At 59.0% G+C, this 62,644-nt stretch overlaps 1 protein-coding gene across 1 annotated transcript; it reads right to left on the bottom strand.

Moving 5' to 3' along the window:
• Positions 1-2,826: 2,826 nt before the first annotated feature.
• LOC140406942 (protein-cysteine N-palmitoyltransferase HHAT-like protein) lies at positions 2,827-29,574 on the bottom strand (the record flags this gene model as incomplete). Its single annotated transcript, XM_072494782.1, has 3 exons — positions 2,827-3,021; positions 8,695-8,808; positions 29,507-29,574. Coding segments are annotated over 3 exons (377 nt in total), but the record flags the coding sequence as incomplete, so codon positions are not given.
• Between the last annotated feature and the right edge of the window lie 33,070 nt (positions 29,575-62,644).

The following is a 62,644-nucleotide window of genomic DNA, read 5'->3' as shown; positions in this document are numbered from 1 at the left end:
ATTGAGTCTCTCTGGAACTCTCTTCCTGAAAAGGTGACGGAGGCAGAGATTTTGAATATCTTTTAGGCAAAGGTGGCTATCTCAGGAAATATATGTGGACATTGGAGGCAGTCCAGGGAAGGTTCACGAGGTCGACCCGGGTAGGGAGGGATTTTCTTACGAGGAGAGGTTGAGTAGGTTGGGCCTGTGCTCATTGGAGTTTAGAAGAATGAGAGTCGGCCTTATTGAGACATATCGGATTCTCAGGGGGTTTGACAGGGTAGATGCTGAGAGGTTGTTTCCCCTTGTGGGAGAGTCTAGGACCAGACGGAATAATCTCAGAGTAAGGGGTCTCCCAATTAAGACAGAGATGAGGAGAACCCCCCGCCCCCCCCCCCCCCCCCCGGGTCGGAGAATCGCCGGGGGCTGGCGTGAATCCCGCCCCTGCCGGTTGCCGAATTCTCTGGCACCGGATATTCGGCGGGGTCGGGAATCGCGCCGCGCCGGTTGGCGGGCCCCCCCCCCACCGCGATTCTCTAGCCCGGATGGGCCGAAGTCCCGCCGCTAAAATGCCGGCGTAAATTAAACCACCTACCTTACCGGCGGGACAAGGCGGCGCGGGCGGGCTCCAGGGTCCGGGGGGGGGGGGGGGCGCGGGGCGATCTGGCCCCGGGGGGTGCCCCCACAGTGGCCTGGCCCGCTATCGGGGCCCACCGATCCGCAGGCGGGCCTGTGCCGTGGGGGCACTCTTTCCCTTCCGCCTTCGCCACGGTATCCACCATGGCGGAGGCGGAAGAGACTCCCTCCACTGCGCATGCGCGGGAATGCCGTCAGCGGCCGCTAACTCTTCCGCGCATGCGCCGCCCGGAGATGTCATTCCCGCGCCAGCTGGCGGGGCACCAAAGGCCTTTTCCGCCATCTGGCGGGGCGGAAATTTGTCCAGCGCGGGCCTAGCCCCTGAAGGTTGGGGTTCGGCCCCCCAAGATGCGGAGCATTCCGCACCTTTGGGGCGGCGCGATGCCCGACTGATTTGCGCCATTTTGGGCGCCAGTCAGCGGACATCGCGCCGATACCGAAGAATTTCGGCCCAGGTTAATATCAGATCAGCCGTATTCTTATTCGATGGCGGAAGAGGTTCGAGGGGCTGAATGGCCTCCTCCTGCTCCTTGTTCATATGTTCGGTTGGCAGCTCTAGTCAGCCCCAGCCCATTGGCCTGAGGCAGCCCTGCAGGACTCATCATAACAAGAGTCAAAATGGACTTCATTCCCACTGGTCTTTTTGTTTTGGGATCATGCAGTCAGGGAGAAACCTATTCCGAATGCGGCAGGTGAGCTTGTTGGAAATTGCAGAGATAGGCAGCGAGGCAGGTGGTTTGGCCACATAAATCAGGAGGGCTTTGTCTTAATAATCCCGCAGCACTAAATCTCACCACAGGAGAAACAATCGGGAACTGGCGTTTGTGCCATATTAGGAACGCCAGAGGGCAAACAAACTGCTATTAATGTGGGACACTGCGTCATCAGACATTAGAATGAGGACAATTGGCACAACAACAATGCTGTTGGACAAGTAATCCAAATCCCAGGACTAATGCTCCCCGGATGAGAGTTCGAATCCCGCAGAAGTAGCTGGGGGAATTTAAATTCAATTGCGAGATCAGGAATTCAATGCTGATCTCATCAATAATCGTGAAACTACCTAGATTGCTGTAAAAATCCATCCGGTTCACTAATCGTTGGTCTCTCAAGGAATCAAAGGATATGGGAAATTAAAGCCAATAATCAGCCATGATCCTATTGGATGCCAGGGCAGGCTCGGTGGGATGAGTGGTCCGATCCGGTTTCTATATCGGAGGTCCTCCAGGGGAGGAAATCTGCCATCTTCACCGGGTCTGGCCTACCTGTGATTCCAGACACAAGGCAAAGTGGTTGGCTTTTATCTGGCCGGACATTGCCTAGCAAAGCAGTCAGTTGTAGCCGACAGCACTGTAGGGATGAGCAATAAATGCTGGCTAAGAATAAAGCTAAATTGTGACCAATCATCACTGCTTGACAACAGGAAGGCTGCAATCAAAATCTTTGGTTGGAGCAAACATCTGCCCTGCATATTGTTACAGATCCACCTTGACTTGGAAATACATCGGCCGTTCCTTTACTGTTGCTGGGTCAAAATCCTGGGACGCCCTCCCTAACAGCATCGACACCACATGGACTGCAGAGGTTCAAGAAGGCAGGCTCACCACCATCTTCTCAAGGGCAATTCGGGATGGGCAATAAACGTTGGCCAAGCCACTGAGGCTCCCAGCCCACGAAAGGATTAAAAATAAGGGTGAACTTATATTCTATGGAGTGAGGTGGTGATTTTACTGAATCATTCTGAGGAGGCTTGACAGGATAGCTCAGGAGAGGCTGAAATATCTTGAACTAGTGGGTCACAGTCCTAGAATAAGGTATAGGCCATTTGGGGCTGAAATGAGGATTATCTTCACTCGGGAGGGTTGTGATTCTTTGGAATTCTGCGCACCAGAGAGTAGCTTGCTGGGCCATTTCAGGGGGCAGCAAAGAGTCAACCACATTGTTGTTGGTCTAGAGTCACATGTAGGCCAGATGGGGTCGGGGCAGCCGATTTCCTAAAGGATTTAGTGATGGGTTTTTACGACAATGGGCAATGGTTTCATGGTCATCATTGGACTGTTAATCCCAGATTTTTATTCATCTGCCAAGGCGGGATTTGAACCCAGGTCCCAAGAGCACTACCCTGGGTCGCTGTGTTACTTGTCGAGTGACAACACAGCTATGCCACTGCCTCCCCTGGTCTATTCCTGCTCCTGATTCTCATGTCCTTACCTGCCAAGAGCTCACAGGCTCTATTTTGAATGTTGCTAAGTTGCAGAGTCCGGCCACAAAACACAGCCACTTCTGTTTAGCCAGGGCAACGCTGTAGAGTAGAATGCAGTGGGCCAGGATTAAGACGAGGTATGAGGTGCCCATTGTAGCCAGGACTGCAAGTATCCCGTAAGTCATAAAATATAAGGATCTGTGCTGTGAAAGAGCGGACATCGGTAATATAGTAAATATTCACAATCATTTTTTCAAAAACACGCATTATCCATTGAATTACAACCACACGTAAGGAATGAACAGACGGACACTGGAGACTCTTGGGTCAAGGTCCTTGTGTGCGAGGTTCCGACACTGTGCCCACAGCACTTGAAGAATCAACACTGACTGCAAAGCTCAATCCTACATGGGGCTGGAGAGGGAGCATTCACACCTCACAGGGGGCTACATTATCTGGGTCGTATTCTGGGCACAGGTACGCTAGGCTCAATGGCCTCCTTCTGTGCTCTATCGTTTTACGAAGTGCCTCAGAATTTTCTATCCTTTCCTTTTATAATTCCCACTCAGACAGGCCTGGCCTACAACTATTTTTCAATGGACGGGAGCTGATTTCTCACCCAATTCTTTTGACAAACTTCAGAATCTGGGTGTTAACAACTTTCATTTAGCCTATCAATCACCCTGTGACTACACAAAATCTGGGAGACTACAGAGTTTATAAAAGCTTTTAAATCTCAGATCTTTCTCTACAATAATGCGGTGGGAAAATGGTAAACAAAATTCTTGAAATTCTTGACCTTGGATTCATGGCTTTGGGAGGCTGGGGGCAGAATCAAAATTCAGTTGCCCCAATTTGTGGGACATTTGCAGCCGTTCAGATCAAGGTCAACGAGACACAAAATGGCCACCTCTTTGGCATGATTTGGGGGCGTGCCCTGGTCTCTGCTTCTCCATCCTGCCAGTGCGGTCTGGACACAGCAGGTGGCGCCACAACGTGGTTTGCCAGTCACATGATACAAGCAACCTGCTCGTTTATAAAAGCAGGGGTGCCTCTTCAAGGAAAGGTGGGGAAAAAAGCCACAGTGGGAAATCCAGAACCATTACAGTGCAGAGGAAGCTCTCCAAACGAACAGTCCACCAGGGACCAATCCCCTGCTTTCCCTCTGGAAACCCTACACATTTGTCTTTTTCAGATAGCAGTCTAATTGCCTTTTGAATGCCTTGATTGAACCGACGTCCTGGGGTGGGGACTTAAACTGGAAGGTTCTGACTCTGAGGCAGGGGACCCACTCCGCCACAAGACCTCCTACTCTTTCCAATGCCTTCACATTTTTCTTAAAGCGCGCCACACGAAACTGGACACAATACACCAGCTGAGGTTCAACTAGTGTCTCGTACAAGTTAGGATAACCTCCTTGTTCTTGCACTCCATGCCCCTATTGATGAAGCCAAGGTGCCGTATGCTTTGTTAACTGCTCTCCTAAAATGCCCTGCCACCTTCAATGGCTCATGGAGCACAGAAGGATCCAGATTGATGGGTGTAGCGCTGGCAGTAAGTGGTGCAGGTGAGCAGGAAGAGAGGCACCATGACCTTATGGGGGAGGGGGGGGGGGGGGGGGGGGAGGGCGCGGTGGGAGACCCCTCATGGATCACTCTGAGAAGGGAGTGGGAGCAGGAGGCAGGAAGGTCGCTCCGAGTTAATAAAATAAAATGCTGTGGATACTGGACGTAGACCAGGTCATCACGTGGCGACGCGGTCACATGGAGCGTCTCGGGGTGTGGACCTTGGCAGGAATGCCCAGGACCTCGGACAGAGGAATAATAATAATCTTTATTGTCACGAGTAGGCTTACATTAACACTGCAATGAGGTTACTGTGAAAAGCCCCTAGTCTAGGCTGCACGGTGGCGCAGTGGTTAGCACTGCTGCCTCACGGCACTGAGGACAAAATAATCTGCCATTTCTGCTGCTAATCTCGCAGTTTTAACTCTCTGCTCTTCCACATGAGTTCTCACTACATCAGGAATTGAAATTTTAAACTCCTCCAAATGTCCAATTTCTCTGAGAGCTTCATACGTTTGGTCTATTTTCAAAGCCCTTATCTACCTATCAAAAGTATTCTGTTGCTTTCAAACCCCAGGTATTTTTGACCAGGTTCTTTCCTTAAATTTCTAAACCTTTGTCTGTAGGCTTCAGGCACTAGTTCATATGCACCTAAGATGGATTTTTTCTCCTCCTCATGCGTCCCAGATACCTCCTCTGATAGTGATGCAAACACTTCACTAACCCACCACCAGCTTTGTTTAAATCAGTAATACCCACATGTCCGGTGGCCATTTCATTTGTTTAGCCATCTTCTCAAATGAAATGAAAAAAGCTTCTACCTCCTTCTCATCAAACCTTGGCAATGCTTGGACATATTTAAATAGATCCCCACCAAGCCTTCGACTATGACGCTCTTTCTCTTTATTCTCATCACTATCCTACAACTGTACATTTCCCTTTACATCTGCCAATTTTAACTGATTGTCATGTTCCATGGCCATTTTCTGAAGTTCAAACTCTCTCTCTTTTTCTTTTCCCCTGATCTGTACCTCCCTTTCTCTTTCTTTTTGTTCTGTTAGGGCTATTCTTTCTTTGTTTCTTTCTTCGCTCTCCTTTTCTTTGTCCCTCATTGCGTATTCAAGCTGATTTAATTCTTTCTCATGATCCAGTTGTTTAATCTGTAACTGAATTTTTGCTAGTTGTAATGAGTCAGACTGTATCTCAGGCAATTTTAAATGCTCAGCTAGCGCCATAAGTACCTCTTCTTTTCGCATGCTGTCAGGTAACGTTAACGGCAATGTTTTTTGCCAAATCTAAAAGCCTTTTTCTTAAGTCTCTGTTCGTAAGGTACTGCGTGTACCTTTTCCACCCCCAATAACGTCCGAGCTTCTGAAAGAGCCATTGTCCACAACACACTCCCTACTTAAACTGATATACCCCACCCGAAAAGCAACCACAAATATGCTCACCCCTCACTGTCTTTAAGTTCACAAAGCCACCCAATAGATAGACTTTTACCCCTCTTGAGCCCCCAATTTATTACGGGTCAGGGTTTAGAGAACCCCAAAGTGTATCATGGAGTTCACCTGACCCATAACTTTGAATAGATTTTGGTTATAGGGAGCACAAGTGCCCACTTTACAGGTGTGATGCAACAGAGAACTAAAAGTATTTTTAAACAAAAACAATGTTTATTCTATGAATCCAGTTAATATTTTTAAACACACACAGTAACATCTTTGCAACTATCAACTCAAATACTGCCCCCAAAGAATACAGCACTCTGTAAATAACCCTTAATCTTTCCTTGCAACATCCATAAGACAAATACCCTCTTCAACACAGACATCAGGGGCGAAATTCTCCGGAAACGGCGCGATTCCGCCGACTGGCGCCCAAAACGGCGCAAATCAGTCGGGCATCGCGCCGCCCCAAAGGTGCGGAATGCTCCGCATCTTTGGGGGCCGAGCCCCAACCTTAAGGGGCTAGGCCCGCGCTGGACGAATTTCCGCCCCGCCAGCTGGCGGAAAAGGCCTTTGGTGCCCCGCCAGCTGGTGTGGAAATGACATCTCCGGGCGGCGCATGCGCGGGAGCGTCAGCGGCCGCTGACGGCATTCCCATGCATGCGCAGTGGAGGAAGTCTCTTCCGCCTCCGCCATGGTGGAGACCGTGGCGAAGGCGGAAGGGAAAGAGTGCCCCCACGGAACAGGCCCGCCCACGGATCGGTGGGCCCCGATCGCGGGCCAGGCCACCGTGGGGGCACCCCCCGGGGCCAGATCGCCCCGTGCACCCCCCAGGACCCCGGAGCCCGCCCGCTCCGCCTTGTCCCGCCGATAAAGTAGGTGGTTTAATCTACGCCGGCGGGACAGGCATTTTAGCGGCGGGACTTCGGCCCGTCCGGGCCGGAGAATCGCGGAGGGGGGCCCGCCAACCGGCGCGGCGCGATTCCCGCCCCCGCCAAATATCCGGTGGTGGAGAATTCGGCAACCGGCGGGGGCGGGATTCATGCCAGCCCCCGGCGATTCTCCGACCCGGCGGGGGGTCAGAGAATCTCGCCCCTGGTTTAAATTCTCTACTGACACTTTTCCACATTGTATTTCATCTGCCACTTCTTTGCCCACTTTCCTAGCTTGTCCAAATCCTTCTGCAGCCCCCTTGCTTCTTCAATACTACCTGTCCCTCTACAGATCTTTATATCAAATGAAAACTTAGCAAAAGTGTCTTCAGTTCCTTCTTCCAGATCATTAATGTATATTGTGAAATGTTGTGGTCCCAGCACAGACTCCTGAGTCACACCACTAGTTACCGACTGCCAACCTGAAAAAGACCCCTTTATCCCCACTCTTTGCCTTCTGCCAGTCAGCCAATCCTCTATCCATACTAGTACCTTGCCCCTAACACCATGGGCTCTTGACTTATATAGTAGCCTCCTGTACAACACCTAGTCAATGGCCTTCTGGAAATCTAAATAAATCACGTCCACTGGTTCTCCTTTGTCTAACTTTCTTGTTACCTCCACAAAGAACGCTAACAGATTTGTCAGACGTGACCTCCCCTTGACGAAGCCGTGCTGACTCAGTCCTATTTTATCATGCACTTCCAAGTGCTCTGCAATTTCATCTTTTTTTAAATATAAATTTAGCGTACCCAATTCATTTTTTTCAATTAAGGGACAATTTAGCATGGCCAATCCACCTACCCTGCACATCTTTGAGTTGTGGGGGCGAAACCCACGCAAACACGGGGAGAAAGTGCAAACTCCACACGGACTGTGACCCAGAGCCGGGATCGAACCTAGGACCTCGGTGCCGTGAGGCTGCAGTGTTACTCACTGCGCCACCGTGCTGTCCTCGCAATCTCATCTTTAATAATCGATTCTAAAATCTTGCCAATGACCAAAGTCAGGCTAACCGGTCTATAATTTCCTGTCTTCTGCCTCCCTCTGTTCTAAAACTGGAGTGTTACTTTAGCCATTCTTCAGTCCTCTGGGACCCTCCCTGCCTCCAGAGATTCCTGAAAGATCACCATCAATGCCTCCACAATCTCCTCAGCTATCTCTTTTAGAACCCTGGGGTGTAGTCCATCTGGTTCAGGTGATTTATCCACCTTCAGACCTTTCAGTTTCCCCAGAACCTTCTCCTTAGTCATGGCCACTGCACTCACCTCTGCCCCCTGATTCGCCTGGAGCTCTGGCATCCCACTGGTGTCTTCCACCGTGAAGACTGATGCGAAGTATCTATTCAGTTCCTCTGCCATTTCTTTGTTTCCTATTATTACTTCTCCAGCGATGTTTTCCAGTGGTCCAATGTCTATTTTTGCCTCTCTCTTACCTTTTATGTATTGAAAAAAACTCTTCCTATCTTGTTTTATATTGCTAGCTAGCTTGCAGTCATATTACATCTTCTCCCCCCCCAATATTGCTTTTTTAGTTGTCCTCTGCTCGCTTTTAAACACTTCCCAATCCTCCGCCTTCCCACTGATCCTCGCCACATTGTATGCTTTTCCTTTTATGCTTTTCCTGACCTCCCTTGTCGCCATGGTTGCCTCCCTGAGCTGTTTCCTCCAGCACTGTGGGTGGCCCTGCACCTCAGGGACTGCAGCTCTTCACGAAGGCAGCTCACCACCGCCTTCTCGAGGGCAATTAAGGATGGGCAATAAGTGTTGACCTTGCCAGCGATGTCCACATCCCATGAACAAATAACAAGAAAGTCCAGGTAAGCTCCAGAACGGACCTAGAAATCCTGCCTCCTCAGTATTAACCACCTTCCAAAAAAACAAATAGAAATTATTCGAACAGATAACTCAAACAGAATGGGAACTTGTACCCACCTGAGGTGCCGCCATGGAAACGGCTTTGCCGAATAGAACGTGACCAGATAAGGCAAAAAGAATGTAGTTTCGGAACTTGGTGAACCACATAACCCATTCAAAATCAGCGACGTCCTGGAAAGCAAAACACACGGAGATCAATAACCCGCTCAGTGTTCACAGTGCCAGCCATGGTGCAGTGATCAGCATTCAGAGTTAGGAGGATCCAAGTCTTACATACGTTGATAAAGGCCACTCAGCCCAATGGTCGGTACTATTTCTTTCACTCTCATGTACTTAACTAGCTTCCCCATTAATACCTCCATGCTCTGCGCCTTAACTAGACTCCTTGTGGCAGCAAGCTCCATATTCTCATCACTCTCGGGGTCGGATGACCAGGTCGCTCTTCACTGACACCAGGACACCCTGATTAAATTACCCGTGTTGAAGCAAGTTCCACAATAATCGATCAGAACTCTACCGTATAACGTTCAAATTATAAGACCATAAGACATAGGAGCAGAATTAGGCCACTCGGCCCATCGGGTCTGCTCCGCCATTCAATCATGGCTGATATTTTCTCATTCCCATTCTCTTGCCTTCTCGCCGTAACCCCTTATTAATCAAGAACCGATCTATCTCTGTCTTAAAGACACACTAGGGGCTGTTTAGCACTGGGCTAAATCGCTGGCTTTTAAAGCAGACCAAGCAGGCCAGCAGCACGGTTCAATTCCCGTACCAGCCTCCCCGAACAGGCGCCGGAATGTGGTGACTAGGGGCTTTTCACAGTAACTTCAGTTGAGGCCTACTTGTGACAATAAGCGATTTTCATTTCATTTCATTTTCATTTCATTTCACTCAGGGTCAAGTTTGCTGAACCGCTGATATAAAAAGGCATTGCGTTATTATAATATTGATAACTCTGAAATACAGCTATATTACTACTCTCTGGTAGTGTCAGTACTGCCCTGCGCACTATTCGGTTTCTTTTAGACTGTACTTCAGGTTTCATGAGATTTGTTTGAGGCTCTGTTTGTTCAGCTGTTTGCTGTAGAATGCAGTACATTCCAGGGCAACATGGCCTTCATCGTACACAGTCTGAGGCTGATGATTTTTCAAACTATTTCCATTACTGAAAGATAGGTTCAACAGGAGTTAAAGTAAAAACCCGGGTTTATCAAAGGCAGTGGATGTCAGGAGGCAGAAAGTACGGGACAATTTACTACTTTTTAAAGAGGATGTCAGAACACCTGAAATAGGGCCTCAACACCGGACAGTCCCTTAATAGGGTCCCTGACCAGCCTATCACTGACCCCCCCTGTCACTGACCCCCGTATCACTGACCCCCCCATCACTGACCCCCCCATCACTGACCCCCCCATCACTGACCCCCCCATCACTGACCCCCCCAATCACTGACCCCCCCAATCACTGACCCCCCTATCACTGACGATCCAATCACTGACCCCCCTATCACTGACCATCCTGTCACTGACCCCCCTATCACTGACCCCCCTAACACTGACCATCCTATCACTGACCCCCCTATCACTGACGATCCTATCACTGACCCCCCAATCACTGACCCCCCTATCACTGACGATCCTATCACTGACCCCCCAATCACTGACCCCCCTATCACTGACCCCCCCATCACTGACCCCCCCATCACTGACCCCCCCTATCACTGACCCCCCTATCACTGACCCCCCCTATCACTGACCCCCCCTATCACTGACCCCCCCATCACTGACCCCCCCATCACTGACCCCCCCGATCACTGACCCCCCTATCACTGACCCCCCTATCACTGACCCCCCTATCACTGACCCCCCTATCACTGACCCCCCATCACTGACCCCCCCATCACTGACCCCCCCATCACTGACCCCCCTTATCACTGACCCCCCTATCACTGACCCCCCCTATCACTGACCCCCCTATCACTGACCCCCCCATCACTGACCCCCCCGATCACTGACCCCCCTATCACTGACGCCCCTATCACTGACCCCCCTATCACTGACCCCCCTATCACTGACCCCCCCTATCACTCACGCCTCCTATCACTGACCATCCTATCACTGACCCCCCCTATCAATGACCCCCCTATCACTGACCCCCCCATCACTGACCCCCCCGATCACTGACCCCCCTATCACTGACGCCCCTATCACTGACCCCCCTATCACTGACCCCCCTATCACTGACCCCCCCTATCACTCACGCCTCCTATCACTGACCATCCTATCACTGACCCCCCCTATCAATGACCCCCCTATCACTGACCCCCCCATCACTGACCCCCCCGATCACTGACCCCCCTATCACTGACCCCCCCTATCACTGACCCCCCCTATCACTCACCCCCCCATCACTGACCCCCCCGATCACTGACCCCCCTATCACTGACCCCCCTATCACTGACCCCCCCTATCACTCACCCCTCCTATCACTGACCATCCTATCACTGACCATCCTATCACTGACCCCCCTATCACTGACCCCCCTATCACTGACCCCCCCAATCACTGACCATCCTATCACTGACCATCCTATCACTGACACCCCCCTATCACTGACCCCCCCTATCACTGACCCCCCCTATCACTGACCCCCCCTATCACTGACCCCCCCTATCACTGACCATCCTGTCACTGACCCCCCTATCACTGACCCCCCTAACACTGACCATCCTATCACTGACCCCCCAATCACTGACCCCCCTATCACTGACCCCCCCTATCACTGACCCCCCTATCACTGACGATCCTATCACTGACCCCCCAATCACTGACCCCCCCTATCACTGACCCCCCCTATCACTGACGATCCTATCACTGACCCCCCCTATCACTGACGCCCCCTATCACTGACCCCCCTATCACTGACGATCCTATCACTGACCCCCCCTATCACTGACCCCCCCTATCACTGACCCCCCTATCACTGACGATCCTATCACTGACCCCCCAATCACTGACCCCCCTATCACTGACCCCCCTATCACTGACGATCCTATCACTGACCCCCCAATCACTGACCCCCCCTATCACTGACCCCCCTATCACTGACGATCCTATCACTGACCCCCCCTATCACTGACGCCCCCTATCACTGACCATCCTATCACTGACCTCCCTATCACTGACGATCCTATCACTGACCCCCCTATCACTGACCCCCCTAACACTGACCATCCTATCACTGACCCCACCTATCACTGACCCCCCCTATCACTGACCCCCCCTATCACTGACCATCCTATCACTGACCTCCCTATCACTGACCTCCCTATCACTGACGATCCTATCACTGACCCCCCTATCACTGACCCCCCTATCACTGACCCCCCCTATCACTGACCATCCTATCACTGACCTCCCTATCACTGACGATCCTATCACTGACCCCCCAATCACTGACCCCCCTATCACTGACCCCCCCTATCACTGACCCCCCCTATCACTGACCCCCCCTATCACTGACGATCCAATCACTGACCCCCCTATCACTGACCCCCCTATCACTGACCCCCCCTATCACTGACGATCCAATCACTGACCCCCCTATCACTGACCCCCCCCTATCACTGACCCCCCCCCTATCACTGACCCCCCCCCTATCACTGACCCCCCCCCTATCACTGACCCCCCCCCTATCACTGACCCCCCCCTATCACTGACCCCCCCCCCTATCACTGACCCCCCCCCTATCACTGACCCCCCCCTATCACTGACCCCCCTCCTATCACTGACCCCCCTCCTATCACTGACCCCCCTCCTATCACTGACCCCCCCCTATCACTGACCATCCTATCACTGACCATCCTATCACTGACCCCCCCAATCACTGACCATCCTATCACTGACCATCCTATCACTGACCCCCCCTATCACTGACCCCCCCTATCACTGACCCCCCCTATCACTGACCCCCCCTATCACTGACCCCCCCTATCACTGACCATCCTGTCACTGACCCCCCTATCACTGACCCCCCTAACACTGACCATCCTATCACTGACCCCCCAATCACTGACCCCCCTATCACTGACCCCCCCAATCACTGACCCCCCTATCACTGACGATCCTATCACTGACCCCCCAATCACTGACCCCCCTATCACTGACCCCCCCTATCACTGACCCCCCCTATGACTGACCCCCCCTATCACTGACCCCCCCTATCACTTACCATCCTATCACTGACCTCCCTATCACTGACGATCCTATCACTGACCCCCCTATCACTGACCCCCCTAACACTGACCATCCTATCACTGACCTCCCTATCACTGACGATCCTATCACTGACCCCCCAATCACTGACCCCCCTATCACTGACCCCCCTTATCACTGACCCCCCTATCACTGACCGTCCTATCACTGACCGTCCTATCACTGACCCCCCTATCACTGACGCCCCCAATCACTGACCCCCCCTATCACTGACCCCCCCTATCACTGACCATCCTATCACTGACCATCCTATCACTGACCCCCCCCTATCACTGACCCCCCCTATCACTGACCCCCCCTATCACTGACCCCCCTATCACTGACCATCCTGTCACTGACCCCCCTATCACTGACCCCCCTAACACTGACGATCCTATCACTGACCCCCCAATCACTGACCCCCCTATCACTGACCCCCCCAATCACTGACCATCCTATCACTGACCATCCTATCACTGACCCCCCCCCTATCACTGACCCCCCCTATCACTGACCCCCCCTATAACTGACCCCCCTATCACTGACCATCCTGTCACTGACCCCCCTATCACTGACCCCCCTAACACTGACGATCCTATCACTGACCCCCCAATCACTGACCCCCCTATCACTGACCCCCCCTATCACTGACCCCCCTATCACTGACCATCCTGTCACTGACCCCCCTAACACTGACCATCCTATCACTGACCCCCCTATCACTGACCCCCCCTATCACTGACCCCCCTATCACTGACGATCCAATCACTGACCCCCCTATCACTGACCCCCCCTATCACTGACCCCCCTATCACTGACCCCCCCTATTACAGACCCCCCCTATCACTGACCCCCCTAACACTGACCATCCTATCACTGACCCCCCTATCACTGACCCCCCTATCACTGACCCCCCCTATCACTCACGCCTCCTATCACTGACCATCCTATCACTGACCCCCCCTATCAATGACCCCCCTATCACTGACCCCCCCATCACTGACCCCCCCGATCACTGACCCCCCTATCACTGACCCCCCCTATCACTGACCCCCCCTATCACTCACCCCCCCATCACTGACCCCCCCGATCACTGACCCCCCTATCACTGACCCCCCTATCACTGACCCCCCCTATCACTCACCCCTCCTATCACTGACCATCCTATCACTGACCATCCTATCACTGACCCCCCTATCACTGACCCCCCTATCACTGACCCCCCCAATCACTGACCATCCTATCACTGACCATCCTATCACTGACACCCCCCTATCACTGACCCCCCCTATCACTGACCCCCCCTATCACTGACCCCCCCTATCACTGACCCCCCCTATCACTGACCATCCTGTCACTGACCCCCCTATCACTGACCCCCCTAACACTGACCATCCTATCACTGACCCCCCAATCACTGACCCCCCTATCACTGACCCCCCCTATCACTGACCCCCCTATCACTGACGATCCTATCACTGACCCCCCAATCACTGACCCCCCCTATCACTGACCCCCCCTATCACTGACGATCCTATCACTGACCCCCCCTATCACTGACGCCCCCTATCACTGACCCCCCTATCACTGACGATCCTATCACTGACCCCCCCTATCACTGACCCCCCCTATCACTGACCCCCCTATCACTGACGATCCTATCACTGACCCCCCAATCACTGACCCCCCCTATCACTGACCCCCCTATCACTGACGATCCTATCACTGACCCCCCAATCACTGACCCCCCCTATCACTGACCCCCCTATCACTGACGATCCTATCACTGACCCCCCCTATCACTGACGCCCCCTATCACTGACCATCCTATCACTGACCTCCCTATCACTGACGATCCTATCACTGACCCCCCTATCACTGACCCCCCTAACACTGACCATCCTATCACTGACCCCACCTATCACTGACCCCCCCTATCACTGACCCCCCCTATCACTGACCATCCTATCACTGACCTCCCTATCACTGACCTCCCTATCACTGACGATCCTATCACTGACCCCCCTATCACTGACCCCCCTATCACTGACCCCCCCTATCACTGACCATCCTATCACTGACCTCCCTATCACTGACGATCCTATCACTGACCCCCCAATCACTGACCCCCCTATCACTGACCCCCCCTATCACTGACCCCCCCTATCACTGACCCCCCTATCACTGACGATCCAATCACTGACCCCCCTATCACTGACCCCCCCTATCACTGACCCCCCTATCACTGACACCCCCTATCACTGACCCCCCCTATCACTGACCCCCCTAACACTGACCATCCTATCACTGACCATCCTATCACTGACCCCCCTAACACTGACCATCCTATCACTGACCATCCTATCACTGACCCCCCTATCACTGACCATCCTATCACTGACGATCCAATCACTGACCCCCCTATCACTGACCCCCCTATCACTGACCCCCCCCTATCACTGACCCCCCCTATCACTGACCCCCCCCTATCACTGACCCCCCCCTATCACTGACCCCCCCCTATCACTGACCCCCCCCCTATCACTGACCCCCCCCATCACTGACCCCCCCCTATCACTGACCCCCCTCCTATCAGTGACCCCCCTCCTATCACTGACCCCCCCCTATCACTGACCCCCCCCCATCACTGACCCCCCCCCTATCACTGACCCCCCCTATCACTGACCCCCCCCTATCACTGACCCCCCCTATCACTGACCCCCCCAATCACTGACCCCCCCCTATCACTGACCCCCCCTATCACTGACCCCCCCTATCACTGACCCCCCCTATCAGTGACCATCCTATCACTGACCATCCTATCACTGACCCCCCCCTATCACTGACCCGCCTATCACTGACCCCCCCTATCACTGACCATCCTATCACTGTCCCTCCTATCACTGACCCCCCCTATCACTGACCATCCTATCACTGACCCCCCCAATCAGTGACCATCCTATCACTGACCATCCTATCACTGACCCCCCCTATCACTGACCCCCCCTATCACTGACCCCCCCTATCACTGACCCCCCCTATCACTGTCCCTCCTATCACTGACCCCCCCTATCACTGACCCCCCCTATCACTGACCCCCCTATCACTGACCATCCTATCACTGACCATCCCAATCACTGACCATCCTATCACTGACCATCCTATCACTGACCCCCCCCCTATCACTGACCCCCCCTATCACTGACCCCCCCTATCACTGACCCCCCCTATCACTGACCCCCCCTATCACTGACCCCCCCTATCACTGACCATCCTGTCACTGACCCCCCTATCACTGACCCCCCTAACACTGACCATCCTATCACTGACCCCCCAATCACTGACCCCCCTATCACTGACCCCCCCAATCACTGACCCCCCTATCACTGACCCCCCTATCACTGACCCCCCCTATCACTGACCCCCCCTATCACTGACCCCCCCTATCACTGACCCCCCAATCACTGACCCCCCTATCACTGACCCCCCCTATCACTGACCCCCCCTATCACTGACCCCCCCTATCACTGACCCCCCCATCACTGACCATCCTATCACTGACCTCCCTATCACTGACGATCCTATCACTGACCCCCCTATCACTGACCCCCCTAACACTGACCATCCTATCACTGACCGTCCTATCACTGACCGTCCTATCACTGACCCCCCTATCACTGACGCCCCCAATCACTGACCCCCCCTATCACTGACCCCCCCTATCACTGACCATCCTATCACTGACCATCCTATCACTGACCCCCCCCTATCACTGACCCCCCCTATCACTGACCCCCCCTATCACTGACCCCCCTATCACTGACCATCCTTTCACTGACCCCCCTATCACTGACCCCCCTAACACTGACGATCCTATCACTGACCCCCCAATCACTGACCCCCCTATCACTGACCCCCCCAATCACTGACCATCCTATCACTGACCATCCTATCACTGACCCCCCCCCTATCACTGACCCCCCCTATCACTGACCCCCCCTATAACTGACCCCCCTATCACTGACCCCCCTATCACTGACCATCCTGTCACTGACCCCCCTATCACTGACCCCCCTAACACTGACGATCCTATCACTGACCCCCCAATCACTGACCCCCCTATCACTGACCCCCCCTATCACTGACCCCCCTATCACTGACCATCCTGTCACTGACCCCCCTAACACTGACCATCCTATCACTGACCCCCCTATCACTGACCCCCCCTATCACTGACCCCCCTATCACTGACGATCCAATCACTGACCCCCCTATCACTGACCCCCCCTATCACTGACCCCCTATCACTGACCCCCCCTATCACTGACCCCCCCTATCACTGAGCCCCCTAACACTGACCATCCTATCACTGACCCCCCTATCACTGACCATCCTATCACTGACGATCCAATCACTGACGATCCAATCACTGACCCCCCTATCACTGACCCCCCCTATCACTGACCCCCCCCTATCACTGACCCCCCCCTATCACTGACCACCCCCCTATCACTGACCCCCCCCCTATCACTGACCCCCCCCCTATCACTGACCCCCCCCCTATCACTGACCCCCCCCTATCACTGACCCCCCCCCTATCACTGACCCCCCCCTATCACTGACCCCCCCCTATCACTGACCCCCCCCCTATCACTGACCCCCCCCTATCACTGACCCCCCCCCTATCACTGACCCCCCCCTATCACTGACCCCCCCCTATCACTTACCCCCCCCTATCACTGACCCCCCCCTATCACTGACCCCCCCCCTATCACTGACCCCCCCCTATCACTGACCCCCCCCCTATCACTGACCCCCCCCTATCACTGACCCCCCCCCTATCACTGACCCCCCCCCTATCACTGCCCCCCCCCTATCACTGACCCCCCCCTATCACTGACCCCCCCTATCACTGACCCCCCCTATGACTGACCCCCCCCATCACTGACCCCCCCCTATCACTGACCCCCCCAATCACTGACCCCCCTATCACTGACCCCCCCTATCACTGACCCCCCCTATCACTGACCCCCCCCTATCACTGACCCCCCCCTATCACTGACCCCCCCCTATCACTGACCCCCCCTATCACTGACCCCCCCCTATCACTGACCCCCCCTATCACTGACCCCCCTATCACTGACCATCCTATCACTGACCCCCCTATCACTGACCCCCCCTATCACTGACCATCCTATCACTGACCCCCCCTATCACTGACCCCCGTCACTGACCCCCCCTATCACTGACCATCCTATCACTGACCCCCCTCTGACCCCCCATCACTGACCCCCCTATCACTGACCCCCCTATCACTGACCCCCCTATCACTGACCCCCCTATCACTGACCCCCCTATCACTGACCATCCTATCACTGACCCCCCCTATCACTGACCCCCGTCACTGACCCCCCCTATCACTGACCATCCTATCACTGACCCCCCTCTGACCCCCCATCACTGACCCCCCTATCACTGACCCCCCTATCACTGACCCCCCTATCACTGACCCCCCTATCACTGACCCCCCTATCACTGACCCCCCTATCACTGACCATCCTATCACTGACCCCCCTATCACTGACCCCCCTATCACTGACCCCCCCTATCACTGACCATCCTATCACTGACCCCCCTATCACTGACCCCCCCTATTACTGACCCCCCCTATCACTGACCATCCTATCACTGACCCCCCCTATCACTGACCATCCTATCACTGACCATCCCATCACTGACCCCCCATCACTGACCCCCCCTATCACTGACCCCCCTATCACTGACCACCCTATCACTGACCATCCTATCACTGACCCCCCCTATCACTGACCATCCTATCACTGACCCCCCCATCACTGACCCCCCCTATCACTGACGATCCTATCACTGACCCCCCCTATCACTGACCATCCTAACACTGACCCCCCCTATCACTGACCATCCTAACACTGACCATCCTCTCACTGACCCCCCCTATCACTGACCCCCCCTATCACTGACCCCCCCCTATCACTGACCCCCCCATCACTGACCATCCTAACACTGACCATCCTAACACTGACCCCCCCTATCACTGACCCCCCCTATCACTGACCCCCCCCTATCACTGACCCCCCCTATCACTGACCATCCTATCACTGACCCCCCCTATCACTGACCATCCTATCACTGACCCCCCCTATCACTGACCATCCTATCACTGACCCCCCCTATCACTGACCCCCCCTATCACTGACGATCCTATCACTGACCCCTCCTATCACTGACCATCCTAACACTGACCATCCTCTCACTGACCCCCCCTATCACTGACCCCCCCTATCACTGACCCCCCTATCACTGACCCCCCAATCACTGACCCCCCCTATCACTGACCCCCCCTATCACTGACCCCCCTATCACTGACCCCCCATCACTGACCCCCCAATCACTGACCCCCCCTATCACTGACCCCCCCTATCACTGACCCCCCCTATCACTGACCCCCCTATCACTGACCCCCCTATCACTGACCCCCCAATCACTGACCCCCCCTTTCACTGACCCCCCTATCACTGACCCCCCCTATCACTGAGCCCCCTATCACTGACCATCCTATCACTGACCCGCCTATCACTGACCCCCCCTATCACTGACCCCCCAATCACTGACCCCCCCTATCACTGACCCCCCCTATCACTGACCCCCCCTATCACTGACCCGCCTATCACTGACCCCCCTATCACTGACCCCCCAATCACTGACCCCCCCTATCACTGACCCCCCCTATCACTGACCCCCCCCTATCACTGACCCCCCAATCACTGACCCCCCCTATCACTGACCCCCCCTATCACTGACCCCCCTATCACTGACCCCCCTATCACTGAGCCCCCTATCACTGACCCCCCTATCACTGACCATCCTATCACTGACCCGCCTATCACTGACCATCCTATCACTGACCCGCCTATCACTGACCCCCCTATCACTGACCCCCCCTATCACTGACCCCCCCTATCACTGACCCCCCTATCACTGACCTCCCAATCACTGACCCCCCCTATCACTGACCCCCCTATCACTGACCCCCCCTATCACTGACCCCCCCTATCACTGAGCCCCCTATCACTGAGCCCCCTATCACTGACCATCCTATCACTGACCCCCCTATCACAGACCATCCTATCACTGAGCCCCCTATAACTGACCCCCCCTATCAATGACCCCCCTATCACTGACCCCCCCTATCACTGACCCCCCCTATCACTGACCATCCTATCAGTGACCCCCCCTATCACTGACCCCCCCTGTCACTGACCCCCCTGTCACTGACCCCCCCTGTCACTGACCCCCCCTATCACTGACCCCCCCTATCACTGACCATCCTATCACTGACCCCCCTATCACTGACCCCCCTATCACTGACCATCCTATCACTGACCCCCCTATCACTGACCATCCTATCACGGACCCCCCCTATCACTGATCATCCTATCACTGACCCCCCCTATCACTGACCCCCCTATCACTGACCCCCCCTATCACTAACCCCCCTATCACTGACCATCCTATCACTGACCCCCCTATCACTGACCCCCCTATCACTGACCCCCCCTATCACTGATCATCCTATCACTGACCCCCCTATCACTGACCCCCCTATCACTGACCCCCCCTATCAATGACCCCCCTATCACTGACCATCCTATCACTGACCCCCCTATCACTGACCCCCCCTATCACTGACCCTCCTATCACTGACCCTCCTATCACTGACCCCCCTATCACTGACCCCCCTATCACTGACCATCCTATCACTGACCCCCCTATCACTGACCCCCCTATCACTGACCATCCTATCACTGACCCCCCCTATCACTGACCCCCCTATCACTGACCATCCTATCACTGACCCCCCCCTATCACTGACCCCCCTATCACTGACCCCCCCTATCACTGACCCCCCCTATCACTGACCCCCCTATCACTGACCCCCCCTATCACTGACCCCCCTATCACTGACCCCCCCTATCACTGACCCCCCTATCACTGACCCCCCTATCACTGACCCCCCTATCACTGACCCCCCTATCACTGACCCCCCTATCACTGACCCCCCTATCACTGACCCCCCTATCACTGACCCCCCCTATCACTGATCATCCTATCACTGACCCCCCTATTACTGACCCCCCATCACTGACCCCCCTATCACTGACCCCCCTATCACTGACCATCCTATCACTGACCCCCCTATCACTGACCCCCCTATCACTGACCCCCCCTATCACTGACCATCCTATCACTGACCCCCCTATTACTGACCCCCCTATCACTGACCCCCCCTATCACTGACCCCCCTATCACTGACCCCCCTATCACTGACCCCCCTATCACTGACCCCCCTATCACTGACCTCCCTATCACTGACCATCCTAACACTGACCATCCTATCACTGACCCCCCAATCACTGACCCCCCTATCACTGACCCCCCCTATCACTGACCCCCCCTATCACTGACCATCCTATCAGTGACCCCCCCTATCACTGACCCCCCCTGTCACTGACCCCCCCTGTCACTGACCCCCCGTCACTGACCCCCCCTATCACTGACCCCCCCTATCACTGACCATCCCATCACTGACCATCCTATCACTGACCCCCCTATCACTGACCCCCCCTATCACTGACCCCCCTATCACTGACCCCCCCTATCACTGACCCTCCTATCACTGACCATCCTATCACTGACCCCCCCTATCACTGACCCCCCTATCACTGACCCCCCTATCACTGACCCCCCTATCACTGACCCCCCTATCACTGACCCCCCTATCACTGACCATCCTATCACTGACCCCCCTATCACTGACCCCCCTATCACTGACCCCCCCTATCACTGACCATCCTATCACTGACCCCCCTATCACTGACCCCCCCTATTACTGACCCCCCCTATCACTGACCATCCTATCACTGACCCCCCCTATCACTGACCATCCTATCACTGACCATCCCATCACTGACCCCCATCACTGACCCCCATCACTGACCCCCCCTATCACTGACCCTCCTATCACTGACCCTCCTATCACTGACCCCCCTATCACTGACCCCCCTATCACTGACCATCCTATCACTGACCCCCCTATCACTGACCCCCCTATCACTGACCATCCTATCACTGACCCCCCCTATTACTGACCCCCCTATCACTGACCATCCTATCACTGACCCCCCCCCTATCACTGACCCCCCTATCACTGACCCCCCCTATCACTGACCCCCCCTATCACTGACCCCCCTATCACTGACCCCCCCTATCACTGACCCCCCTATCACTGACCCCCCCTATCACTGACCCCCCTATCACTGACCCCCCTATCACTGACCCCCCTATCACTGACCCCCCTATCACTGACCCCCCTATCACTGACCCCCCTATCACTGACCATCCTATCACTGACCCCCCTATCACTGACCCCCCTATCACTGACCCCCCCTATCACTGATCATCCTATCACTGACCCCCCTATTACTGACCCCCCATCACTGACCCCCCTATCACTGACCCCCCTATCACTGACCATCCTATCACTGACCCCCCTATCACTGACCCCCCTATCACTGACCCCCCCTATCACTGACCATCCTATCACTGACCCCCCTATTACTGACCCCCCTATCACTGACCCCCCCTATCACTGACCCCCCTATCACTGACCATCCTATCACTGACCATCCTATCACTGACCCCCCTATTACTGACCCCCCTATCACTGACCCCCCCTATCACTAACCCCCCTATCACTGACCATCCTATCACTGACCCCCCTATCACTGACCCCCCTATCACTGACCCCCCCTATCACTGATCATCCTATCACTGACCCCCCTATCACTGACCCCCCTATCACTGACCCCCCCTATCACTGACCCCCCTATCACTGACCATCCTATCACTGACCCCCCCTATCACTGACCCCCCCTATCACTGACCCTCCTATCACTGACCCTCCTATCACTGACCCCCCTATCACTGACCCCCCTATCACTGACCATCCTATCACTGACCCCCCTATCACTGACCCCCCGATCACTGACCCCCCTATCACTGACCCCCCTATCACTGACCCCCCTATCACTGACCCCCCTATCACCGACCATCCTATCACTGACCATCCTATCACTGACCCCCCCTATCACTGACCCCCCCTATCACTGACCCCCCTATCACTGACCCCCCCTATCACTGACCATCCTATCACTGACCATCCTATCACTGACCCCCCTATCACTGACCATCCTATCACTGACCCCCCTATCACTGACCCCCCTATCACTGACCATCCTATCACTGACCATCCTATCACTGACCCCCCCTATAACTGACCCCCCAATCACTGACCCCCCAATCACTGACCCCCCTATCTCTGACCCCCCTATCACTGACCCCCCCTATCACTGACCATCCTATCACTGACCCCCCTATCAGTGACCATCCTATCACTGACCCCCCCTATCACTGACCCCCCCTATCACTGACCCCCCCTATCACTGACCCCCCCTATCACTGACCCCCCTATCACTGACCCGCCTATCACTGACCCCCCCTATCACTGACCCCTCCTATCACTGACCATCCTATCACTGACCCCCCCTATCACTGACCATCCTATCACTGACCCCCCTATCACTGACCCCTCCTATCACTGACCATCCTATCACTGACCCCCCCTATCACTGACCATTCTATCACTGACCCCCCTATCACTGACCCCCCTATCACTGACCATCCTATCACTGACCATCCTATCACTGACCCTCCTATCACTGACCCTCCTATCACTGACCATCCTATCACTGACCATCCTATCACTGACCATCCTATCACTGACCCCCCTATCACTGACCCCCCCTATCACTGACCCCCCCTAACACTGAGCCCCCCTATCACTGACCCCCCCTATCACTGACCATCCTATCACTGCCCCCCCTATCACTGACCCCCCCTATCACTGACCCCCCTATCACTGACCCCCCCAATCACTGACCCCCCTATCACTGACCCCCCCTATCACTGAGCCCCCCTATCACTGACCCCCCTATCACTGACCATCCTATCACTGACCCACCTATCACTGACCCCCCCTATCACTGACCCCCCTATCACTGACCCCCCCTATCACTGAGCCCCCCTATCACTGACCCCCCTATCACTGACCCCCCTATCACTGACCTCCCTATCACTGACCATCCTAACACTGACCATCCTATCACTGACCCCCCAATCACTGACCCCCCTATCACTGACCCCCCCTATCACTGACCCCCCCTATCACTGACCATCCTATCAGTGACCCCCCCTATCACTGACCCCCCCTGTCACTGACCCCCCCTGTCACTGACCCCCCGTCACTGACCCCCCCTATCACTGACCCCCCCTATCACTGACCATCCCATCACTGACCATCCTATCACTGACCCCCCTATCACTGACCCCCCCTATCACTGACCCCCCTATCACTGACCCCCCTATCACTGACCCCCCTATCACTGACCCCCCTATCACTGACCCCCCTATCACTGACCATCCTATCACTGACCCCCCTATCACTGACCCCCCTATCACTGACCCCCCCTATCACTGACCATCCTATCACTGACCCCCCTATCACTGACCCCCCCTATTACTGACCCCCCCTATCACTGACCATCCTATCACTGACCCCCCCTATCACTGACCATCCTATCACTGACCATCCCATCACTGACCCCCATCACTGACCCCCATCACTGACCCCCCCTATCACTGACCCCCCTATCACTGACCCCCCTATCACTGACCATCCTATCACTGACCCCCCCTATCACTGACCATCCTATCACTGACCCCCCCATCACTGACCCCCCCTATCACTGACGATCCTATCACTGACCCCCCCTATCACTGACCATCCTAACACTGACCCCCCCTATCACTGACCATCCTAACACTGACCCCCCCTATCACTGACCATCCTAACACTGACCATCCTTTCACTGACCCCCCCTATCACTGACCCCCCCTATCACTGACCCCCCCTATCACTGACCATCCTAACACTGACCATCCTCTCACTGACCCCCCCTATCACTGACCCCCCCTATCACTGACCCCCCCCTATCACTGACCCCCCCTATCACTGACCATCCTATCACTGACCCCCCCTATCACTGACCATCCTATCACTGACCCCCCCTATCACTGACCATCCTATCACTGACCCCCCCTATCACTGACCCCCCCTATCACTGACGATCCTATCACTGACCCCCCCTATCACTGACCATCCTATCACTGACCCGCCCTATCACTGACCCCCCCTATCACTGACCCCCCTATCACTGACCATCCTATCACTGACCCCCCCTATCACTGACCATCCTATCACTGACCATCCTATCGCTGACCCCCCCTATCACTGACCCCCCAATCACTGACCCCCCTATCACTGACCCCCCTATCACTGAGCCCCCCTATCACTGACCCCCCCTATCACTGACCCCCCCTAACACTGACCATCCTATCACTGACCCCCCCTATCACTGACCCCCCCTATCACTGACCCCCGTCACTGACCCCCCTATCACTGACCCCCCTATCACTGACCATCCTATCACTGACCCCCCCTATCACTGACCCCCCTATCACTGACCATCCTATCACTGACCCCCCTATCACTGACCATCCTATCACTGACCCCCCTATCACTGACCATCCTATCACTGACCCCCCCTATCACTGACCATGCTATCACTGACCCCCCTATCACTGACCATCCTATCACGGACCCCCCCAATCACTGATCATCCTATCACTGACCCCCCCTATCACTGACCATCCTATCACTGACCCCCCTATCACTGACCATCCTATCACGGACCATCCTATCACTGACCCCCCCAATCACTGATCATCCTATCACTGACCCCCCCTATCACTGACCACCCTATCACTGACCTCCCTATCACTGACCCCCCCATCACTGACCCCCCTATCACTGACCCCCCCTATCACTGACCCCCCTATCACTGACCCCCCCTATCACTGACCCCCCTATCACTGACCCCCCTATCACTGACCCCCCCTATCACTGACCCCCCCTATCACTGACCCCCCCTATCACTGACCCCCCTATCACTGACCATCCTATCACTGACCCCCCCTATCACTGACCCCCCTATCACTGACCCCCCCTATCACTGACCCCCCTATCACTGACCATCCTATCACTGACCATCCTATCACTGACCCCCCCTATCACTGACCATCCTATCACTGACCCCCCCTATCACTGACCCCCCTATCACTGACCCCCCTATCACTGACCCCCCCTATCACTGACCCCCCTATCACTGACCCCCCTATCACTGACCCCCCCTATCACTGACCCCCCCTATCACTGACCCCCCCTATCACTGACCCCCCCTATCACTGACCATCCTATCACTGACCCCCCTATCACTGACCACCCTATCACTGACCCCCCTATCACTGACCCCCCCTATCACTGACCATCCTAACACTGACCCCCCTATCACTGACCCCCCTATCACTGACCCCCCTATCACTGACCCCCCTATCACTGACCCCCCTATCACTGACCCCCCCTATCACTGACCCCCCGATCACTGACCATCCTATCACTGACCCCCCTATCACTGACCCCCCTATCACTGACCCTCCTATCACTGACCCCCCTATCACTGACCCCCCTATCACTGACCCCCCCTATCACTGACCATCCTATCACTGACCCCCCTATTACTGACCCCCCTATCACTGACCCCCCCTATCACTGACCATCCTATCACTGACCCCCCCTATCACTGACGATCCTATCACTGACCATCCTATCACTGACCCCCCCTATCACTGACCCCCCTATTACTGACCCCCTATCACTGACCCCCCCTATTACTGACCCCCCTATCACTGACCCCCCCTATCACTGACCCCCCTATCACTGACCATCCTATCACTGACCCCCCTATGACTGACCCCCCATCACTGACCCCCCTATCACTGACCCCCCCTATCACTGATCATCCTATCACTGACCCCCCTATCACTGACCCCCCCTATCACTGACCCCCCTATCACTGACCATCCTATCACTGACCATCCTATCACTGACCCCCCCTATCACTGACCCTCCTATCACTGACCCTCCTATCACTGACCCCCCCTATCACTGACCCCCCCTATCACTGACCATCCTATCACTGACCATCTTATCACTGACCCCCCTATCACTGACCATCCTATCACTGACCCCCCTATCACTGACCCCCCTATCACTGACCATCCTATCACTGACCATCCTATCACTGACCCCCCCTATCACTGACCCCCCAATCACTGACCCCCCCTATCACTGACCCCCCTATCTCTGACCCCCCTATCACTGACCCCCCCTATCACTGACCATCCTATCACTGACCCCCCCTATCACTGACCCCCCCTATCACTGACCATCCTATCACTGACCCTCCTATCACTGACCCCCCTATCACTGACCCCCCCTATCACTGACCCCCCTATCACTGACCCCCCTATCACTGACCCGCCTATCACTGACCCCCCCTATCACTGACCATCCTATCACTGACCCCCCTATCACTGACCCCTCCTATCACTGACCATCCTATCACTGACCCCCCCTATCACTGACCATCCTATCACTGACCCCCCTATCACTGACCCCTCCTATCACTGACCATCCTATCACTGACCCCCCCTATCACTGACCATCCTATCACTGACCCCCCTATCACTGACCCCCCTATCACTGACCCTCCTATCACTAACCCCCCTATCACTGACCCCCCTATCACTGACCCCCCTATCACTGACCATCCTATCACTGACCCCCCCTATCACTGACCATCCTATCACTGACCCCCCCTACCACTGACCCCCCTATCACTGACCCCCCTATCACTGACCCCTCTATCACTGACCCCCCTATCACTGACCATCCTATCACTGACCCCCCCTATCACTGACCATCCTATCACTGACCCCCCCTATCACTGACCCCCCTATCACTGACCCCCCTATCACTGACCCCCCTATCACTGACCCCCCTATCACTGACCCCCCCTATCACTGACCATCCTTTCACTGACCCCCCTATCACTGACCCCCCTATCACTGACCCCCCCATCACTGACCATCCTATCACTGGCAAAACAGTTTCATGTAAACTTTCTCTTGGATTGTTTTTGTGAATATCTGAAATTTATGGTTCCTGGTTTTGCTCCTCTCCCTAAACCCTCCCCAACGTACTGCCCCCCCTCTGCAATTTACTGCCCTTCTCCCGAATACTTCTCCTATTGGAGTTACGCAGAATGAGATGTGATTTCACTCAAATATATAAGGTAACCCAGCACAGGCTGTGGACTGAACCGGAGATGCTCCTACTTGGTACCATCACTGGGTGATGAATATCGATGCACAACAATTGCCGAGTTGGGAAAAGGGACTTCAGCAACTTGTTCTGTCTCGCCATCTGCTGGCGAGGGCCTGCAACCGCTCTGTGACAGTTGACGTAGCAAAGCTGATAAAGCAATGGGGCAGAAGTGATCAACACAGAAGAGTGGGATTTAAAAAAAAATCATGACAGCTAAGCCTTGGGTTCAGGACTGGCCCTGAATCAGATAGCTTAACCTTCCATTCGCTGTAACTGATGTTATTAGAAATGAAATAAGATGATGAGAAGGAGAAAGAGAGAAAGTGCAGAGTGAGGATTAAAGGGGAGAATTAGCAGCTGTACACGACTGGATGTTGAGGAAAACAATGGGAGTGCTGTGTAAGCAGACCTGGAGCACAGACAAGTACCTCGTCCTAAAAACGCCACACTCCGTCACTTCTTGTGTTGCTTTGATATTGTCACATGTACCGAAGTACAGTGAAAGTATTTTTCTGCGGCCGAGGGAACGTACACAGTACCAATTTCCAGGTACTTCCAGCACCTTATTGGAAGCTGGGTGTCAACATTAAACTGAGACTAGTTTTAGCCAAATGTGCAATTCTACAAAATCCAACTCAGGAGAGGGAGATAGGAGCAAGAGTGGCCATTCTGCCCATCAAGCCTTCTCCACCATTCAGACAGATCATCCAGCTAGATACCATTTTGCCAAACTCCCCCCATATCCAAACAGATGTAAGATGAATGCAATTGGCCATTTTTCCAGATACACTTTTCGATTCTACAGAATCAGTTTATCATTACTGGTTGCTCCAGGCCCTTCGCTCCTTCCCAATTTCTCATCCCCACGACCCTCCCCGAGATCTCTCCACGCTCCTGTGATTCCGGCCTCCGGCCTCTTGCGCCTCCTCGATTTGAATCACTACGCTGATGGCGATCGTACCTTTAGCTGCTGGCCCTCAGCTCTGGGATGGCCTCCCGACAGATCTCTCTCCAAACTGCCCACCTCCATCGTGCATCAAGCCCCTTTCTCAGGTCAACGGCCAGTCAACCCCTTTACAATTCGAGCCTGGTGCCTATGACCCAGTCAACCCGACACTCGGGATCAGTGATGCAGCGTCACAAAATCCCGTTACTCCATTCAGGGACTTACCATTTTCCGGCCGATATATGACCATCCTTGTTTGACACTGGGCTCAAAGCTCTGTCGGCTCATGTTCTCTGTGAGTAACAATAATAAATTCAACATAGCAAACGAATACAGACTGCAATGCAAACCTTTCCCGAAAGGATTGGCATTTCCCAGAAAAAGCACTTTCGTTCTGTCCATTCTATAGCCAACCCAGGCCAGCTGGGAGCCCCTTCACTGCCCCCTCATCCTACACCCTCCCCCTCACAGCCCCCTCATCCTACACCCTCCCCCACATCCTACACCCTCCCCCTCACTGCCCCCTCATCCTACACCCTCCCCCTCACAGCCCCCTCATCCTACACCCTCCACCTCACAGCCCCCTCATCCTACACCATCCCCCTCACTGCCTCCTCATCCTACACCCTCCCCCTCACAGCCCCCTCATCCTACACCATCCCCCTCACTGCCTCCTCATCCTACACCCTCCCCCTCATCCTACACCCTCCCCTTCACTGCCCCCTCATCCTACACCCTCCCCCTCATCCTACACCCTCCCCTTCACTGCCCCCTCATCCTACACCCTCCCCCTCATCCTACACCCTCCCCCTCACTGCCTCCTCATCCTACACCCTCCCCCTCACTGCCCCCTCATCCTACACCCTCCCCCTCACAGCCCACTCATCCTACACCCTCCCCCTCACTGCCCCCTCTTCCTACACCCTCCCCCTCACTGCCTCCTCATCCTACACCCTCCCCCTCACAGCCCCCTCATCCTACACCCTCCCCCTCACTGCCCCCTCATCCTACAGCCTCCCCCTCATCCTACACCCTCCCCCTCACAGCCCACTCATCCTACACCTTCCCCCTCACTGCCTCCTCATCCTACACCCTCCCCCTCATCCTACACCCTCCCCCTCACAGCCCCCTCATCGCCTCCTCATCCTACACCCTCCCCTTCACTGCCCCCTCATCCTACACCCTCCCCCTCATCCTACACCCTCCCCCTCACTGCCCCCTCATCCTACACCCTCCCCCTCATCCTACACCCTCCCCCTCACTGCCCCCTCATCCTACACCCTCCCCCTCATCCTACACCCTCCCCCTCACAGCCCACTCATCCTACACCTTCCCCCTCACTGCCTCCTCATCCTACACCCTCCCCCTCATCCTACACCCTCCCCCTCACAGCCCCCTCATCGCCTCCTCATCCTACACCCTCCCCTTCACTGCCCCCTCATCCTACACCCTCCCCCTCATCCTACACCCTCCCCCTCACTGCCCCCTCATCCTACACCCTCCCCCTCATCCTACACCTTTCCCCTCACAGCCCCCTCATCCTACACCCTCCCCCTCATCCTACACCCTCCCCCTCATCCTACACCCTCGCCCTCACAGCCTCCTCATCCTACACCCTCCCCCTCATCCTACACCCTCCCCCTCACAGCCCCCTCATCCTACCCCTCCCCCTCACTGCCCCCTCATCCTACACCCTCCCCCTCACTGCCCCCTCGTCCTACACCCTCCCCCTCACAGCCCACTCATCCTACACCCTCCCCCTCACTGCCCCCTCATCCTACACCCTCCCCCTCACAGCCCCCTCATCCTACACCCTCCCCCTCATCCTACACCCTCCCCCTCACAGCCCACTCATCCTACACCCTCCCCCTCATCCTACACCCTCCCCCTCACTGCCTCCTCATCCTACACCCTCTCCCTCATCCTACACCCTCCCCCTCACTGCCTCCTCATCCTACACCCTCCCCCTCACTGCCCCCTCATCCTAAACCCTCCCCCTCACTGCCCCCTCATCCTAAACCCTCCCCCTCACTGCCTCCTCATCCTACACTCTCCCCCTCACAGCCCCCTCATCCTACACCCTCCCCCTCACTGCCTCCTCAACCTACACACCCTCACACTGCCCCCTCATCCTACACTCTCCCCCTCACAGCCTCCTCATCCTACACACCCTCACACTGCCCCCTCATCCTACACTCTCCCCCTCACTGCCCCTTCATCCTACACCCTCCCCCTCACTGCCTCCTCATCCTACACACCCTCACACTGCCCCCTCATCCTACACTCTCCCCCTCACAGCCTCCTCATCCTACACACCCTCACACTGCCCCCTCATCCTACACTCTCCCCCTCACTGACTCCTCATCCTACATCCTCCCCCTCACAGCCCCCTCATCCTACACCCTCCCCCTCACTGCCTCCTCATCCTACACCCTCCCCCTCACAGCCCCATCATCCTACACCCACCCCCTCACTGCCTCCTCATCCTACAGCCTCCCCCTCATCCTACACCCTCCCCCTCATCCTACACCCTCCCCCTCACTGCCTCCTCATCCTACACCCTCCCCCTCACTGCCTCCTCATCCTACACCCTCCCACTCACTGCCCCCTCATCCTCCACCCTCCCCTTCACTTCCCCCTCATCCTACACCCTCCCCCTCACTACCCCCTTGTCCTACACCCTCCCCCTCACTACCCCCTTGTCCTACACCCTCCCCCTCACTGCCCCCTCTTCCTCCACCCTCCCCTTCACTTCCCCCTCATCCTACACCCTCCCCCTCACTGCCCCCTCACCCTCCACCCTCCCCTTCACTGCCCCCTCATCCTACACCCTCCCCCTCACAGCCCCCTCATCCTACACCCTCCCCCTCATCCTACATCCTCCCCCTCACTGCCCCCTCATCCTACACCCTCCCCCTCACTGCCTCCTCATCATACACACCCTCCCTCACAGCCTCCTCATCCTACACCCTCCCCCTCACTGCCCCCTCATCCTACACCCTCCCCCTCACTGCCTCCTCATCCTACACACCCTCCCTCACTGCCCCCTCATCCTACACCCTCCCCCTCACTGCCTCCTCATGCTACACACCCTCCCTCACTGCCCCCTCATCCTACACCCTCCCCCTCACTGCCTCCTCATCCTACACACCCTCCCTCACAGCCTCCTCATCCTACACCCTCCCCCTCACTGCCCCCTCATCCTACACCCTCCCCCTCACTGCCTCCTCATCCTACACACCCTCCCTCACTGCCCCCTCATCCTACACCCTCCCCCTCACTGCCTCCTCATCCTACACACCCTCCCTCACTGCCTCCTCATCCTACACCCTCCCCCTCACTGCCTCCTCATCCTACACCTTCCCCTTAACTGCCTCCTCATCCTACACCCTCCCCCTCACTGCCTCCCCATCCTACACCTTCCCCTTAACTGCCTCCTCATCCTACACCCTCCCCCTCACTGCCTCCTCATCCTACACCCTCCCCCTCACTGCCCCCTCATCCTGCACCCTCCCCCTCACTGCCTCCTCATCCTACACACCCTCCCTCACTGCCTCCTCATCCTACACCCTCCCCGTCATCCTACATCCTCCCCCTCACTGCCCCCTCATCCTACACCCTCCCCCTCACTGCCTCCTCATCCTACACACCCTCCCTCACAGCCTCCTCATCCTACACCCTCCCCCTCACTGCCCCCTCATCCTACACCCTCCCCCTCACTGCCTCCTCATCCTACACACCCTCCCTCACTGCCTCCTCATCCTACACCCTCCCCCTCACTGCCTCCTCATCCTACACCCTCCCCCTCACTGCCCCCTCATCCTAAACCCTCCCCCTCACTGCCCCCTCATCCTAAACCCTCCCCCTCACTGCCTCCTCATCCTACACTCTCCCCCTCACAGCCCCCTCATCCTACACCCTCCCCCTCACTGCCTCCTCAACCTACACACCCTCACACTGCCCCCTCATCCTACACTCTACCCCTCACTGACTCCTCATCCTACATCCTCCCCCTCACAGCCCCCTCATCCTACACCCTCCCCCTCACTGCCTCCTCATCCTACACCCTCCCCCTCACAGCCCCATCATCCTACACCCACCCCCTCACTGCCTCCTCATCCTACAGCCTCCCCCTCATCCTACACCCTCCCCCTCATCCTACACCCTCCCCCTCACTGCCTCCTCATCCTACACCCTCCCCCTCACTGCCTCCTCATCCTACACCCTCCCACTCACTGCCCCCTCATCCTCCACCCTCGCCTTCACTTCCCCCTCATCCTACACCCTCCCCCTCACTACCCCCTTGTCCTACACCCTCCCCCTCACTACCCCCTTGTCCTACACCCTCCCCCTCACTGCCCCCTCATCCTCCACCCTCCCCTTCACTTCCCCCTCATCCTACACCCTCCCCCTCACTGCCCCCTCATCCTCCACCCTCCCCTTCACTGCCCCCTCATCCTACACCCTCCCCCTCACAGCCCCCTCATCCTACACCCTCCCCCTCATCCTACATCCTCCCCCTCACTGCCCCCTCATCCTACACCCTCCCCCTCACTGCCTCCTCATCCTACACACCCTCCCTCACAGCCTCCTCATCCTACACCCTCCCCCTCACTGCCCCCTCATCCTACACCCTCCCCCTCACTGCCTCCTCATCCTACACACCCTCCCTCACTGCCCCCTCATCCTACACCCTCCCCCTCACTGCCTCCTCATCCTACACACCCTCCCTCACTGCCCCCTCATCCTACACCCTCCCCCTCACTGCCTCCTCATCCTACACACCCTCCCTCACAGCCTCCTCATCCTACACCCTCCCCCTCACTGCCCCCTCATCCTACACCCTCCCCCTCACTGCCTCCTCATCCTACACACCCTCCCTCACTGCCCCCTCATCCTACACCCTCCCCCTCACTGCCTCCTCATCCTACACACCCTCCCTCACTGCCTCCTCATCCTACACCCTCCCCCTCACTGCCTCCTCATCCTACACCTTCCCCTTAACTGCCTCCTCATCCTACACCCTCCCCCTCACTGCCTCCCCATCCTACACCTTCCCCTTAACTGCCTCCTCATCCTACACCCTCCCCCTCACTGCCTCCTCATCCTACACCCTCCCCCTCACTGCCCCCTCATCCTGCACCCTCCCCCTCACTGCCTCCTCATCCTACACACCCTCCCTCACTGCCTCCTATTCCTACACCCTCCCCGTCATCCTACATCCTCTCCCTCACTGCCCCCTCATCCTACACCCTCCCCCTCACTGCCTCCTCATCCTACACACCCTCCCTCACAGCCTCCTCACCCTACACCCTTCCCCTCACTGCCCCCTCATCCTACACCCTCCCCCTCACTGCCTCCTCATCCTACACACCCTCCCTCACTGCCTCCTCATCCTACACCCTCCCCCTCACTGCCTCCTCATCCTACACCTTCCCCTTAACTGCCTCCTCATCCTACACCCTCCCCCTCACTGCCTCCTCATCCTACACCCTCCCCCTCACAGCCCCCTCATCCTACACCCTCCCCCTCATTGCCTCCTCATCCTACACCCTCCCCCTCACTGCCGCCTCATCCTACACCCTCCCCCTCACTGCCTCCTCATCCCACACCCTCCCCCTCACAGCCCCCTCATCCTACACCCTCCCGCTCATTGCCTCCTCATCCTACACCCTCCCCCTCACTACCTCCTCATCCTACACCCTCCCCCTCACAGCCCCCTCATCCTACACCCTCCCCCTCACAGCCTCCTCATCCTACACCCTCCCCCTCATTGCCTCCTCATCCTACACCCTCCCCCTCACTGCCTCCTCATCCTACACCCTCCCCCTCACAGCCCCCTCATCCTACACCCTCCCCCTCACTGCCCCTTCATCCTACACCCTCCCCCTCACAGCACCCTCATCCTACACCCTCCCCCTCACTGCCTCCTGATCCTACACCGTCCCCCTCACTGCCTCCTCATCCTACACCCTCCCCCTCATTGCCTCCTCATCCTACACCCTCCCCCTCACTGCCTCCTCATCCTACACCCTCCCCCTCACAGCCCCCTCATCCTACACCCTCCCCCTCACTGCCCCTTCATCCTACACCCTCCCTCACTGCCACCTCATCCTACACCCTCCCCCTCACTGCCTCCTCATCCTACACCCTCCCCCTTACAGCCCCCTCATCCTACACCCTCCCCCTCACTGCCCCTTCATCCTACACCCTCCCTCACTGCCCCCTCATCCTACACCCTCCCCCTCACTGCCTCCTCATCCTACACCCTCCCCCTCACTGCCTCCTCATCCTACACCCTCCCTCACTGCCCCCTCATCCTACACAACCTCCCTCACTGCCTCCTCATCCTACCCCCTCCCACTCACTGCCCACTCATCCTAAACCCTCCCCCTTCACTTCCCCCTCATCCTACACCCTCCCCCTCATCCTACACCCTCCCCCTCACTGCCCCCTCGTCCTACACCCTCCCCCTCACTGCCCCCTCATCCTCCACCCTCCCCCTCATCCTACACCCTCCCCCTCACTGCCCCCTCGTCCTACACCCTCCCCCTCACAGCCCCCTCATCCTACACCCTCCCGCTCATTGCCTCCTCATCCTACACCCTCCCCCTCACTGCCTCCTCATCCTACACCCTCCCCCTCACAGCCCCCTCATCCTACACCCTCCCCCTCACAGCCTCCTCATCCTACACCCTCCCCCTCATTGCCTCCTCATCCTACACCCTCCCCCTCACTGCCTCCTCATCCTACACCCTCCCCCTCACAGCCCCCTCATCCTACACCCTCCCCCTTACTGCCCCTTCATCCTACACCCTCCCCCTCACAGCACCCTCATCCTACATCCTCCCCCTCACTGCCTCCTGATCCTACACCGTCCCCCTCACTGCCTCCTCATCCTACACCCTCCCCCTCATTGCCTCCTCATCCTACACCCTCCCCCTCACTGCCTCCTCATCCTACACCCTCCCCCTCACAGCCCCCTCATCCTACACCCTCCCCCTCACTGCCCCTTCATCCTACACCCTCCCTCACTGCCCCCTCATCCTACACCCTCCTCCTCACTGCCTCCTCATCCTACACCCTCCCCCTCACAGCCCCCTCATCCTACACCCTCCCCCTCACTGCCCCTTCATCCTACACCCTCCCTCACTGCCCCCTCATCCTACACCCTCCCCCTCACTGCCTCCTCATCCTACACCCTCCCCCTCACTGCCTCCTCATCCTACACCCTCCCTCACTGCCCCCTCATCCTACACACCCTCCCTCACTGCCTCCTCATCCTACCCCCTCCCACTCACTGCCCACTCATCCTTCACCCTCCCCCTTCACTTCCCCCTCATCCTACACCCTCCCCCTCATCCTACACCCTCCCCCTCACTGCCCCCTCGTCCTACACCCTCCCCCTCACTGCCCCCTCATCCTCCACCCTCCCCCTCATCCTACACCCTCCCCCTCACATCCCCCTCATCCTACACCCTCCCCCTCATCCTACACCCTCCCCCTCATCCTACACCCTCCCCCTCACTGCCTCCTCGTCATACACCCTCCCCCTCACTCTAAACCCTCCACCTCACTGCCCCCTCATCCTACACCCTCCCCCTCATCCTACACCCTCATCCTACACCCTCCCCCTCACTGCCTCCTCATCCTACACCCACCCACTGCCTCCTCATCCTACACCCATCCCCCTCATCCTACACCCTCCCCATCATTCTACACCCTCCCCCTCACTTCCCCCTCATCCTACACCCTCCCTCACTGCCCCCTCATCCTACACCCTCCCCCTCACTGCCTCCTCGTCATACACACCCTCCCTCGCTGCCTCCTCATCCTACACCCTCCCCCTCATCCTACACCCTCCCCATCATCCTACACCCTCCCTCACTGCCTCCTCATCCTACACACTCCCCCTCACTGCCTCCTCATCCTACACACCCCCCCTCACTGCCTCCTCATCCTGCACCCTCCCCCTCACTGCCTCCTCATCCTACACCCTCCCCTTCACTGCCCCCTCATCCTACACCCTCCCTCACTGCCTCCTCATCCTACACCCTCCCCCTCACTGTCCCCTCATCCTACACCCTCCCCCTCATCCTACACCCTCCTCCTCACTGCCTCCTCATCCTACACACCCTCCCTCACTGCCTCCTCATCCTACACCCTCCCCCTCACTGCCTCCTCATCCTACACCCTCCCCCTCATCCTACACCCTCCCCCTCAATGCCTCCTCATCCTACACACCATCCCTCACTGCCTCCTCATCCTACACACCCTCCCCCTCACTGCCTCCTCATCCTACACCCTCCCCATCATCCAACACCCTCCCCCTCACAGCCCCCTCATCCTACACCCTCCCCCTCATCCTACACACTCACTCACTGCCCCCTCATCCTACACCCTCCCCCTCATCCTACACCCTCCCTCACTGCCCCCTCATCCTACACCCTCCCCCTCACAGCCCCCTCAACCTACACCCTCCGCCTCATCCTACACCCTGCCCCTCACAGCCCCCTCATCCTACACCCACCCCCTCACAGCCCCCTCATCCTACACCCACCCCCTCACTGCCTCCTCATCCTACACCCACCCCCTCACTGCCTCCTCATCCTACACCCTCCTCCACATCCTCCACCCTCCGCCTCATCCTCCACCCTCCGCCTCATCCTACACCCTCCCCCTCACAGCCCCCTCATCCTACACCCTTCCCCTCATCCTACACCCTCCCCCTCATCCTACACCCTCCCCCTCACTGCCTCCTCGTCATACACCCTCCCCCTCACTCTAAACCCTCCCCCTCACTGCCCCCTCATCCTACACCCTCCCCCTCATCCTACACCCTCATCCTACACCCTCCCCCTCACTGCCTCCTCATCCTACACCCACCCACTGCCTCCTCATCCTACACCCATCCCCCTCATCCTACACCCTCCCCATCATTCTACACCCTCCCCCTCACTTCACCCTCATCCTACACCCTCCCTCACTGCCCCCTCATCCTACACCCTCCCCCTCAGTGCCTCCTCGTCCTACACACCGTCCCTCGCTGCCTCCTCATCCTACACCCTCCCCCTCATCCTACACCCTCCCCATCATCCTGCACCCTCCCTCACTGCCTCCTCATCCTACACACTCCCCCTCACTGCCTCCTCATCCTACACACCCCCCCTCACTGCCTCCTCATCCTACACCCTCCCCCTCACTGCCTCCTCATCCTACACCCTCCCCCTCACTGCCTCCTCATCCTACACCCTCCCCCTCACAGCCCCCTCATCCTACACCCTCCCCCTCACTGCCCCTTCATCCTACACCCTCCCTCACTGCCCCCTCATCCTACACCCTCCCCCTCACTGCCTCCTCATCCTACACCCTCCCCCTCACAGCCCCCTCATCCTACACCCTCCCCCTCACTGCCCCTTCATCCTACACCCTCCCTCACTGCCCCCTCATCCTACACCCTCCCCCTCACTGCCTCCTCATCCTACACACTCCCCCTCACTGCCTCCTCATCCTACACACCCCCCCTCACTGCCTCCTCATCCTACACCCTCCCCCTCACTGCCTCCTCATCCTACACCCTCCCCCTCACTGCCTCCTCATCCTACACCCTCCCCCTCACAGCCCCCTCATCCTACACCCTCCCCCTCACTGCCCCTTCATCCTACACCCTCCCTCACTGCCCCCTCATCCTACACCCTCCCCCTCACTGCCTCCTCATCCTACACCCTCCCCCTCACTGCCTCCTCATCCTACACCCTCCCTCACTGCCCCCTCATCCTACACACCCTCCCTCACTGCCTCCTCATCCTACCCCCTCCCACTCACTGCCCACTCATCCTTCACCCTCCCCCTTCACTTCCCCCTCATCCTACACCCTCCCCCTCATCCTACACCCTCCCCCTCACTGCCCCCTCGTCCTACACCCTCCCCCTCACTGCCCCCTCATCCTCCACCCTCCCCCTCATCCTACACCCTCCCCCTCACAGCCCCCTCATCCTACACCCTCCCCCTCATCCTACACCCTCCCCCTCATCCTACACCCTCCCCCTCACTGCCTCCTCGTCATACACCCTCCCCCTCACTCTAAACCCTCCCCCTCACTGCCCCCTCATCCTACACCCTCCCCCTCAGCCTACACCCTCATCCTACACCCTCCCCCTCACTGCCTCCTCATCCTACACCCACCCACTGCCTCCTCATCCTACACCCATCCCCCTCATCCTACACCCTCCCCATCATTCTACACCCTCCCCCTCACTTCCCCCTCATCCTACACCCTCCCTCACTGCCCCCTCATCCTACACCCTCCCCCTCACTGCCTCCTCGTCCTACACACCCTCCCTCGCTGCCTCCTCATCCTACACCCTCCCCCTCATCCTACACCCTCCCCATCATCCTACACCCTCCCTCACTGCCTCCTCATCCTACACACTCCCCCTCACTGCCTCCTCATCCTACACACCCCCCCTCACTGCCTCCTCATCCTACACCCTCCCCCTCACTGCCTCCTCATCCTACACCCTCCCCTTCACTACCCCCTCATCCTACACCCTCCCTGACTGCCTCCTCATCCTACACCCTCCCCCTCACTGTCCCCTCATCCTACACACTCCCCCTCATCCTACATCCTCCCACTCACTGCCTCCTCATCCTACACCCTCCTCCTCACTGCCTCCTCATCCTACACCCTCCCTCACTGCCTCCTCATCCTACACCCTCCCCCTCACTGCCTCCTCATCCTACACCCTCCCCCTCATCCTACACCCTCCCCCTCACTGCCTCCTCATCCTACACACCATCCCTCACTGCCTCCTCATCCTACACACCCTCCCCCCTCACTGCCTCCTCATCCTACACCCTCCCCATCATCCAACACCCTCCCCCTCAGAGCCCCCTCATCCTACACCCTCCCCCTCATCCTACACACTCACTCACTGCCCCCTCATCCTACACCCTCCCCCTCATCCTACACCCTCCCTCACTGCCCCCTCATCCTACACCCTCCCCCTCACAGCCCCCTCAACCTACACCCTCCGCCTCATCCTACACCCTGCCCCTCACAGCCCCCTCATCCTACACCCACCCCCTCACAGCCCCCTCATCCTACACCCACCCCCTCACTGCCTCCTCATCCTACACCCTCCTCCACATCCTACACCCTCCGCCTCATCCTACACCCTCCGCCTCATCCTACACCCTCCCCCTCACAGCCCCCTCATCCTACACCCTCCCCCTCATCCTACACCCTCCCCCTCATCCTCCACCCTCCCCCTCACTGCCTCCTCGTCATACACCCTCCCCCTCACTCTAAACCCTCCCCCTCACTGCCCCCTCATCCTACACCCTCCCCCTCATCCTACACCCTCATCCTACACCCTCCCCCTCACTGCCTCCTCATCCTACACCCACCCACTGCCTCCTCATCCTACACCCATCCCCCTCATCCTACACCCTCCCCATCATTCTACACCCTCCTCCTCACTTCCCCCTCATCCTACACCCTCCCTCACTGCCCCCTCATCCTACACCCTCCCCCTCACTGCCTCCTCGTCCTACACACCCTCCCTCGCTGCCTCCTCATCCTACACCCTCCCCCTCATCCTACACCCTCCCCATCATCCTACACCCTCCCTCACTGCCTCCTCATCCTACACACTCCCCCTCACTGCCTCCTCATCCTACACACCCCCCCTCACTGCCTCCTCATCCTACACCCTCCCCCTCACTGCCTCCTCATCCTATACCCTCCCCTTCACTGCCCCCTCATCCTACACCCTCCCTCACTGCCTCCTCATCCTACACCCTCCCCCTCACTGTCCCCTCATCCTACACCCTCCCCCTCATCCTACACCCTCCCACTCACTGCCTCCTCATCCTACACCCTCCTCCTCACTGCCTCCTCATCCTACACACCCTCCCCCACTGCCTCCTCATCCTACACCCTCCCCCTCACTGCCTCCTCATCCTACACCCTCCCCATCATCCAACATCCTCCCCCTCACAGCCCCCTCATCCTACACCCTCCCCCTCATCCTACACACTCACTCACTGCCCCCTCATCCTACACCCTCCCCCTCATCCTACACCCTCCCTCACTGCCCCCTCATCCTACACGCTCCCCCTCACAGCCCCCTCAACCTACACCCTCCGCCTCATCCTACACCCTGCCCCTCACAGCCCCCTCATCCTACACCCACCCCCTCATCCTACACCCACCCCCTCACTGCCTCCTCATCCTACGCCCTCCTCCACATCCTACACCCTCCGCCTCATCCTACACCCTCCGCCTCATCCTACACCCTCCCCCTCACAGCCTCCTCATCCTACACCCTCCCCCTCATCCTACACCCTCCCCCTCATCCTACACCCTCCCCCTCACTGCCTCCTCGTCATACACCCTCCCCCTCACTCTAAACCCTCCCCCTCACTGCCCCCTCATCCTACACCCTCCCCCTCATCCTACACCCTCATCCTACACCCTCCCCCTCACTGCCTCCTCATCCTACACCCACCCACTGCCTCCTCATCCTACACCCATCCCCCTCATCCTACACCCTCCCCATCATTCTACACCCTCCCCCTCACTTCCCCCTCATCCTACACCCTCCCTCACTGCCCCCTCATCCTACACCCTCCCCCTCACTGCCTCCTCGTCCTACACACCCTCCCTCGCTGCGTCCTCATCCTACACCCTCCCCCTCATCCTACACCCTCCCCATCATCCTACACCCTCCCTCACTGCCTCCTCATCCTACACACTCCCCCTCACTGCCTCCTCATCCTACACACCCCCCCTCACTGCCTCCTCATCCTACACCCTCCCCCTCACTGCCTCCTCATCCTACACCCTCCCCCTCACTGCCTCCTCATCCTACACCCTCCCCCTCACAGCCCCCTCATCCTACACCCTCCCCTCACTGCCCCTTCATCCTACACCCTCCCTCACTGCCCCCTCATCCTACACCCTCCCCCTCACTGCCTCCTCATCCTACACCCTCCCCCTCACTGCCTCCTCCACCTACACCCTCCCCCTCACAGCCCCCTCATCCTACACCCTCCCCCTCACTGCCTCCTCATCCTACACACTCCCCCTCACTGCCTCCTCATCCTACACACCCCCCCTCACTGCCTCCTCATCCTACACCCTCCCCCTCACTGCCTCCTCATCCTACACCCTCCCCCTCACTGCCTCCTCATCCTACACCCTCCCCCTCACAGCCCCCTCATCCTACACCCTCCCCTCACTGCCCCTTCATCCTTCACCCTCCCTCACTGCCCCCTCATCCTACACCCTCCCCCTCACTGCCTCCTCATCCTACACCCTCCCCCTCACTGCCTCCTCATCCTACACCCTCCCCCTCACAGCCCCCTCATCCTACACCCTCCCCCTCACTGCCCCTTCATCCTACACCCTCCCTCACTGCCCCCTCATCCTACACCCTCCCCCTCACTGCCTCCTCATCCTACACCCTCCCCCTCACTGCCTCCTCATCCTACACCCTCCCTCACTGCCCCCTCATCCTACACACCCTCCCTCACTGCCTCCTCATCCTACCCCCTCCCACTCACTGCCCACTCATCCTTCACCCTCCCCCTTCACTTCCCCCTCATCCTACACCCTCCCCCTCATCCTACACCCTCCCCCTCACTGCCCCCTCGTCCTACACCCTCCCCCTCACTGCCCCCTCATCCTCCACCCTCCCCCTCATCCTACACCCTCCCTCTCACAGCCCCCTCATCCTACACCCTCCCCCTCATCCTACACCCTCCCCCTCACTGCCTCCTCGTCATACACCCTCCCCCTCACTCTAAACCCTCCCCCTCACTGCCCCCTCATCCTACACCCTCCCCCTCATCATACACCCTCATCCTACACCCTCCCCCTCACTGCCTCCTCATCCTACACTCACCCACTGCCTCCTCATCCTACACCCATCCCCCTCATCCTACACCCTCCCCATCATTCTACACCCTCCCCCTCACTTCCCCCTCATCCTACACCCTCCCTCACTGCCCCCTCATCCTACACCCTCCCCCTCACTGCCTCCTCGTCCTACACACCCTCCCTCGCTGCCTCCTCATCCTACACCCTCCCCCTCATCCTACACCCTCCCCATCATCCTATACCCTCCCTCACTGCCTCCTCATCCTACACACTCCCCCTCACTGCCTCCTCATCCTACACACCCCCCCTCACTGCCTCCTCATCCTACACCCTCCCCCTCACTGCCTCCTCATCCTACACCCTCCCCTTCACTGCCCCCTCATCCTACACCCTCCCTCACTGCCTCCTCATCCTACACCCTCCCCCTCACTGTCCCCTCATCCTACACCCTCCCCCTCATCCTACACCCTCCCACTCACTGCCTCCTCATCCTACACCCTCCTCCTCACTGCCTCCTCATCCTACACACCCTCCCTCACTGCCTCCTCATCCTACACCCTCCCCCTCACTGCCTCATCCTACACCCTCCCCCTCATCCTACACCCTCCCCCTCACTGCCTCCTCATCCGACACACCATCCCTCACTGCCTCCTCATCCTACACACCCTCCCCCTCACTGCCTCCTCATCCTACACCCTCCCCATCATCCAACACCCTCCCCCTCACAGCCCCCTCATCCTACACCCTGCCCCTCATCCTACACACTCACTCACTGCCCCCTCATCCTACACCCTCCCCCTCATCCTACACCCTCCCTCACTGCCCCCTCATCCTACACCCTCCCCCTCACAGCCCCCTCAACCTACACCCTCCGCCTCATCCTACACCCTGCCCCTCACAGCCCCCTCATCCTACACCCACCCCCTCACAGCCCCCTCATCCTACACCCACCCCCTCACTGCCTCCTCATCCTACACCCTCCTCCACATCCTACACCCTCCGCCTCATCCTACACCCTCCGCCTCATCCTACACCCTCCCCCTCACAGCCCCCTCATCCTACACCCTCCCCCTCATCCTACACCCTCCCCCTCATCCTACACCCTCCCCCTCACTGCCTCCTCGTCATACACCCTCCCCCTCACTCTAAACCCTCCCCCTCACTGCCCCCTCATCCTACACCCTCCCCCTCATCCTACACCCTCATCCTACACCCTCCCCCTCACTGCCTCCTCATCCTACACCCACCCACTGCCTCCTCATCCTACACCCATCCCCCTCATCCTACACCCTCCCCATCATTCTACACCCTCCTCCTCACTTCCCCCTCATCCTACACCCTCCCTCACTGCCCCCTCATCCTACACCCTCCCCCTCACTGCCTCCTCGTCCTACACACCCTCCCTCGCTGCCTCCTCATCCTACACCCTCCCCCTCATCCTACACCCTCCCCATCATCCTACACCCTCCCTCACTGCCTCCTCATCCTACACACTCCCCCTCACTGCCTCCTCATCCTACACACCCCCCCCTCACTGCCTCCTCATCCTACACCCTCCCCCTCACTGCCTCCTCATCCTACACCCTCCCCTTCACTGCCCCCTCATCCTACACCCTCCCTCACTGCCTTCTCATCCTACACCCTCCCCCTCACTGTCCCCTCATCCTACACGCTCCCCCTCATCCTACACCCTCCCACTCACTGCCTCCTCATCCTACACCCTCCTCCTCACTGCCTCCTCATCCTACACACCCTCCCCCACTGCCTCCTCATCCTACACCCTCCCCCTCACTGCCTCCTCATCCTACACCCTCCCCCTCATCCTACACCCTCCCCCTCACTGCCTCCTCATCCTACACACCATCCCTCACTGCCTCCTCATCCTACACACCATCCCCCTCACTGCCTCCTCATCCTACACCCTCCCCATCATCCAACACCCTCCCCCTCACAGCCCCCTCATCCTACACCCTCCCCCTCATCCTACACACTCACTCACTGCCCCCTCATCCTACACCCTCCCCCTCATCCTACACCCTCCCTCACTGCCCCCTCATCCTACACCCTCCCCCTCACAGCCCCCTCAACCTACACCCTCCGCCTCATCCTACACCCTGCCCCTCACAGCCCCCTCATCCTACACCCACCCCCTCACAGCCCCCTCATCCTACACCCACCCCCTCACTGCCTCCTCATCCTACACCCTCCTCCACATCCTACACCCTCCGCCTCATCCTACACCCTCCGCCTCATCCTACACCCTCCGCCTCATCCTACACCCTCCGCCTCACAGCCCCCTCATCCTACACCCTCCCCCTCACTGCCCCCTCATCCTACACCCACCCCCTCACTGCCTCCTCATCCTACACCCTCCCCATCACTGCCCCCTCATTCTCCACCCTCCACTTCACTTCCCCCTCATCCTACATCCTCCCCCTCACAGCCCCCTCAGCCTACACCCTCCCCCTCATCCTACACCCTCCCCCTCACAGCCCCCTCATCCTACAACCTCCCCCTCACTGCCTCCTCATCCTACACCCTCCCCCTCACTGCCCCTCATCCTAAACCCTCCCCCTCACTGCCCCCTCATCCTACACCCTCCCCCTCACAGCCCCCTCATCCTACACCCTCCCCCTCACTGTCTCCTCATCCTACACCCTCCCCCTCATCCTACACCCTCCCCATCACAGACCCCTCATCCTACACCCTCCCCCTCACAGCCTCCTCATCCTACACCCTCCCGCTCATCCTACAGCCTCCCCCTCACAGCCCCCTCATCCTACACCCACCCCCTCACTGCCTCCTCATCCTACACCCTCCCTCACTGCCTCCTCATCCTAAAACCTCCCCCTCACTGCCCCCTCATCCTCCAACCTCCCCTTCACTTCGCCCTCATCCTACACCCTCCCCCTCACTGCCCCCTCGTCCTACACCCTCCCCCTCACTGCCCCCTCACCCTCCACCCTCCCCTACACTTCCCCCTCATCCTACACCCTCCCCCTCACAGCCCCCTCATCCTACACCCTCCCCCTCATCCTACACCCTCCCCCTCACAGCCCCCTCATCCTACACCCTCCCCCTCACAGCCCCCTCATCCTACACCCTCCCCCTCACTGCCTCCTCATCCTACACCCTCCACATCATCCTACACCCTCCCCCTCACTTTCCCCTCATCCAACACCCTCCCTCACTGCCCCCTCATCCTACACCCTCCCCCTCATCCTACACCCTCCCCCTCATCCTACACCCTCCCCATCATCCTACACCCTCCCCCTCACTTCCGCCTCATCCTACACCCTCCCTCACTCCCTCCTCATCCTACACACCCTCCCTCACTGCCCCCTCATCCTACACCCTCCCTCACTGCCCCCTCATCCTACACCCTCCCCCTCACTGCCTCCTCATCCTACACCCTCCCGCTCATTGCCTCCTCATCCTACACCCTCACCCTCACTGCCTCCTCATCCTACACCCTCCCCCTCATCCTACACCCTCACCCTCACTGCCTCCTCATCCTACACCCTCCCGCTCACTGCCTCCTCATCCTACACCCTCCCCTTCACTGCCCCCTCGTCGTACACCCACCCCTCACAGCCCCCTCATCCTACACCCCCCCTCACTGCCTCCTCATCCTACACCCTCCCCCTCACTGCCCCCTCATCCTACACCCTCCCCCTCACTGCCTCCTCATCCTACACCCTGCCCCTCACTGCCTCCTCATCCTACACACCCTCCCTCACTGCCTCCTCATCCTACACCCTCCCCCTCACTGCCTCCTCATCCTACACCCTCCCCATCATCCTACACCCTCCCACTCACAGCCCCCTCATCCTACACACTCCCTCACTGCCCCCTCATCCTACACCCTCCACCTCATCCTACACCCTCCCTCACTGCCCCCTCATCCTACACCCTCCACCTCATCCTACACCCTCCCTCACAGCCCCCTCATCCTACACACCCTCCCCTTCACTGCCCCCTCATCCTACACCCTCCCCCTCATCCTACACCCTCCCCATCATCCTACACCCTCCCCCTCACTGCCCCCTCATCCTAAACCCTCCCGCTCACTGCCCCCTCATCCTACACCCTCCCCCTCACAGCCCCCTCATCCTACACCCTGCCGCTCACTGCCTCCTCATCCTACACACCCTCCCCCTCATCCTACACACCCTCCCCCTCATCCTACACCCTTCCCATCATCCTACACCCTCCCCCTCACTGCCCCCTCATCCTACACCCTCCCCCTCACAGCCCCCTCATCCTACACCCTCACCATCACAGCCCCCTCATCCTACACCCTCCCCCTCACTGCCTCCTCATCCTACACCCTCCCGCTCACTGCCTCCTCATCCTACACCCTCACCCTCACTGCCTCCTCATCCTACACCCTCCCCCTCAGCCTACACCCTCCCCTCACTGCCTCCTCATCCTACACCCTCCCCCTCATCCTACACCCTCCCCCTCACTGCCTCCTCATCCTACACCCTCCCGCTCACTGCCTCCTCATCCTACACCCTCACCCTCACTGCCTCCTCATCCTACACCCTCCCCCTCACTGCCTCCTCATACTACACCCTCCCCTTCACTGCCCCCTCATCGTACACCCGCCCCCTCACAGCCTCCTCATCCTACAACCTCCCCCTCACTGCCTCCTCATCCTACACCCTCCCCCTCACTGCCTCCTCATCCTACACACCCTCCCTCACTGCCTCCTCATCCTACACCCTCCCCCTCATCCGACACCCTCCCCCTCACTGCCTCCTCATCCTACACACTATCCCTCACTGCCTCCTCATCCTACACCCCCCCCATCATCCTACACCCTCCCACTCACAGCCCCCTCATCCTACACCCTCCCCCTCATCCTACACACTCCCTCACTGCCCCCCTCATCCTACACCCTCCCCCTCATCCTACACCCTCCCCCTCACTGCCCCATTATCCTACACCCTCCCCCTCACAGCCCCCTCATCCTACACACCCTCCCTCACTGCATCCTCATCCTACACCCTCCCCCTCATCCTACACCCTCCCTCACTGCCCCCTCATCCTACACCCTCCCCCTCACAGCCCCCTCATCCTACACCCTCCCCCTCACAGCCCCCTCATCCTACACGCTCCCTCACTGCCCCCTCAATCTACACCCTCCCCCTCACAGCCCCCTCATCCTACACCCTCCCCCTCATTGCCTCCTCATCCTACACCCTCCCCCTCACTGCCTCCTCATCCTACACCCTCCCCCTCATACTACACCCTCCCCATCATCCTACACCCTCCCCATCATCCTACACCCTCCCCCTCACTTCCCCCTCATCCTACACCCTCCCTCACTGCTCCCTCATCCTACACCCTGCCCCTCACTGCCTCCTCATCCTACACACCCTCCCTCACTGCCTCTTCATCCTACACCCTCCCCCTCATCCTACACCCTCCCTCACTGCCCCCTCATCCTACACCCTCCCCCTCACAGCCCCCTCACCCTACACACTCCGCCTCATCCTACACCCTCCCCCTCACTGCCCCATTATCCTACACCCTCCCAGCCCCCTCATCCTACACCCCCCCCTCATCCTACACCCTCCCCATCATCCTACACCCTCCCCCTCACTTCCCCCTCATCCTACACCCTCCCTCACTGCCCCCTCATCCTACACCCACCCCCTCATCCTACACCCTCCCCCTCATCCTACACCCTCCCCCTCATCCTACACCCTCCCCCTCATCCTACACCCTCCCCCTCATCCTACACCCTCCTCATCCTACACCCACCCCCTCACTTCCCCCTCATCCTACACCCTCCCTCACTGCCCCCTCATCCAACACCCTCCCCCTCATCCTACACCCTCCCCCTCATCCTACACCCTCCCCCTCACAGCCCCCTCATCCTACACCCTCCCCCTCACTGCCCCCTCATCCTACACCCTCCCCCTCACAGCCCCCTCATCCTACACCCTCCCCCTCACTGCCCCCTCATCCTACACCCTCCCCCTCACTGCCCCCTCATCCTACACCCTCCCCCTCACTGCCCCCTCATCCTACACCCTCCCCTTCACTTCCCCCTCATCCTCAACCCTCCCTCACTGCCCCTTTATCCTACACCCTCCCCCTCACAGCCCCCTCATCCTACACCCTCCCCATCACTGCCCCCTCATCCTCCACCCTACCCTTCACTTCCCCCTCATCCTACACCCTCCCCCTCATCCTACACCCTCCCCCTCATCCTACACCCTCCCCCTCACAGCCCCCTCATCCTACACCCTCCCCCTCACAGCCCCCTCATCCTAAACCCTCCCCCTCATCCTACACCCTCCCCCTCACTGCCCCCTCATCCTAAATCCTCCCCCTCACTGCCCCCTCATCCTACACCCTCCCCCTCACTGCCGCCTCATCCTACACCCTCCCCCTCACTGCCTCCTCATCCGACACACCCTCCCACTGCCTCCTCATCCTACACCCTCCCGCTCACTGCTTCCTCATCCTACACCCTCACCCTCACTGCCTCCTCATCCTACACCCTCCCCCTCAGCCTACACCCTCCCCTCACTGCCTCCTCATCCTACACCCTCCCCCTCATCCTACACCCTCCCCCTCACTGCCTCCTCATCCTACACCCTCCCGCTCACTGCCTCCTCATCCTACACCCTCACCCTCACTGCCTCCTCATCCTACACCCTCCCCCTCACTGCCTCCTCATACTACACCCTCCCCTTCACTGCCCCCTCATCGTACACCCGCCCCCTCACAGCCTCCTCATCCTACAACCTCCCCCTCACTGCCTCCTCATCCTACACCCTCCCCCTCACTGCCTCCTCATCCTACACACCCTCCCTCACTGCCTCCTCATCCTACACCCTCCCCCTCATCCGACACCCTCCCCCTCACTGCCTCCTCATCCTACACACTATCCCTCACTGCCTCCTCATCCTACACCCCCCCCATCATCCTACACCCTCCCACTCACAGCCCCCTCATCCTACACCCTCCCCCAAATCCTACACACTCCCTCACTGCCCCCCTCATCCTACACCCTCCCCCTCATCCTACACCCTCCCCCTCACTGCCCCATTATCCTACACCCTCCCCCTCACAGCCCCCTCATCCTACACACCCTCCCTCACTGCATCCTCATCCTACACCCTCCCCCTCATCCTACACCCTCCCTCACTGCCCCCTCATCCTACACCCTCCCCCTCACAGCCCCCTCATCCTACACCCTCCCCCTCACAGCCCCCTCATCCTACACGCTCCCTCACTGCCCCCTCAATCTACACCCTCCCCCTCACAGCCCCCTCATCCTACACCCTCCCCCTCATTGCCTCCTCATCCTACACCCTCCCCCTCACTGCCTCCTCATCCTACACCCTCCCCCTCATACTACACCCTCCCCATCATCCTACACCCTCCCCATCATCCTACACCCTCCCCCTCACTTCCCCCTCATCCTACACCCTCCCTCACTGCTCCCTCATCCTACACCCTGCCCCTCACTGCCTCCTCATCCTACACACCCTCCCTCACTGCCTCTTCATCCTACACCCTCCCCCTCATCCTACACCCTCCCTCACTGCCCCCTCATCCTACACCCTCCCCCTCACAGCCCCCTCACCCTACACACTCCGCCTCATCCTACACCCTCCCCCTCACTGCCCCATTATCCTACACCCTCCCAGCCCCCTCATCCTACACCCCCCCCTCATCCTACACCCTCCCCATCATCCTACACCCTCCCCCTCACTTCCCCCTCATCCTACACCCTCCCTCACTGCCCCCTCATCCTACACCCACCCCCTCAACCTACACCCTCCCCCTCATCCTACACCCTCCCCCTCATCCTACACCCTCCCCCTCATCCTACACCCTCCTCATCCTACACCCACCCCCTCACTTCCCCCTCATCCTACACCCTCCCTCACTGCCCCCTCATCCAACACCCTCCCCCTCATCCTACACCCTCCCCCTCATCCTACACCCTCCCCCTCACAGCCCCCTCATCCTACACCCTCCCCCTCACTGCCCCCTCATCCTACACCCTCCCCCTCACAGCCCCCTCATCCTACACCCTCCCCCTCACTGCCCCCTCATCCTACACCCTCCCCCTCACTGCCCCCTCATCCTACACCCTCCCCCTCACTGCCCCCTCATCCTACACCCTCCCCTTCACTTCCCCCTCATCCTCAACCCTCCCTCACTGCCCCTTCATCCTACACCCTCCCCCTCACTGCCTCCTCATCCTACACCCTCCCCTTCACTGCCCCCTCATCCTACACCCTCCCTCACTGCCTTCTCATCCTACACCCTCCCCCTCACTGTCCCCTCATCCTACACGCTCCCCCTCATCCTACACCCTCCCACTCACTGCCTCCTCATCCTACACCCTCCTCCTCACTGCCTCCTCATCCTACACACCCTCCCCCACTGCCTCCTCATCCTACACCCTCCCCCTCACTGCCTCCTCATCCTACACCCTCCCCCTCATCCTACACCCTCCCCCTCACTGCCTCCTCATCCTACACACCATCCCTCACTGCCTCCTCATCCTACACACCCTCCCCCTCACTGCCTCCTCATCCTACACCCTCCCCATCATCCAACACCCTCCCCCTCACAGCCCCCTCATCCTACACCCTCCCCCTCATCCTACACACTCACTCACTGCCCCCTCATCCTACACCCTCCCCCTCATCCTACACCCTCCCTCACTGCCCCCTCATCCTACACCCTCCCCCTCACAGCCCCCTCAACCTACACCCTCCGCCTCATCCAACACCCTGCCCCTCACAGCCCCCTCATCCTACACCCACCCCCTCACAGCCCCCTCATCCTACACCCACCCCCTCACTGCCTCCTCATCCTACACCCTCCTCCACATCCTACACCCTCCGCCTCATCCTACACCCTCCGCCTCATCCTACACCCTCCGCCTCACAGCCCCCTCATCCTACACCCTCCCCCTCACTGCCCCCTCATCCTACACCCACCCCCTCACTGCCTCCTCATCCTACACCCTCCCCATCACTGCCCCCTCATTCTCCACCCTCCACTTCACTTCCCCCTCATCCTACATCCTCCCCCTCACAGCCCCCTCAGCCTACACCCTCCCCCTCATCCTACACCCTCCCCCTCACAGCCCCCTCATCCTACAACCTCCCCCTCACTGCCTCCTCATCCTACACCCTCCCCCTCACTGCCCCTCATCCTAAACCCTCCCCCTCACTGCCCCCTCATCCTACACCCTCCCCCTCACAGCCCCCTCATCCTACACCCTCCCCCTCACTGTCTCCTCATCCTACACCCTCCCCCTCATCCTACACCCTCCCGATCACAGACCCCTCATCCTACACCCTCCCCCTCACAGCCTCCTCATCCTACACCCTCCCGCTCATCCTACAGCCTCCCCCTCACAGCCCCCTCATCCTACACCCACCCCCTCACTGCCTCCTCATCCTACACCCTCCCTCACTGCCTCCTCATCCTAAAACCTCCCCCTCACTGCCCCCTCATCCTCCAACCTCCCCTTCACTTCGCCCTCATCCTACACCCTCCCCCTCACTGCCCCCTCGTCCTACACCCCCCCCCTCACTGCCCCCTCACCCTCCACCCTCCCCTACACTTCCCCCTCATCCTACACCCTCCCCCTCACAGCCCCCTCATCCTACACCCTCCCCCTCATCCTACACCCTCCCCCTCACAGCCCCCTCATCCTACACCCTCCCCCTCACAGCCCCCTCATCCTACACCCTCCCCCTCACTGCCTCCTCATCCTACACCCTCCACATCATCCTACACCCTCCCCCTCACTTTCCCCTCATCCAACACCCTCCCTCACTGCCCCCTCATCCTACACCCTCCCCCTCATCCTACACCCTCCCCCTCATCCTACACCCTCCCCATCATCCTACACCCTCCCCCTCACTTCCGCCTCATCCTACACCCTCCCTCACTCCCTCCTCATCCTACACACCCTCCCTCACTGCCCCCTCATCCTACACCCTCCCTCACTCCCTCCTCATCCTACACACCCTCCCTCACGGCTTCCTCATCCTACACCCTCCCCCTCACTGCCCCCTCATCCTACACCCTCCCCCTCACTGCCTCCTCATCCTACACCCTCCCGCTCATTGCCTCCTCATCCTACACCCTCACCCTCACTGCCTCCTCATCCTACACCCTCCCCCTCATCCTACACCCTCACCCTCACTGCCTCCTCATCCTACACCCTCCCGCTCACTGCCTCCTCATCCTACACCCTCCCCTTCACTGCCCCCTCGTCGTACACCCACCCCTCACAGCCCCCTCATCCTACACCCCCCCTCACTGCCTCCTCATCCTACACCCTCCCCCTCACTGCCCCCTCATCCTACACCCTCCCCCTCACTGCCTCCTCATCCTACACCCTCCCCCTCACTGCCTCCTCATCCTACACACCCTCCCTCACTGCCTCCTCATCCTACACCCTCCCCCTCACTGCCTCCTCATCCTACACCCTCCCCATCATCCTACACCCTCCCACTCACAGCCCCCTCATCCTACACACTCCCTCACTGCCCCCTCATCCTACACCCTCCACCTCATCCTACACCCTCCCTCACTGCCCCCTCATCCTACACCCTCCACCTCATCCTACACCCTCCCTCACAGCCCCCTCATCCTACACACCCTCCCCTTCACTGCCCCCTCATCCTACACCCTCCCCCTCATCCTACACCCTCCCCATCATCCTACACCCTCCCCCTCACTGCCCCCTCATCCTAAACCCTCCCGCTCACTGCCCCCTCATCCTACACCCTCCCCCTCACAGCCCCCTCATCCTACACCCTGCCGCTCACTGCCTCCTCATCCTACACACCCTCCCCCTCATCCTACACACCCTCCCCCTCATCCTACACCCTTCCCATCATCCTACACCCTCCCCCTCACTGCCCCCTCATCCTACACCCTCCCCCTCACAGCCCCCTCATCCTACACCCTCACCATCACAGCCCCCTCATCCTACACCCTCCCCCTCACTGCCTCCTCATCCTACACCCTCCCGCTCACTGCCTCCTCATCCTACACCCTCACCCTCACTGCCTCCTCATCCTACACCCTCCCCCTCAGCCTACACCCTCCCCTCACTGCCTCCTCATCCTACACCCTCCCCCTCATCCTACACCCTCCCCCTCACTGCCTCCTCATCCTACACCCTCCCGCTCACTGCCTCCTCATCCTACACCCTCACCCTCACTGCCTCCTCATCCTACACCCTCCCCCTCACTGCCTCCTCATACTACACCCTCCCCTTCACTGCCCCCTCATCGTACACCCGCCCCCTCACAGCCTCCTCATCCTACAACCTCCCCCTCACTGCCTCCTCATCCTACACCCTCCCCCTCACTGCCTCCTCATCCTACACACCCTCCCTCACTGCCTCCTCATCCTACACCCTCCCCCTCATCCGCCACCCTCCCCCTCACTGCCTCCTCATCCTACACACTATCCCTCACTGCCTCCTCATCCTACACCCCCCCCATCATCCTACACCCTCCCACTCACAGCCCCCTCATCCTACACCCTCCCCCTCATCCTACACACTCCCTCACTGCCCCCCTCATCCTACACCCTCCCCCTCATCCTACACCCTCCCCCTCACTGCCCCATTATCCTACACCCTCCCCCTCACAGCCCCCTCATCCTACACACCCTCCCTCACTGCATCCTCATCCTACACCCTCCCCCTCATCCTACACCCTCCCTCACTGCCCCCTCATCCTACACCCTCCCCCTCACAGCCCCCTCATCCTACACCCTCCCCCTCACAGCCCCCTCATCCTACACGCTCCCTCACTGCCCCCTCAATCTACACCCTCCCCCTCACAGCCCCCTCATCCTACACCCTCCCCCTCATTGCCTCCTCATCCTACACCCTCCCCCTCACTGCCTCCTCATCCTACACCCTCCCCCTCATACTACACCCTCCCCATCATCCTACACCCTCCCCATCATCCTACACCCTCCCCCTCACTTCCCCCTCATCCTACACCCTCCCTCACTGCTCCCTCATCCTACACCCTGCCCCTCACTGCCTCCTCATCCTACACACCCTCCCTCACTGCCTCTTCATCCTACACCCTCCCCCTCATCCTACACCCTCCCTCACTGCCCCCTCATCCTACACCCTCCCCCTCACAGCCCCCTCACCCTACACACTCCGCCTCATCCTACACCCTCCCCCTCACTGCCCCATTATCCTACACCCTCCCAGCCCCCTCATCCTACACCCCCCCTCATCCTACACCCTCCCCATCATCCTACACCCTCCCCCTCACTTCCCCCTCATCCTACACCCTCCCTCACTGCCCCCTCATCCTACACCCACCCCCTCATCCTACACCCTCCCCCTCATCCTACACCCTCCCCCTCATCCTACACCCTCCCCCTCATCCTACACCCTCCTCATCCTACACCCACCCCCTCACTTCCCCCTCATCCTACACCCTCCCTCACTGCCCCCTCATCCAACACCCTCCCCCTCATCCTACACCCTCCCCCTCATCCTACACCCTCCCCCTCATCCTACACCCTCCCCCTCACAGCCCCCTCATCCTACACCCTCCCCCTCACTGCCCCCTCATCCTACACCCTCCCCCTCACAGCCCCCTCATCCTACACCCTCCCCCTCACTGCCCCCTCATCCTACACCCTCCCCCTCACTGCCCCCTCATCCTACACCCTCCCCCTCACTGCCCCCTCATCCTACACCCTCCCCTTCACTTCCCCCTCATCCTCAACCCTCCCTCACTGCCCCTTCATCCTACACCCTCCCCCTCACAGCCCCCTCATCCTACACCCTCCCCATCACTGCCCCCTCATCCTCCACCCTACCCTTCACTTCCCCCTCATCCTACACCCTCCCCCTCATCCTACACCCTCCCCCTCATCCTACACCCTCCCCCTCACAGCCCCCTCATCCTACACCCTCCCCCTCACAGCCCCCTCATCCTAAACCCTCCCCCTCATCCTACACCCTCCCCCTCACTGCCCCCTCATCCTAAATCCTCCCCCTCACTGCCCCCTCATCCTACACCCTCCCCCTCACTGCCGCCTCATCCTACACCCTCCCCCTCACTGCCTCCTCATCCGACACACCCTCCCACTGCCTCCTCATCCTACACCCTCCCGCTCACTGCCTCCTCATCCTACACCCTCACCCTCACTGCCTCCTCATCCTACACCCTCCCCCTCAGCCTACACCCTCCCCTCACTGCCTCCTCATCCTACACCCTCCCCCTCATCCTACACCCTCCCCCTCACTGCCTCCTCATCCTACACCCTCCCGCTCACTGCCTCCTCATCCTACACCCTCACCCTCACTGCCTCCTCATCCTACACCCTCCCCCTCACTGCCTCCTCATACTACACCCTCCCCTTCACTGCCCCCTCATCGTACACCCGCCCCCTCACAGCCTCCTCATCCTACAACCTCCCCCTCACTGCCTCCTCATCCAACACCCTCCCCCTCACTGCCTCCTCATCCTACACACCCTCCCTCACTGCCTCCTCATCCTACACCCTCCCCCTCATCCGACACCCTCCCCCTCACTGCCTCCTCATCCTACACACTATCCCTCACTGCCTCCTCATCCTACACCCCCCCCATCATCCTACACCCTCCCACTCACAGCCCCCTCATCCTACACCCTCCCCCTCATCCTACACACTCCCTCACTGCCCCCCTCATCCTACACCCTCCCCCTCATCCTACACCCTCCCCCTCACTGCCCCATTATCCTACACCCTCCCCCTCACAGCCCCCTCATCCTACACACCCTCCCTCACTGCATCCTCATCCTACACCCTCCCCCTCATCCTACACCCTCCCTCACTGCCCCCTCATCCTACACCCTCCCCCTCACAGCCCCCTCATCCTACACCCTCCCCCTCACAGCCCCCTCATCCTACACGCTCCCTCACTGCCCCCTCAATCTACACCCTCCCCCTCACAGCCCCCTCATCCTACACCCTCCCCCTCATTGCCTCCTCATCCTACACCCTCCCCCTCACTGCCTCCTCATCCTACACCCTCCCCCTCATACTACACCCTCCCCATCATCCTACACCCTCCCCATCATCCTACACCCTCCCCCTCACTTCCCCCTCATCCTACACCCTCCCTCACTGCTCCCTCATCCTACACCCTGCCCCTCACTGCCTCCTCATCCTACACACCCTCCCTCACTGCCTCTTCATCCTACACCCTCCCCCTCATCCTACACCCTCCCTCACTGCCCCCTCATCCTACACCCTCCCCCTCACAGCCCCCTCACCCTACACACTCCGCCTCATCCTACACCCTCCCCCTCACTGCCCCATTATCCTACACCCTCCCAGCCCCCTCATCCTACACCCCCCCCTCATCCTACACCCTCCCCATCATCCTACACCCTCCCCCTCACTTCCCCCTCATCCTACACCCTCCCTCACTGCCCCCTCATCCTACACCCACCCCCTCATCCTACACCCTCCCCCTCATCCTACACCCTCCCCCTCATCCTACACCCTCCCCCTCATCCTACACCCTCCTCATCCTACACCCACCCCCTCACTTCCCCCTCATCCTACACCCTCCCTCACTGCCCCCTCATCCAACACCCTCCCCCTCATCCTACACCCTCCCCCTCATCCTACACCCTCCCCCTCACAGCCCCCTCATCCTACACCCTCCCCCTCACTGCCCCCTCATCCTACACCCTCCCCCTCACAGCCCCCTCATCCTACACCCTCCCCCTCACTGCCCCCTCATCCTACACCCTCCCCCTCACTGCCCCCTCATCCTACACCCTCCCCCTCACTGTCCCCTCATCCTACACCCTCCCCTTCACTTCCCCCTCATCCTCAACCCTCCCTCACTGCCCCTTCACCCTACACCCTCCCCCTCACAGCCCCCTCATCCTACACCCTCCCCATCACTGCCCCCTCATCCTCCACCCTACCCTTCACTTCCCCCTCATCCTACACCCTCCCCCTCATCCTACACCCTCCCCATCATCCTACACCCTCCCCCTCACTTCCCCCTCATCCTACACCCTCCCTCACTGCCCCCTCATCCTACACCCACCCCCTCATCCTACACCCTCCCCCTCATCCTACACCCTCCCCCTCATCCTACACCCTCCCCCTCATCCTACACCCTCCTCATCCTACACCCACCCCCTCACTTCCCCCTCATCCTACACCCTCCCTCACTGCCCCCTCATCCAACACCCTCCCCCTCATCCTACACCCTCCCCCTCATCCTACACCCTCCCCCTCACAGCCCCCTCATCCTACACCCTCCCCCTCACTGCCCCCTCATCCTCCACCCTCCCCCTCACAGCCCCCTCATCCTACACCCTCCCCCTCACTGCCCCCTCATCCTACACCCTCCCCCTCACTGCCCCCTCATCCTACACCCTCCCCCTCACTGCCCCCTCATCCTACACCCTCCCCTTCACTTCCCCCTCATCCTCAACCCTCCCTCACTGCCCCTTCATCCTACACCCTCCCCCTCACAGCCCCCTCATCCTACACCCTCCCCATCACTGCCCCCTCATCCTCCACCCTACCCTTCACTTCCCCCTCATCCTACACCCTCCCCCTCATCCTACACCCTCCCCCTCATCCTACACCCTCCCCCTCACAGCCCCCTCATCCTACACCCTCCCCCTCACAGCCCCCTCATCCTAAACCCTCCCCCTCATCCTACACCCTCCCCCTCACTGCCCCCTCATCCTAAATCCTCCCCCTCACTGCCCCCTCATCCTACACCCTCCCCCTCACTGCCGCCTCATCCTACACCCTCCCCGTCACTGCCTCCTCATCCGACACACCCTCCCACTGCCTCCTCATCCTACACCCTCCCGCTCACTGCCTCCTCATCCTACACCCTCACCCTCACTGCCTCCTCATCCTACACCCTCCCCCTCAGCCTACACCCTCCCCTCACTGCCTCCTCATCCTACACCCTCCCCCTCATCCTACACCCTCCCCCTCACTGCCTCCTCACCCTACACCCTCCCGCTCACTGCCTCCTCATCCTACACCCTCACCCTCACTGCCTCCTCATCCTACACCCTCCCCCTCACTGCCTCCTCATACTACACCCTCCCCTTCACTGCCCCCTCATCGTACACCCGCCCCCTCACAGCCTCCTCATCCTACAACCTCCCCCTCACTGCCTCCTCATCCAACACCCTCCCCCTCACTGCCTCCTCATCCTACACACCCTCCCTCACTGCCTCCTCATCCTACACCCTCCCCCTCATCCGACACCCTCCCCCTCACTGCCTCCTCATCCTACACACTATCCCTCACTGCCTCCTCATCCTACACCCCCCCCATCATCCTACACCCTCCCACTCACAGCCCCCTCATCCTACACCCTCCCCCTCATCCTACACACTCCCTCACTGCCCCCCTCATCCTACACCCTCCCCCTCATCCTACACCCTCCCCCTCACTGCCCCATTATCCTACACCCTCCCCCTCACAGCCCCCTCATCCTACACACCCTCCCTCACTGCATCCTCATCCTACACCCTCCCCCTCATCCTACACCCTCCCTCACTGCCCCCTCATCCTACACCCTCCCCCTCACAGCCCCCTCATCCTACACCCTCCCCCTCACAGCCCCCTCATCCTACACGCTCCCTCACTGCCCCCTCAATCTACACCCTCCCCCTCACAGCCCCCTCATCCTACACCCTCCCCCTCATTGCCTCCTCATCCTACACCCTCCCCCTCACTGCCTCCTCATCCTACACCCTCCCCCTCATACTACACCCTCCCCATCATCCTACACCCTCCCCATCATCCTACACCCTCCCCCTCACTTCCCCCTCATCCTACACCCTCCCTCACTGCTCCCTCATCCTACACCCTGCCCCTCACTGCCTCCTCATCCTACACACCCTCCCTCACTGCCTCTTCATCCTACACCCTCCCCCTCATCCTACACCCTCCCTCACTGCCCCCTCATCCTACACCCTCCCCCTCACAGCCCCCTCACCCTACACACTCCGCCTCATCCTACACCCTCCCCCTCACTGCCCCATTATCCTACACCCTCCCAGCCCCCTCATCCTACACCCCCCCCCTCATCCTACACCCTCCCCATCATCCTACACCCTCCCCCTCACTTCCCCCTCATCCTACACCCTCCCTCACTGCCCCCTCATCCTACACCCACCCCCTCATCCTACACCCTCCCCCTCATCCTACACCCTCCCCCTCATCCTACACCCTCCCCCTCATCCTACACCCTCCTCATCCTACACCCACCCCCTCACTTCCCCCTCATCCTACACCCTCCCTCACTGCCCCCTCATCCAACACCCTCCCCCTCATCCTACACCCTCCCCCTCATCCTACACCCTCCCCCTCACAGCCCCCTCATCCTACACCCTCCCCCTCACTGCCCCCTCATCCTACACCCTCCCCCTCACAGCCCCCTCATCCTACACCCTCCCCCTCACTGCCCCCTCATCCTACACCCTCCCCCTCACTGCCCCCTCATCCTACACCCTCCCCCTCACTGCCCCCTCATCCTACACCCTCCCCTTCACTTCCCCCTCATCCTCAACCCTCCCTCACTGCCCCTTCATCCTACACCCTCCCCCTCACAGCCCCCTCATCCTACACCCTCCCCATCACTGCCCCCTCATCCTCCACCCTACCCTTCACTTCCCCCTCATCCTACACCCTCCCCCTCATCCTACACCCTCCCCCTCATCCTACACCCTCCCCCTCACAGCCCCCTCATCCTACACCCTCCCCCTCACAGCCCCCTCATCCTAAACCCTCCCCCTCATCCTACACCCTCCCCCCTCACTGCCCCCTCATCCTAAATCCTCCCCCTCACTGCCCCCTCATCCTACACCCTCCCCCTCACTGCCGCCTCATCCTACACCCTCCCCCTCACTGCCTCCTCATCCGACACACCCTCCCACTGCCTCCTCATCCTACACCCTCACCCTCACTGCCTCCTCATCCTACACCTTCCCCCTCACAGCCCCCTCATCCTACACCCTCCCCCTCACTGCCTCCTCATCCTACACCCTCACCCTCACTGCCTCCTCATCCTACACCCTCCCCCTCACTGCCTCCTCATCCTTCACCCTCCCCCTCACTGGCTCCTCATCCTACACCCTCCCCCTCACTGCCTCCTCATCCTACACCCTCACCCTCACTGCCTCCTCATCCTACACCCTCCCCCTCATCCTACACCCTCCCCCTCACTGCCCCCTCATCCTACACCCTCCCCCTCACTGCCTCCTCATCCTACACACCCTCTCTCACAGCCTCCTCATCCTACACCCTCCCTCACTGCCTCTTCATCCTACACCCTCCCCCTCATCCTACACCCCCCCCTCATCCTACACCCTCCCTCACTGCCTCCTCATCCTACACCCTCCCCCTCATCCTACACCCTCCCCCCTCATCCTACACCCTCCCTCACTGCCTCCTCATCCTACACACCCTCCCTCACTGCCTCCCCATCCTACACCCTCCCCATCACTGCCCCCTCATCCTACACCCTCCCACTCACTGCCCCCTCATCCTCCACCCTCCCCTTCACTTCCCCCTCATCCTACACCCTCCCCTCATCCTACACCCTCCCACTCACAGCCCCCTCATCCTACACCCTCCCCCTCACTGCCCCCTCATCCTACACCCTCCCCCTCATCCTACACCCTCCCCCTCACTGCCTCCTCATCCTACACACCCTCCCTCACTGCCCCCTCATCCTACACCCTCCCCCTCATCCTACACCCTCCCCCTCACTGCCTCCTCATCCTACATACCCTCCCTCACTGCCTCATCCTACACCCTCCCCCTCACTGCCTCCTCATCCTACACCCTCCCCTTCACTGCCTCCTCATCCTACACCCTCCCCCTCACTGCCTCCTCATCCTACACCCTCCCCCTCACTGCCTCCTCATCCTACACCCTCCCCCTCACTGCCTCCTCATCCTACACCCTCCCCAACACTGCATCCTCATCCTACATACCCTCCCTCACTGCCTCCTCATCCTACACCCTCCCCCTCACTGCCTCCTCATCCTACACCCTCACCCTCACTGCCTCCTCATCCTACACCCTCCCCCTCACTGCCCCCTCATCCTACACGCTCCCCCTCATCCTACACCCTCCCCCTCACTGCCTCATCCTACACCCTCCCCCTCACTGCCTCCTCATCCTACACCCTCCCCCTCATCCTACACCCTCCCCCTCATCCTACACTCTCCCTCACTGCCCCCTCATCCTACACCCTGCCCCTCACTGCCTCCTCATCCTACACACCCTCCCTCACTGCCTCCTCATCCTACACCCTCCCCCTCATCCTACACCCTCCCCATCATCCTACACACACCCCCTCACTTTCCCCTCATCCGACACCCTCCCTCACTGCCCCCTCATCCTACACCCTCCCCCTCACTGCCCCCTCATCCTACACCCTC

Source organism: Scyliorhinus torazame, unplaced genomic scaffold (genome assembly GCF_047496885.1).
Source record: "Scyliorhinus torazame isolate Kashiwa2021f unplaced genomic scaffold, sScyTor2.1 scaffold_1039, whole genome shotgun sequence".
Taxonomy (NCBI): domain Eukaryota; kingdom Metazoa; phylum Chordata; class Chondrichthyes; order Carcharhiniformes; family Scyliorhinidae; genus Scyliorhinus; species Scyliorhinus torazame.
Note: the sequence above shows the minus strand (reverse complement) of the source record. Positions and strands in the feature narration are given on the sequence as shown.